The sequence below is a fragment of the Lampetra fluviatilis genome, chromosome 52, assembly GCF_964198595.1.
Source record: "Lampetra fluviatilis chromosome 52, kcLamFluv1.1, whole genome shotgun sequence".
NCBI classification, from domain to species: domain Eukaryota; kingdom Metazoa; phylum Chordata; class Hyperoartia; order Petromyzontiformes; family Petromyzontidae; genus Lampetra; species Lampetra fluviatilis.
In genome coordinates, this window is record NC_136326.1 from 9822629 (window position 1) to 9893378 (window position 70750).

Consider the following 70750-nt stretch of genomic DNA (forward strand, 5'->3'; position numbering starts at 1 on the left):
ACACACACCTGTACGTGTGAGCATACACACATGTACGTGTGAGCACACACACCTGTACGTGTGAGCACACACACACCTGGACGTGTGAGCGCACACACACACCTGTACGTGTGAGCGCACACACTCACCTGTACGTGAGCGCGCACACTTACCTGTACGTGTGAGCGCACACACACACCTGGACGTGAGCGCACACACTCACCTGTACGTGTGAGCGCACTCACCTGTACGTGTGAGCGCACACACTCACCTGTACGTGTGAGCGCACACTCACCTGTACGTGTGAGCGCACACTCACCTGTACGTGTGAGCGCACACACACCTGTACGTGTGAGCGCACACACACCTGTACGTGTGAGCACACACACACACCTGTACGTGTGAGCGCACACTCACGGTGAGTCATCATCACTATCATCGTCACCATTGTCATCATCATTGTCAATATCGTCATCGTTATCTTCAGCGTCGTAATCATCATCGTCATCACCATTATCATCGTCATCATCACCATCGTCATCATCGTCGTCGTCATCATCGTCATCATCATCGTCGTCATTAGCTTCGCTCGCCGTTCGTTGTGGAGTTTATCTGAGGATTGAGGGTCAGGCAGCGTAGATGTTGTCCGGCACCGTTCGCTTCGCGAACTCGGCACAGAGCGAACAGCCTAGAGGCAGTGTAGCCACACTTGACGACAGGACTGAGAATGTTTTACTAAACGCGTTGCCTCCACCAAATCGTGTGCGCGCCTCAGTGATAACACACCACACCAGTGAAGAATTGGCACGTTCTGTTTACGTGACAACCCTTCATCCCTTGCTAGTTGGCCGTGTCGGGTGGTGGTGGGTTTTAACGACACATTCATATATTCACGCGTGATCTAAACCAACAAAATCTCTATAACGGACTCAATCGCTCACTCAGCCAGTCGCTCACTCACTCAACCAATCACTCACTCAGTAGCTCAGCTACTCACTCAGTCACTCACTCACTCAATTACTCAATCACTGAGCCAGTTTGACAGCAAACTTTTTGTTTATATATCCAACAACACAGCACGAAATAATATCACCGTCTGGCTAATCAGGACCTCCGTCAGCCTACCCCACACCACTCAATGGTACCCACACGCTTACCCCTCCACTGTAGTGGTGGTGTCGGTGGCATTGGTGGTGATCTGGGCAAAGTCCCATCGGTGAGCTCCTGCGGCAGGCAAGGCTACGTTGGTTGGGTCATGTCGCCCGCATGCCCAGCCACCGCATGCCGAAACAGCTTTTTTTCGGCCGGATCGAGGGGGCTAATCGGGCGCGGCACGGGCTGGAGAAGAGATGGAGTGATGTGGTACAGGAGGACGTGGAGCTGAGTGGACTTGCCGATGACCGGTACCAGCGGTGTCAAGTTTGGCCTCTGTGGAGGAGGCTCGTGAAGGACGCTACTGGGCAGTTGGAGGCAGTCGCCCTCCAGCAACAACGGACGGCGGAGGAGCGACGCTCACAACAACGAGCGGAGCGCCGGGTGGCTAAAGCACAGCAAGTTGGCACAGTAGGGGGCGCAGGTGGTGCATCAGCCAGTCATCTCAGTCAGTTGACCCGTGGCACTTGCTGGGTCTGCCCCGTGACCTCCTGCCAGCAGGCGTTCGACACTTCACGTGGCCTCAAGGTGCACATGGCCTGGCACAAGCGTCGTGGTGACGTCATCGCCACTTAATGGCGAATGGCGGTTGTTGTTGGTGGTAGCATTGGTGGTGGTGGCGTTGGTGGTGGTGTTGGTGGTGTTGGATCGTGGTGGTGGTGTTCAGTTGGTGGTGGTGGTGGTAGCATTCATGGTGGTGGTGGCAGTGGTGATGGTAGCATTGGTGGTGTGGCGTTGGTGGCGGTGGTAGTGGTGGTGAAGTTGGTGGTGTTGTTGTTGTTCAGGTGTTGGTGTTGGCGGTGTTGATTGCGATGTTAGCGGCGGTGGTGGTAGCGGTGGTGGTGGTGTTGTTGTTGGTGTGCAGGTATTGTTGTTGTTCAGGTGTTGTTGTTCAGGTGTTGTTGTTGTTGTTCAGGTGTTGTTGTTGTTGGTGTTGCTGGCGATGTGGTCCAGCTCGTCGAGGTGACGCTGCCGCAGTGACCCCAGGTACATGGCCAGGCCGGCGCCGTCCAGCCGCGAGTGTCGCGCCGCCTGGCCCAGACGCGTCGCCAGGCGGTGCACAGCAGCCCGCAGCAGCACGGGAGCAGAGGTGGCCTGACGCTCCATCTGGGGGGTCGTGGAGGGGTCACGGGGGGGGGGGTCATGGGGGGGTCGTGGGGGGGTCATGAGGGTAGTGGGTGGTAGTGGTGGTAGTGGGGGTAATGGAGGTAGTGGTGGTGGAAGTGGTGGTAGTGGTGGTGGTAGTGGGGGGTAGCGGTCGTAGTGGTTTTAGTGGTGGTAGTGGTGGTAGTGGTGGTAGTAGTGGTGGTGGTGGTGGTGGTAGTGATGGTAGTGGGGGTAGTGGTGGTGGTAGTGGTGGTAGTGGTGGTAGTGGGGTTAGTGGGGGCTAGTGGTGGTAGTGGAGGTGCATCGTTACCCAGCTCTTGACGCCGATCCGTGTGAGCATCTCGGTGGCGTCTTGCAGCAGGGCGGGTGGCAGCGATGACAGAGTGGCCATCTCAAGACCTGGACGCACGGAGAGTGGCCATCAGATGTTGACTACCTCGCCTGGTCTACAGGAGGTCGTGGGTTACACCACGACCATCATCATCACGGTGGCTAGGAGATGTTGACTACCTCGCCTGGTCTACAGGAGGTCGTGGGTTACACCAGACCATCATCATCACGGTGGCTAGGAGATGTTGACTACCTCGCTTGGTCTACAGGAGGTCGTGGGTTACACCACGACCATCATCATCATCATGGTGGCTAGGAGATGTTGACTACCCCACCTGGTCTACAGGAAGTTGTTGGTTACACCACGACCATCATCATCACGGTGGCTAGGATATGTTGACTACCTCGCCTGGTATACAGCAGGTCGTGGGTTACACCACCATCATCATCACGGTGGCTAGGAGATGTTGACTACCTCGCCTGGTCTACAGGAGGTCGTGGGTTACACCAGACCATCATCATCACGGTGGCTAGGAGATGTTGACTACCTCGCCTGGTCTACAGGAGGTCGTGGGTTACACCACGACCATCATCATCACGGTGGCTAGGAGATGTTGACTACCTCGCCTGGTCTACAGGTCGTGGGTTCCACCACCACCATCATCATCATCATGGTGGCTAGGAGATGTTGACTACCTCGCCTGGTCTACAGGAGGTCATGGGTTACACCACCACCATCATCATCATGGTGGCTAGGAAATGTTGACTACCTCGCCTGGTCTACAGGAGGTCGTGGGTTACACCACGAACATCATCATCACGGTGGCTAGGAGATGTTGAATACCTCGCCTGGTCTACAGGAGGTCGTGGGTTACACCACGAACATCATCATTACGGTGGCTAGGAGATGTTGACTACCTCGCCTGGTCTACAGGAGGTCGTGGGCCCCATCACGCCCATCGTCATAACTCACCCACCCACTCACCCATCCATCAAACTCACTCACTCAACAACAACAACCGCCATTCGCCACTAAGTGGCGGTGACGTCACCACGACGCTTGTACCAGGCCATGTGCACCTTGAGGCTGCCACGTGAAGTGTCGAACGCCCGCTGGCACGAGGTCACGGGGCAGACCCAGCAGGTGCCACGGGTCGACTGACAGAGATGACCGAGACGACTGGCTGATGCACCACCTGTGCCCCCTACTGTGCTAACTTGCTGTGCTTTAGCCACCCGGCGCTCCGCTCGTTGTTGTGAGCGTCGCTCCTCCGCCCTCCATTGTTGTTGGAGGGCGACTGCCTCCAACTGCCCAGTAGCAGCGTCCTTCACGAGCCTCCACCACAGAGGCCGATCTTGACACCGCTGGTACCAGTCATCGGCAAGTCCACTCAGCTCCACGTCCTCCTGTACCACATCACTCCATCTCTTCTCTAGCCGATGCCGCGCCCGTTTAGCCCCCTCGATCCAGCCAAACAAAAGCTGTTTAGGCATGCGGTGGCTGGGCATGCGGGCTACATGATCCAGCCAACGCAGCCTTGTCTGCCGGAGGAGCTCACCGATGGGACTTTGCCCAGATCTTTCAAGGATTTGTGAGCTCACACAATCCAGCCTGGTTAAACCCAGGATGGATCGTAGGCAGGCCAGCCTAAATGTTTCTAACCGGCGAAGATTCTTTATTAGGGGGGTCCACGTTTCGCAAGCGTAGAGAAGGGACGAATGACTGTGGCCGAGAAGACCTGAAGCTTCGTGCGGAGCGACAGACCAGGCAGCTTCCACACAGCGTTACGCAACTGATGAAAATATATTGCCGCTTGACTGATTCGGAGTGAGACCTCCGCTGTTAAACCGGAGCCGGTTATGAGCACACTGCCCAGGTATGGGAAACTCTCAACTCTCTCCACAACTGCCCCATCACTGATTGGGAGTTGTGGGGTTGGAGTGTCCGATGGTACAAAATAGCCAGGCAGGTGCTTAGTTTTGGTGGGGTTGATGGTAAGGCCCCACCTCTTAGTGGCACACTCCAGTTTCAGCAGAAGCGCCTCCAACTCCTCCTCTGAATGAGCAGCTATCACCAAATCATCGGCATATATAACGTGGTTGAGCAAATAGGGAGCCATCCCTTGATCGCACCGGGCATCGATCAGCCTCCCATTATATCTGTACCAAATGTAAATTCCCCCAGTACAGCTATTGAAGGTGTACAGGGAATGGCTCTGACTCCCGGCCACGTAGTTTTATCCGGGCCCGCACACACACGTACACACACACACGTACATACGTAGATGTAAACACACACACGTAGACACACACACATACGCGTAAACACACACACGTACACACACACATGTACACACGTAGATGTAAACACACACTTACGTGTAAACACACACACGTACATGTAAACACACACGTACAAACACACACGCGTGTAAACACACACACATACACACACGTACGTGTAAACACACACACACGGACACACACACACACGTACGTGTAAACACACACAGGTACACACACACAGGTACACACACACATGTACACGCACACTCACACACGTACACACACACACGTACACACACGTACACACACACACTCACACGCGCGCCCCGCGTAGTACCGTAGTGTGTGTCCGGCGTGTGCCCCTGCACCAGCGCGTACGTGCACCTCACACGTACACACACAGACACACACACGTACACACTCACACACACACACTCACGTACACACACACTCACACACACGTACACACACGTACACACACGTACACACACGTTCACACACACACGTACACACACAGACACACACACACACGTACACACACACACGTAGTACCGTAGTGCGTGTCCGGCGTGTGCCCCTGCACCAGCGCGTACATGCACCTCACACGTACGTGCACCTCACACGTACACACACAGACACACACACGTACACACTCACACACAGACACACACACGTACACACAGACACACGTACACACACACGTACACACACACACGTACGTACACACTCACACATACACACTCACACAACACACACGTACACTCACACGTACACACACGTACACACACACACGTACACACACTCACACGTACGCACGTACACACACACACGTACACACACACACGTACACACATAGTACCGTAGTGCGTGTCCGGCGTGTGCCCCTGCACCAGCGCGTACGTGCACCTCACACGTGGCACCACTCGCGCGTTGCGCCATCACCGGTGGCTTTACCGGCACCTTCACCACGGCTGGCACCGTCACCACGGCTGGTGCCGGCACCGTGCTGCTGCTGGTGGTGGTGCTGGTGCTGGTGGTTGCGCGTTTCTACCAGGAAGTGGCTGTTGGAGACGTTGGGGTAGAGGGTGGAGAGGTGGCAGAGCTCCAGGTGGTGGGTGGCGAAGATGGTGAACGTCTGGGGGGGGGGGGGGGGGGGGCACAGGGGTGGTGAGTGGTGAGTGTGGTGAGTGTGAGTGGTGAGTGTGAGTGGTGAGTGTGGTGAGGAGCGGTGGGCACCTTGCGCTGCAGGAGACACTCGCACACCGAGTGAGTGGTGAGTGTGAGTGGTGAGTGTAAGTGTGAGTGGTGAGTGTGAGTGGTGAGTGTGGTGAGGAGCGGTGGCCACCTTACGCTGCAGGAGACACTCGCACACCGAGTGAGTGGTGAGTGTGAGTGGTGAGTGTGAGTGGTGAGTGTGAGTGGTGAGTGTGAGTGGTGAGTGTGAGTGGTGAGTGTGAGTGGTGAGTGTGAGTGGTGAGTGTGGTGAGGAGCGGTGGGCACCTTGCGCTGCAGGAGACACTCGCACACCGCGTGACAGATTCCCAGCGCCTCGTGGGCCGCGGTGCCGCGACCGAGTTCGTCGATAATCACCAGCGAGCGGTCGGTGGCCGTGCGAACTATGTAGTTCACCTGGTGTCATGGGGGTCACCGGGGGTCACCCACCCACTCACCCACATACTCACCCACTCACCCACCCACTCACTCAATCACTCACACACCCACCCACTCACCCATCCACTCATCCACCAAATCACTCACCCACCCACCCACACACACACCCACTCACACACCCACTCACATACCCACTCACACACACACCCACTCACACACACACCCACTCACCCACTCACTCACACACCCACTCACACACCCACTCACTCACTTACACACCCACCCACCTACCCAACCAACTACTCAACCACCCACCCACCCACTCACCCACCCACTCACCCACCCATCCACCCACTCACTCAATCACACACACCCACTCACTCACTCACCACCCCCACCCACTCACCACCGCCACCCACTCACCCACCCACTCACTCCCTCACCCACCCACTCAATCACTCACTCCCCGCCCACCTCTCTCATCTCGATGGTGAAGGTGGAGGAGAGAGGCTGGATGTCATCGTCCACGCCAATGCGAGTGAAGATCTGATCAGCGATCCTCACGCAGGCAAAGTCGGCAGGCACGAAGCAACCTGAAGCAGTTGGCAGCACTCAAACACTCACTCACCCACTCACTCACCCACTCACTCACCCACTCACTCACTCACCCACTCACCCACTCACTCGCCCATCCACTCACCCACCCACTCACTCACTCACCCACCCACCCACCCACCTACCCACTCACCCACTCACTAACCCACCCACCCACTCACCCACCCACCTACTCCCTCACTCACCCACTCACTCACCCACTCACCCACTCACTCGCCCACCCACTCACCCACCCACTCACCACTCACTCACCCATCCACTCACCCACCCACCCACTCACCCACCCACGCCACTCACTCACTTACCCACCCACCCACCTACCCACTCACCCACTCACATCACCCACTCACTCACCCACTCACCCACCCACCCACTCACCCACCCACCCATCCACTCACCCACCCCACTCACCAACCCACCCACTCACTCACCCACCCACCCACCTACCCACTCACCCACTCACTCACCCACTCACTCGCCCACTCACCCGCTCACTCACTCGCCCACCCACCCACCACCCACCCACCCACCCACCCACTCCCACCCACCCACCCACCCACTCACCACTCACCCACCCACCCACCCACTCACCCACCCACCCACTCACCCACCCACCCACTCACCCACCCACCCACGCCACCCCCTCACCCACTCACCCACCCACCCACCCACTCACTCACTCCCACACCCACCCCACCCACCCACCCACACCACTCACCCACCCACCCACTCACCCACCCACTCACCCACCCACCCACCCACCCCTCACCACCCCACCCACCCACCCACTCACTCACTCACCCACCCCCCCACCCACCCACCCACCCACTCACCCACACCACTCACCCACCCACTCACCCACCCCACCAACTCACACACCCACCCACCCACTCACTCACACCCCCCACTCACTCACCCACCCACCTCACCCACCCACTCACTCCCACCCACACCAACTCACTCACCCACTCACTCACCCACACACTCACCCACCCAACCACCCACCCACTCCACCCACCCACCACACTCACTCACCCACCCACCCACCACTCACCCACCCACCCACTCACCCACCCACCCACCCACTCACCCACCCACCCACTCACCCACCCACCCACCCCCTCACCCACTCACCCACCCACCCACCCACTCACTCACTCACTCACCCACCCCCCCACCCACCCACCCACCCACTCACCCACCCACCCACTCACCCACCCACTCACCCACCCACCCACCCCCTCACCCACCCACCCACCCACTCACTCACTCACCCACCCCCCCACCCACCCACCCACTCACTCACCCACCCACTCACTCACCCACTCACCCACCCACCAACTCACACACCCACCCACCCACTCACCCACCCACTCACTCACCCACCCACCCACCCACCCACCCACCCACTCACCCACCCACCCACTCACTCACTCACTCACCCACCCAACAACCCACCCACCCACCAACTCACACACCCACCCACCCCCTCACCCACCCACTCACCCACCCACCCACTCACCCACCCCCTCACCCACCCACCCACCCAACCACTCACGCACCCACCCACCCACTCACCCACCCACTCACCCACCCACTCACTCACCCACCCACCCACTCACTCACTCACCCACCCACTCACCGATCTGCGCCATCACCTGGCAGAGCGCCACCTGCCTCAGCAGCGTGGACTTGCCGCTGTTGTTGGGCCCGGTGACGATGAGGAAGTTGGAGGCGTCTGACAGGAAGACGTCGTTGGGCACCAGCGGCCAGCCCAGCACCCGCTCCAGGATGGGGTGGCGAGTCCCCTTGAGCGCCAGCGTGTCGGAGAAGTCCGGACGCACTGCAGCTCACCCCAGACAGCGAGGGGGGGGGGGGGGGCACGGGGGGGGGGGGCACGGTGGGGGGAGGTCACGGGGGGGGGGGAGGTCACGGGGGGAGGTCACGGGGGGGGAGGTCGCAGGGAGGGGGGGAGGTCACGGGGTGGGAGGTCACGGGGGGGAGGTCACAGGGAGGGGGAGGGAGGTCACGGGGTGGGAGGTCACGGGGGGAGGTCACGGGGGTAGAGGTCACGGGGGGGAGGTCACGGGGGGAGGTCACGGGGTGGGAGGTCACAGGGGGGAGGTCACGGGGGGGGAGGGAGGTCAGGCGGGTGGAGGTCACGGGTGGGGGGAGGTAACGGGGGGGAGGTCACGGGGGGGGGGGGAGGTCACGGGGGTGGAGGTCACGGGGGGTAGAGGTCACGGGGGTCACACGGGGTCCCCTAGGGAGGGTGTCACCCCACCACAACAAAACTAGAAGTGATTTTACCCCTCGAGAGGTTAAGTCACCTCTTGGTGCTGTTGTTGGCATCACCGTCACCGTCATCGTCATCATCACCGTCATCATCATCAACATCGTCATCATCATCATCATCACCATAATCGTCACCATCATCATCATCAACATCGTCATCATCATCACCATCATCATCACCATAATCATCACCATCATCACCAACATCGTCATCATCATCACCATCATCGTCATCATAATCGTCACCATCATCATAATCATCGTCACCATCATCATCATCATCACCATCATCATCGTCACCATCATCATCAACATCGTCACCGTCATCATCGTCATCAACATCAGAATCATCATCACCATCGTCACCATCATCATCACCATCTTCACCATCATCACCATCGTCAACATCATCATCATCACCATCATCATCGTCATCACCATCATCATCGTCATCATCATCACCATTATCGTCATCATCATCATCGTCATCATCACCATTATCGTCACCATCATTACCATCATCATCATCATCACCGTCATCGGCACCAAAATCATCACCATCGTCATCATCATCACCATCATCATCGTCATCAACAACATCAGAATCATCATCACCATCGGAGGTCAAGGGACAGACTCAGGTGCCATGGATTTATTGTTGTGCCAGGCTAGGTGCATGAGGAGGTCTAGAGACAGACCTAAGTACCAGCAGCATGGACACCGCTTATAGAGACACAATGTCCTACATCATTCTCCCACTCACTCACCCACCCACCCACCCACTAACCCACACACCCACTCACCCCCTCACCCACTCACTCACTCACCCACCCACCCACTCACTCACCCACTCACCTACTCACTCTCCCACTCACCCACCCACCCACTCACCCACTCACCCACCCACCCACCGCGTACCGGACTTGGTGAGCGTGGTGCGGTGAGCGAACGCCAGCAGCATGTCCACCATAGACACGGCGTCACCAAGCCGGTACAGACACACCATGTCCCCACGGACCTCCGCAAACAGCTTGGACAGCACCCTGGGCATGCAGACAGAGTGGGGGTCAGTATAGTAGTGTAGTGTATAGTGTAGTGTGTATAGTGTAGTGTATAGTGTAGTGTGTAGTAGTGTATAGTGTAGTGTATAGTGTAGTGTGTAGTAGTGTATATTGTAGTGTGTAGTAGTGTGTAGTGTAGTGTATAGTAGTGTAGTGTGTAGTAGTGTATAGTGTAGTGTGTAGTAGTGTATAGTGTAGTGTATAATGTAGTGTATAGTGTAGTGTATAGTAGTGTAGTGTATAGTGTAGTGTGTAGTAGTGTATAGTGTAGTGTGTAGTAGTGTAGTGTGCAGTAGTGTATTGTGTAGTGTATAGTGTAGTGTGTAGTAGTGTATAGTGTAGTGTATAGCGTAGTGTGCAGTAGTGTATAGTGTAGTGTGTAGTAGTGTAGTGTAGTGTGTAGTAGTGTATTGTGTAGTGTATAGTGTAGTGTGTAGTAGTGTATAGTGTAGTGTATAGTGTAGTGTGTGTGTAGTGTATAGTGTAGTAGTGTAGTAGTATAGTGTAGTGTATAGTGTAGTGTGTAGTAGTGTATAGTGTAGTGTGTAGTAGTGTAGTGTATAGTGTAGTGTAGTGTAAAGTGTAGTGTATAGTGTAGTGTATAGTGTAGTGTGTTGTAGTGTATAGTGTAGTGTATAGTGTAGTGTGTAGTGTAGTGTGTAGTAGTGTATATTGTAGTGTGTAGCAGAGGTGGGACAAAGTCATTGTTATGCAAGTCCAAGTCGAGTCGCAAGTCATCAAATTCATGACTCGAGTCTGACTCGAGTCCAAGTCACATGACTCGAGTCCACATCTCATAGGTGGGACAAAGTCATTGTTATGCAAGTCCAAGTCGAGTCGCAAGTCATCAAATTCATGACTCGAGTCTGACTCGAGCCCAAGTCACATGACTCGAGTCCACACCTCTGGTGTGTAGTGTATAGTAGTGTAGTGTATAGTGTAGTGTGTAGCAGTGTATAGTGTAGTGTATAGTGTAGTGTGTAATAGTGCATAGTGTAGTGTATAATGTAGTGTATAGTAGTGTAGTGTATAGTAGTGTAGTGTATAGTGTAGTAGTGTATAGTGTAGTGTATAGTGTAGTGTGTAGTAGTGTAGTGTATAGTGTAGTGTAGAGTGTAGTAGTGTTGTGTATAGTGTTGTGTATAGTGTAGTGTATAGTGTAGAGTGTAATAGTGTAGTGTATAGTGTAGTGTATAGTGTAGAGTGTAGTAGTGTATAGTGTAGTGTATAGTGTAGTGTGTAGTGTAGTGTATAGTGTAGTGTATAGTTTAGTGTATAGTGTAGTGTGTAGTGTAGTGTGTAGTGTATAGTGTAGTGTATAGTGTAGTGTGTTGTAGTGTATAATGTAGTGTATAGTGTAGTGTATAGTAGTGTAGTGTATAGTAGTGTAGTGTACAGTGTAGTGTATAGTGTAGTGTGTAGTAGTGTATAGTGTAGTAGTGTAGTGTATTGTGTAGTGTATAGTGTAGTGTGTAGTAGTGTATAGTGTAGTGTATAGTAGTGTATAGTGTAGTGTATAGTGTAGTAGTGTATAGTGTAGTGTAATGTAGGGTAGTGTATAGTAGTGTAGTGTATAGTGTAGTGTGTAGTAGTGTATAGTGTAGTGTGTAGTAGTGTATTGTGTAGTGTATAGTGTAGTGTGTAGTAGTGTAGTGTAGTGTGTAGTAGTGTATTGTGTAGTGTATAGTGTAGTGTGTAGTAGTGTATAGTGTAGTGTATAGTGTAGTGTGTGTGTAGTGTATAGTGTAGTAGTATAGTGTATAGTGTAGTGTATAGTGTAGTGTGTAGTAGTGTATAGTGTAGTGTAGTGTGTAGCAGTGTAGTGTATAGTGTAGTGTGTAGTGTAGTGTGTAGTGTATAGTGTAGTGTATAGTGTAGTGTGTAGTAGTGTATAGTGTAGTGTATAGTGTAGTGTGTAGTAGTGTATAGCGTAGTGTGTAGTGTAGTGTGTAGTAGTGTATATTGTAGTGTGTAGTGTATAGTAGTGTAGTGTATAGTGTAGTGTGTAGTAGTGTATAGTGTAGTGTGTAATAGTGCATAGTGTAGTGTATAGTGTAGTGTAGTGTGTAGTAGTGTAGTGTATAGTAGTGTAGTGTATAGTGTAGTGTGTAGTAGTGTATAGTGTAGTAGTGTATAGTGTAGTGTGTAGTAGTGTATTGTGTAGTGTGTAGTGTAGTGTATAGTATAGTGTAGAGTGTAGTAGTGTAGTGTACAGTGTAGTGTATAGTGCCGTGTATAGTGTAGAGTGTAGTAGTGTATAGTGTAGTGTATAGTTTAGTGTATAGTGTAGTGTGTAGTGTAGTGTGTAGTGTATAGTGTAGTGTGTTGTAGTGTATAGTGTAGTGTAGTAGTGTATAGTGTAGTGTGTAGTAGTGTGTAGTAGTGTATAGTGTAGTGTATAGTGTAGTGTATAGTGTATTGTATAGTGTAGTGTGTAGTGTAGTGTGTAGTAGTGTATAGTGTAGTGTGTAGTAGTGTATAGTGTCGTGTATAATGCAGTGTATAGTGTAGTGTATAGTAGTGTAGTGTATAGTAGTGTAGTGTATAGTGTAGTGTGTAGTAGTGTATAGTGTAGTGTGTAGTAGTGTAGTGTAGTGTGTAATAGTGTAGTGTGTAGTGTAGTGTGTAGTAGTGTATAGTGTAGTGTGTAGTAGTGTATAGTGTAGTGTGTAGTAGTGTATAGTGTAGTGTGTAGTGTAGTGTTTAGTGTAGTGTAGAGTGTAGTAGTGTAGTGTATAGTGTCGTGTATAGTGTAGTGTATAGTGTAGTGTGTAGTAGTGTATAGTGTAGTGTATAGTGTAGTAGTGTAGTGTATAGTGTAGTGTGTAGTGTGTAGTGTAGTGTGTATAGTGTAGTGTATAGTTTAGTGTATAGTGTAGTGTATAGTGTAGTAGTGTATAGTGTAGTGTAGTGTGTATAGTGTAGTGTAGTGTGTATAGTGTAGTGTATAGTAGTGTAGTGTGTAGTAGTGTAGTGTATAGTAGTGTATAGTGTAGTGTATAGTGTAGTGTGTAGTAGTGTATAGTGTAGTGTAGTGTATAGTGTAGTGTATAGTAGTGTAGTGTGTAGTGTAGTGTATAGTGTAGTGTAGAGTGTAGTGTGTAGTAGTGTATAGTGTAGTGTATATTGTAGTGTATAGTGTAGTGTGTAGTGTAGTGTATATTGTAGTGTATAGTGTAGTGTGTAGTAGTGTATAGTATAGTGTGTAGTGTATAGTGTAGTGTAGTGTATAGTGTAGTGTATAGTGTAGTGTACAGTGTAGTGTACAGTGTAGTGTATAGTGTAGTGTATAATAGTGTATAGTGTATAGTGTAGTGTGTAGTAGTGTATAGTGTAGTGTGTAGTAGTGTGTAGTGTAGTGTATAGTGTAGTGTGTAGTAGTGTAGTGTGTAGTAGTGTAGTGTATAGTGTAGTGTATAGTGTAGTGTATAGTGTAGTGTATAGTGTAGTGTATAGTGTAGTGTATAGTAGTGTAGTGTATAGTGTAGTGTGTAGTGTAGTGTATAGTAGTGTAGTGTATAGTGTAGTGTATAGTGTAGTGTAGAGTGTAGTGTGTAGTAGTGTATAGTGTAGTGTATATTGTAGTGTAGTGTGTAGTGTATAGTGTAGTGTATAGTGAAGTGTGTAGTAGTGTATAGTATAGTGTGTAGTGTATAGTGTAGTGTATAGTGTAGTGTATAGTGTAGTGTATAATAGTGTATAGTGTAGTGTATAGTGTAGTGTATAGTGTAGTGTAGTGTATAGTAGTGTATAGTGTAGTGTAGTGAGTCGTGGGACAGATGGAGATGATCCACCACGCTCTGCCTGGGGTAGGGGGGGTCCCTCACACGTTGGACATGAGGTAGATCTCCTCCACGGCCTCCTGACTGCGGCAGTTCAGCCTCATGAGGTCCATGGTGGTGAAGCTGAGGCGGTTCCCACGTTTACTCACCTGGTGAGTGAGGGGTGGTGAGGGGTGGGGTGAGTGGTGGTGAGCGGTGGTGGTGAGTGGTGGGGTGAGTGGTGGTGAGTGGTGGTGAGTGTGGTGGGGGGAGTGGTGGTGAGTGGTGGTGAGTGTGGTGGGGTGATTGGTGGGGTGAGTGGTGGTGAGTGGTGGTGAGTGATGGTGGTGAGTGGTGGGGTGAGTGGTGGTGAGTGTGGTGGGGTGAGTGGTGGTGAGTGGTGGTAAGTGGTGGTGAGTGGTGGTGGTGAGTGGTGGGGTGAGCGGTGGTGAGTGGTGGTGAGTGTGGTGGGGTGAGTGGTGGTGAGTGGTGGTGGTGAAGCTGAGGCGGTTCCCACGTTTACTCACCTGGGGGGTGAGGGGTGAGTGAGGGGTGAGTGAGTGGTGGGGTGAGTAGTGGGGTGAGTGGTGGGTGAGTGGTGGTGAGGGGTGGTGAGTGGTGGTGAGGGGTGTGGTGAGTGGTGGGGTGAGTGGTGGTGAGTGGTGGTGAGTGAGGGGTGGGGTGAGTGGTGGGGTGAGTGGTGGTGAGTGGTGGTGTGAGGTGTGGGGTGAGTGGTGGTGATGGGGGTGAGGGGTGGGGTGAGTGGTGGGTTGAGTGGTGGGGTGAGTGGTGGTGAGTGGTGGGGTGATTGAGGGGTGGGGTGAGTGGTGGGGTAAGTGGTGGGGTGAGTGGTGGGGTGAGTGGGGTGAGGGGTGAGACTCACACAGTCTATGAGTCTCTGTGTGGTGAGTCTATGGGTCTCTGTGTGGTGAGTCGATGGGTCTCTGTGTGGTGAGTCTATGGGTTTCTGTGTGGTGAATCTGTGGGTCTCTGTGTGGTGAGTTTATGGGTCTCTGTATGGTGAGTCTGTGGGTCTCTGTGTGGTGAGTCTATGGGTCTCTGTGTGATGAGTCTATGGGTCTCTGTGTGATGAGTCTATGGGTCTCTATGATGAGTCTATGGGTCTCTATGATGAGTCTATGTGTCTCTGTGTGGTGAGTCTATGAGTCTGTGTGATGAGTCTGTGGGTCTCTATGATGAGTCTATGGGTTTATGTGTGGTGAGTCTGTGGGTCTCTGTGTGGTGAGTCTGTGGGTCTCTATGATGAGTCTACGGGTCTCTGTGTGATGAGTCTATGGGTCACTGTGTGGTGAGTCTATGGGTCACTGTGTGGTGAGTCTATGGGTCTCTGTGTGATGAGTCTATGGGTCTCTGTGTGGTGAGTATGTGGGTCTCTATGAAGAGTCTACGGGTCTCTGTGTGATGAGTATATGGGTCATTGTGTGGTGAGTCTATGGGTCACTGTGTGGTGAGTCTATGGGTCTCTGTGTGATGAGTCTATGGGTCTCTGTGTGATGAGTCTATGGGTCTCTATGATGAGTCTGTGGGTCTCTATGATGAGTCTGTGGGTCTCTATGATGAGTCTATGGGTCTATGTGTGGTGAGTCTGTGGGTCTCTGTGTGGTGAGTCTGTGGGTCTCTATGATGAGTCTATGGGTCTCTGTGTGATGAGTCTATGGGTCACTGTGTGGTGAGTCTATGGGTCACTGTGTGGTGAGTCTATGGGTCTCTGTGTGATGAGTCTATGGGTCTCTGTGTGGTGAGTCTGTGGGTCTCTATGAAGAGTCTACGGGTCTCTGTGTGATGAGTCTATGGGTCATTGTGTGGTGAGTCTATGGGTCACTGTGTGGTGAGTCTATGGGTCACTGTGTGGTGAGTCTATGGGTCTCTGTGTGATGAGTATTTGGGTCTCTGTGTGATGAGTCTATGGGTCTCTGTGTGGTGAGTCTGTGTGTGTGTGGTGAGTCTATGGGTCTCTATGATGAATCTATGGGTCTCTCTGTGGTGAGTCTATGGGTCTCTATGATGAGTCTATGGGTCCCCGTGTGATGAGTCTATGGGTCTCTGTGTGATGAGTCTATGTGTCTCTGTGTGGTGAGTCTGTGGGTCTCTATGATGAGTCTATGGGTCCCCGTGTGATGAGTCTATGGGTCTCTGTGTGATGAGTCTACGGGTCGCTGTGTGATGAGTCTATGGGTCATTGTGTGGTGAGTCTATGGGTCACTGTATGGTGAGTCTATGGGTCTCTGTGTGATGAGTCTATGGGTCTCTGTGTGATGAGTCTATGGGTCTCTGTGTGGTGAGTCTGTGTGTGTGTGGTGAGTCTATGGGTCTCTATAATGAGTCTATGGGTCTCTCTGTGGTGAGTCTATGGGTCTCTATGATGAGTCTATGGGTCACTGTGTGGTGAGTCTATGGGTCTCTATGATGAGTCTATGGGTCTCTATGATGAGTCTATGGGTCTCTGTGTGGTGACCTTGATGAAGACCTCTGGCAGGCGCTGTTTGGGCTGCAGGCAGTGAGCGGGCGTCTGGATGTAGAAGCCGCGCACGGCGCTGTAGCTCATGGACATGGGCAGGTTGTGAATCTCGGACAGCTGCTTGATGATCTCTGGGAGAGAGAATGGGCAGGGGGCAGAGGGGGGGGGAGATTATAATGGAACCCACGACCTCCTGCCTACCAGGCGAGGTAGTTGACAGCTCATAGCCACCGTGACGATGACGACGATGATGATGATGAAACCCACGACTTCCTGCCTACCAGGCTAGGTAGTCGACATCTCATAGACACCGTGACGATGAGGATGATGATGGTGGTGGAACCCACGACCTCCTGCGTACCAGGCGAGGTAGTTGACATCTCATAGCCACCGCGACAATGACGACGATGAAAGAGACACGCAAACTCCGAACGTACGACAGCAAGGCAGTAGACGAAGAGAGGAAGAGAAACAAAGACGGCCGGGGGGGGGAGGGTGGTGGTGGGTGAGCGGTGCCGTGCCTTCGATGTCTCCGACGGCCTCGGAGAGGATGCGCCGAGCGAGGTCCAGGAAGCCGTTGAGGCCGGACCGCACCACGTGGCAGCGCCGCGTCCGGGCCGAGAGGAGGTTCCCCTTGCGGAGGGGAAGATCGTCGGTGAGCACGGCGCGCAGCCTGTCCAGGATCGCAAGGAACCTGGCACGGGCACGGGGACGCGGGCGGGGGAGGGAGGAGACGCGGTGATGGTGGTGTCACCAACGCCATCGACAACGCCGCCAACAACAACACCCACTAAACAACACCACCACCAACTTCACCACAACCACCACCACTGCTAACACCCACTGCAAAATAACTCCACCACCAACTTCACCACAACCACCACCACCGCCTGAACACCACCACCAACAACTTCACCACAACGACCACCACCGCTAACACCCACTGAACAACAACACCACCACCAACTTCACCACCAACTTCACCACCACCGCTAACACCCACTGAACACCACCACCACCAACTTCACCACCACTACCACGATCCACCAGCAACACCACCAACACCACCACCAACGCCACACCACCAATCCTGCCATCACCACTGCCACCACCACCATGAATGCAACCACCACCGCCACCAACTGAACACCACCACCACCACCACGATCCAACACCACCAACACCACCACCACTGCCACCAACGCCACCACCACCAATGCTACCACTAACAACAACCGCCATTCGCCACCGGGCCGCGTGCACCTTGAGGCTGCCTCGTGAAGTGTCGAACGCCCGCTGGCAGGAGGTCACTCCCTCACTCACCCACTCAATCACCCACTCACTAACCCATGCCCCAACTCACTAAACAACCCATCCACCCACTCACCCACCCACCCACGCACGCAACAACAACAACCGCCATTCGCCACTAAGTTGGGGTTGACGTCACCACGACGCTTGTGCCGGGCCGCGTGCACCTTGAGGCTGCCACGTGAAGTGTCGAACGCCCGCTGGCAGGAGGTCACGGGGCAGACCCAGCAGGTGCCGCGGGTCGAATGATTGAGATGACCGAGATGACTGGCTGATGCACCACCTGTGCCCACTACTGTGTCAACTCGCTGTGCTTTAGCCACCTGGCGCTCCGCTTGTTGTTGTGAGCGTCGCTCCTCCGCCATCCGTTGTTGTTGGAGGGTGACTGCCTCCAACTGCACAGTAGCGTCCTTCACGAGCCTCCTCCACAGAGGCCGATCTTGACACCGCTGGTACCAGTCATCGGCAAGTCCACTCAGCTCCACATCCTCCTGTACCACATCACTCCATCTCTTCTCTAGGCCTCTCGATCCGGCCGAACAAAAGCTGTTTAGGCATGCGGTGACTGGGCATGCGGGCTACATGACCCAGCCAACGCAGCCTTGCCTGCCGGAGGAACTCACCAATGGGACTTTGTCCAGATCTTTCAAGGATTTGTGAGCTCCTCACACAATCCAGCCTGGTTAAACCCACCCCCACCACCACCACTACCACCAAGCCAACCCCCACCACCACCACTACCTCCACCACCACCACCACCACCAACCCCACCACCACCCCCACCACCACCACTACCACCACCACCACCTCCACCACCCCCACCAACCCCACCACCAACCCAACCACCACCTCCACCACCACCACCACCCACACCACCACCTCCACCACCACCACCCCCACTACCACCACCACCTCCATCACCACCACCTCCACCACCACCACCTCCACAACCCCCACCAACCCCACCACCACCTCCACCACCACCAACCCCACCACCAACCCCACCACCACCTCCACCACCACCACCCCCACCACCACCTCCACCACCACCCCCACCACCACCACCTCCACCACCACCACCACCTCCACCACCACTACCACCACCACCACCTCCACCACCACCACCCCCACCAGCCTCGTCACCTCCACCACCACCACCTCCACCATCACCACTCCCACCCCCACCACCACCCCCACCACCACCACCTCGTCACCTGCAGTCCAACAGGGAGCTGTGGTAGGCTGTCAGCAGCGGCGTCTTGCAGGGGCTGAGCGCTCGCTGGGAACACAGCAGAGAGAGGTGAGAGGTGAGGGTCACTCACCACTCACACTCACCACTTGCTGGGAACACAACAGGCAGGGGAGAGAGAGGTGAGGGTCACTCACCACTCACACTCACCACTCATCTCACCACTCACACTTACCACTTGCTGGGAACACAGCAGAGGAGAGAGGTGAGGGTCACTCACCACTCACCTAACCACTCACCACCACTCACACTCACCACTCGCTGGGAACACAGCAGAGAGAGGTGAGGGTCACTCACCACTCTCACTCACCACTCACACTCACCACTCACTACTCACCACTCACCTCACCACTCACTACTCGCCACCCACCACTCACCACTCGCTGGGAACACAGCAGAGAGAGGTGAGGGTCACTCACCACTCACACTCACCACTCGCTGGGAACACAGCAGACAGGGGAGAGAGAGGTGAGGGTCACTCACCACTCACCTCACCACTCACCACTCGCTGGGAACACAGCAGACAGGGGAGAGAGGTGAGGGTCACTCACCACTCACCTCACCACTCACACTCACCACTCACACTCACCACTCACACTCACCTCACCACGCACATTCACCACTCACACTCACCACTCACACTCACTACTCACTACTCACCAGTCACCACTCACCTCACCCCCCAGCGGCAGCTGTCTCTGTGTGTGAGTCCCCCCAGCGGCAGCTGTCTCTGTGTATGAGTCCCCCCAGAGGCAGCTGTCTCTGTGTGTGAGTCTGGGGGGGTCCCCCCAGCGGCAGCTGTCTCTGCGTGTGAGTCTGGGGGGGTCCCCCCAGCGGCAGCTGTCTCTGTGTGTGAGTCTGGGGGGGTCCCCCCAGCGGCAGCTGTCTCTGTGTGTGAGTCTGAGGGGGTCCCCCCAGCGGCAGCTGTCTCTGCGTGTGAGTCTGGGGGGGGGTCCCTCCAGCGGCAGCTGTCCCTGTGTGTGAGTCCCCTCAGCGGAAGCTGTCTCTGTGTGTGAGCCTGGGGGGTCCCCCCAGCTGCAGCTGTCTCTGCGTGTGAGTCTGAGGGGATCCCCCCAGCGGCAGCTGTCTCTGTGTGTGAGTCTGAGGGGGTCCCCCCAGCGGCAGCTGTCTCTGTGTGTGAGTCTGGGGGTCCCCCCAGCGGCAGCTGTCTCTGTGTGTGAGTCTGAGGGGTCCCCCCAGCGGCAGCTGTCTCTGTGTGTGAGTCTGAGGGGTCCCCCCCAGCGGCAGCTGTCTCTGTGTGTGAGTCTGAGGGGTCCCCCCAGCGGCAGCTGTCTCTGTGTGTGAGTCTGGGGGTCCCCCCAGCGGCAGCTGTCTCTGTGTGTGAGTCTGAGGGGATCCCCCCAGCGGCAGCTGTCTCTGTGTGTGAGCCTGGGGGGTCCCCCCAGCTGCAGCTGTCTCTGCGTGTGAGTCTGAGGGGATCCCCCCAGCGGCAGCTGTCTCTGTGTGTGAGTCTGAGGGGGTCCCCCCAGCGGCAGCTGTCTCTGTGTGTGAGTCTGGGGGTCCCCCCAGCGGCAGCTGTCTCTGTGTGTGAGTCTGAGGGGTCCCCCCCAGCGGCAGCTGTCTCTGTGTGTGAGTCTGAGGGGTCCCCCCAGCGGCAGCTGTCTCTGTGTGTGAGTCTGGGGGTCCCCCCAGCGGCAGCTGTCTCTGTGTGTGAGTCTGAGGGGATCCCCCCAGCGGCAGCTGTCTTTGTGTGTGAGTCTGAGGGGGTCCCCCCAGCGGCAGCTGTCTCTGTGTGTGAGTCTGAGGTCCCCCCCAGCGGCAGCTGTCTCTGCGTGTGAGTCTGAGGGGGTCCCCGCAGCGGCAGCTGTCTCTGTGTGTGAGTCTGAGGGGGTCCCCCCAGCGGCAGCTGTCTCTGCGTGTGAGTCTGAGGGGATCCCCCCAGCGGCAGCTGTCTCTGTGTGTGAGCCTGGGGGGTCCACCCAGCGGCAGCTGTCTCTATGTGTGTCCCCCCAGCGGCAGCTGTCTCTGTGTGTAAGTCTGGGGGTCCCCCCAGCGGCAGCTGTCTCTGTGTGTGAGTCTGGGGGTCCCCCCAGCGGCAGCTGTCTCTGTGTGTGAGTCCCCCCAGCGGCAGCTGTCTCTGTGTGTGAGTCCCCCCAGTGGCAGCTGTCTCTGTGTGTGAGTCTGGGGGGTCCCCCAGCGGCAGCTGTCTCTGTGTGTGAGTCTGGGGGGGTCCCCCCAGCGGCAGCTGTCTCTGTGTGTGAGTCTGGGGGAATCCCCCCAGCGGCATCTGTCTCTGTGTGTGAGTCTGGGGGGGTCCCCCCAGCGGCAGCTGTCTCTGTGTGTGAGTCTGGGGGTCCCCCCAGCGGCAGCTGTCTCTGTGTGTGAGTCTGGGGGGGGTGATCAATAAGGAGAGGCTGCCACTCCTCTGTCGGGAGCTGGACCGGTACCGCCTGGATCTCTGTGGCATTCAGGAGGTCCGGTGGACCGGTTCTGGCTCCTGCCACCATGAGGGGTGGACAGTCCTCTACTCGGGGCAGGAGACTGCCAAACAACAGGGTGTGGCTCTTCTTCTGAACAAAAGAATGAAGGGGGCGTGGGAGCGTGGCGGTGAGGTGTGGGAAGCTGTAAGCCCCAGGATACTTTGGGCTCGCCTTCCCATCAACCAGAGGCGACGAGTGGTGGTCGTGGTTACTTATGCCCCCACCAAAGACGAACATCCGTGGAGGGATACAGGCAAAGCCGATGAGTCATATGCTTTCTATGACCTCCTGTCACAGGTGCTGGCTAAAGTGGCCACTCGAGACAGAGTCATCTTGTTGGGTGACTTCAATGCCTGAGTTGGTCATGATGCTGGCACCTGGTCTGGAGTGATTGGAAGGCATGGGCCAGATCAGCTCAATAATAACGGTAGGAGGCTGCTAGATTTTTGTGCAGCCCATGGGCTTGTAATTACCAACACGCTCTTCCGGCATCGGCGCATCCACACAACATCATGGATACATGCCGGGTCCAAGCAAGAACATCTGCTAGACTACATAGTGACGGACCAGCGGATGCGAGCCCATGTCCTTGACACCAAGACCTACCGTGGAGCTGATCTGCCCTCTGACCATCGACTAGTCATCTGTAAGATGCGCCTGCCATTCTTCCACTCCGGTGGTGGGTGTACACCCAGGATCCCATTCCAACCAAAAGTGGCTTGGTTTCAGTTAGCTGATGAAAGTTGCAAGCGAGAATTTCATCATCGCTTGGAGCTGGGGTTGGCATCGTCCCCCACTCCACCTGATGTCGAGGGTAAATGGGCGAGGTTTAAGACTGTGACTCATGCAGCTGCAATGGCTGCTTTGGGCACGCGGTCCAGACCTCCCCAGAAACCCTGGCTGACAGAGGAGGTGTTCAGGTTAATTGAGAAAAAGCGACAGGCCCACTCTCATCACCTACAGCATCCCACGTCAGAGAATGAGGAGGTTTACCGCAGCCTTTGCTCGGAGGTTCGGAGAGCCGTAAGGCGCTGTAAGGATGGGTGGTGGTCGCGGGTTGCTGAGGAGATGGAGTCTGCCTCAGTGGCCCGCGATCACAAATCACTATTTAACTCCATCAAAAAAGTAACCTGCAGCGCCACACCTATTACCATCATTAGAGGAAAAAACGGTGATCCAATATCCGACCCCCAGGGACAGGTTTGCAGATTTGCTGAGCATTTCTGTGAGGTCCTGGGGGAGGGAAAATCTCACAGCCAGGAAAACATCATGGCACAAAGTGGGGATAACCCTGCTGAGGTTGCGGTGCCTCAAATATTGGAAGAGGTCACCCCCTGTGAGTGGCTGGCTGAGGTGCCAGCTGTTGAGGAAGTACTGAGGGCGATCCGGAGTCTGAGGCCAGGGAAGGCACCGGGCAGAGATGATCTCCCAAGCGAAATGCTGAGGGAGGGTGGTGTTTGTGCACAGACTGCCCTATATGACATCATAACAACAGTCTGGACCACTGGACGGGTTCCGCAGGACTGGAAGGATGCCCTGGTGGTCCCCCTCTTTAAGAAGGGGGACCGTACCGACTGTAACAACTACAGGGGCATCTCACTCCTCAGTGTGCCGGGTAAGGTCCTGGCAAGGATTATTCAACATCGCCTTGCTGGGCACGCTGAGGAGAGGCTTGCGGAGCCCCAATGCGGTTTCAGGAAAGGGCGGTCCTGCACAGATGCCATATTTTCTGTCCGTCTGCTACAGCAGAGGTGTAGGGAATTCCAAAAAGACCTACATCTCTGCTTTATTGACCTGGTCAAGGCCTATGATACCATCAGTAGGACTGGGCTCTGGGTTGTTCTTCGTGCTTTCGGAGTCCCTGACCCTCTGCTCACGATCATTAAGGACCTTCATGATGGTGAGCGGGCCCGGGTAAAACTACGTGGCCGGGAGTCGGAGCCTTTCCCTGTACACCTTGGGGTGCGACAGGGATGTCCTCTGGCTCCCACATTATTTAACATCTATTTCGACTGCGTAGTTCGTGAAGCCTTCAATAGCTGTACCGGGGGAATTTCCATTTGGTACAGATATAATGGGAGGCTGATCGACGCCCGGGTGCGATCAAGGGATGGCTCCCTATTGGTCAACCACGTTATGTATGCCGATGATTTGGTAATAGCTGCTCATTCAGAAGAGGAGTTGGAGACGCTGCTGCTGAGACTGGAGCGTGCCACTAAGAGGTGGGGCCTTACCATCAGCCCCACCAAAACTAAGCACCTGCCTGGGTATTTTGTACCATCGGACACTCCACCTCCACAACTCCCAATCGGTGATGGGGTAGTGGAGAGAGTGGAGAGTTTCCCATACCTGGGCAGTGTGCTTATGACCGGCTCCAGTTTATCAGCAGAGGTCTCACTCCGAATCAGTCGAGCGGCAATATCTTTTCATCGGTTGCGTAACGCTGTGTGGAAACTACCTGGTCTGTCGCTCCGCACGAAGCTTCAGGTCTTCTCGGCCACGGTCATTCCCTCCCTTCTCTACGCTTGCGAAACGTGGACCCCCCTAGTGGAGCATCTTCGCCGGTTGGAAACATTTAGGCTGGCCTGCCTACGATCCATCCTGGGTTTAACCAGGCTGGATTGTGTGAGGAGCTCACAAGTCCTTGAAAGATCTGGGCAAAGTCCCATCAGTGAGCTCCTCTGGCAGGCAAGGCTGCGTTGGCTGGGTCATGTAGCCCGCATGCCCAGCCACCGCATGCCTAAACAGCTTTTGTTCGGCCGGATCGAGGAGGCTAAACGGGCGCGGCACGGGCTAGAGAAGAGATGGAGTGATGTGGTACAGGAGGACGTGGAGCTGAGTGGACTTGCCGATGACTGGTACCAGCGGTGTCAAGATCGGCCTCAGTGGAGGAGGCTCGTGAAGGACGCTACTGGGCAGTTGGAGGCAGACGTCCTCCAACAACAACGGAGGGCGGAGGAGCGACGCTCACAACAACGAACGGAGCGCCGGGTGGCTAAAGCACAGCAAGTTGGTACAGTAGGGGGCACAGGTGGTGCATCAGCCAGTCATCTCGGTCATCTCGGTCAGTCGACCCGTGGCACCTGGGTCTGCCCCGTGACCTCCTGCCAGCGGGCGTTCGACACTTCACGTGGCCTCAAGGTGCACATGGCCTGGCACAAGCGTCGTGGTGACGTCACCGCCACTTAGTGGCGAATGGCGGTTGTTGTTGTTGTTGTCCCCCCAGCGGCAGCTGTCTCTGTGTGAGTCTGGGGGGGTCCCCCCAGCGGCAGCTGTCTCTGTGTGTGAGTCTGAGGGGGCCCCCCAGCGGCAGCTGTCTCTGTGTGTGAGTCTGGGGGCGTCCCCCCAGCGGCAGCTGTCTCTGCGTGTGAGTCTGGGGGGGGTCCCTCCAGCGGCAGCTGTCCCTGTGTGTGAGTCCGGCAAAACAACCTCCTACCTCCTCGCGGTGCCGGACGGGCAACACTGTCGTGGGCAGTGCTGTGGGGGGAGGGCCAATGCCCATTGGCCTCTCCCCTCATGGCGTCTGTGACCACCACTGTGGCTAAACGGGGGCTCTGGACGGGTGCGAGGGGCTGGTAACCCCTCCACCTTCAATTAACCACCACTAAACTACGAATTAAACATAAACCTGTAATTAATAAGCTTGTGCCGGAGGCCCCGGGGGGTCAGGCTTTTATGACGTCTCCTGGCCAAACCCCATTTGGCGGAGCCAGGAGATTGAATTTTCACCCTCGGGGCTCCTCCAGAAACAACGAAAAACCATTGTGGATGGCCACGTGGAATGTTCGAACGCTCACTGCGGAGGAGAGGCTGCCACTCCTCTGTCGGGAGCTGGACCGGTACCGCCTGGATCTCTGTGGCATTCAGGAGGTCCGGTGGACCAGTTCTGGCTCCTGCCACCATGAGGGGTGGACAGTCCTCTACTCGGGGCAGGAGACTGCCAAACAACAGGGTGTGGCTCTTCTTCTGAACAAAAGAATGAAGGGGGCGTGGGAGCGTGGCGGTGAGGTGTGGGAAGCTGTAAGCCCCAGGATACTTGGGCTCGCCTTCCCATCAACCAGAGGCGACGAGTGGTGGTCGTGGTTACTTATGCCCCCACCGAAGACGAACATCCGTGGAGGGATACAGGCAAAGCCGATGAGTCATATGCTTTCTATGACCTCCTGTCACAGGTGCTGGCTAAAGTGGCCACTCGGGACAGAGTCATCTTGTTGGGTGACTTCAATGCCCGAGTTGGTCATGATGCTGGCACCTGGTCTGGAGTGATTGGAAGGCATGGGCCAGATCAGCTCAATAATAACGGTAGGAGGCTGCTAGATTTTTGTGCAGCCCATGGGCTTGTAATTACCAACACGCTCTTCCGGCATCGGCGCATCCACACAACATCATGGATACATGCCGGGTCCAAGCAAGAACATCTGCTGGACTACATAGTGACGGACCAGCGGATGCGAGCCCATGTCCTTGACACCAGGACCTACCGTGGAGCTGATCTGCCCTCTGACCATCGACTAGTCATCTGTAAGATGCGCCTGCCATTCTTCCACTCCGGTGGTGGGTGTACACCCAGGATCCCATTCCAACCAAAAGTGGCTTGGTCTCAGTTAGCTGATGAAAGTTGCAAGCGAGAATTTCATCATCGCTTGGAGCTGGGGTTGGCATCGTCCCCCACTCCACCTGATGTCGAGGGTAAATGGGCGAGGTTTAAGACTGTGACTCATGCAGCTGCAATGGCTGCTTTGGGCACGCGGTCCAGACCTCCCCAGAAACCCTGGCTGACAGAGGAGGTGTTCAGGTTAATTGAGAAAAAGCGACAGGCCCACTCTCATCGCCTACAGCATCCCACGTCAGAGAATGAGGAGGTTTACCGCAGCCTTCGCTCGGAGGTTCGGAGAGCCGTAAGGCGCTGTAAGGATGGGTGGTGGTCGCGGGTTGCTGAGGAGATGGAGTCTGCCTCAGTGGCCCGCGATCACAAATCACTATTTAACTCCATCAAAAAAGTAACCTGCAGCGCCACACCTATTACCATCATTAGAGGAAAAAACGGTGATCCAATATCCGACCCCCAGGGACAGGTTTGCAGATTTGCTGAGCATTTCTGTGAGGTCCTGGGGGAGGGAAAATCTCACAGCCAGGAAAACATCATGGCACAAAGTGGGGATAACCCTGCTGAGGTTGCGGTGCCTCAAATATTGGAAGAGGTCACCCCCTGTGAGTGGCTGGCTGAAGTGCCAGCTGTTGAGGAAGTACTGAGGGCGATCCGGAGTCTGAGGCCAGGGAAGGCACCGGGCAGAGATGATCTCCCAAGCGAAATGCTGAGGGAGGGTGGCGTTTGTGCACAGACTGCCCTATATGACATCATAACAACAGTCTGGACCACTGGACGGGTTCCGCAGGACTGGAAGGATGCCCTGGTGGTCCCCCTCTTTAAGAAGGGGGACCGTACCGACTGTAACAACTACAGGGGCATCTCACTCCTCAGTGTGCCGGGTAAGGTCCTGGCAAGGATTATTCAACATCGCCTTGCTGGGCACGCTGAGGAGAGGCTTGCGGAGCCCCAATGCGGTTTCAGGAAAGGGCGGTCCTGCACAGATGCCATATTTTCTGTCCGTCTGCTACAGCAGAGGTGTAGGGAATTCCAAAAAGACCTACATCTCTGCTTTATTGACCTGGTCAAGGCCTATGATACCATCAGTAGGACTGGGCTCTGGGTTGTTCTTCGTGCTTTCGGAGTCCCTGACCCTCTGCTCACGATCATTAAGGACCTTCATGATGGTGAGCGGGCCCGGGTAAAACTACGTGGCCGGGAGTCGGAGCCTTTCCCTGTACACCTTGGGGTGCGACAGGGATGTCCTCTGGCTCCCACATTATTTAACATCTATTTCGACTGCGTAGTTCGTGAAGCCTTCAATAGCTGTACCGGGGGAATTTCCATTTGGTACAGATATAATGGGAGGCTGATCGACGCCCGGGTGCGATCAAGGGATGGCTCCCTATTGGTCAACCACGTTATGTATGCCGATGATTTGGTAATAGCTGCTCATTCAGAAGAGGAGTTGGAGACGCTGCTGCTGAGAATGGAGCGTGCCACTAAGAGGTGGGGCCTTACCATCAGCCCCACCAAAACTAAGCACCTGCCTGGGTATTTTGTACCATCGGACACTCCACCCCCACAACTCCCAATCGGTGATGGGGTAGTGGAGAGAGTGGAGAGTTTCCCATACCTGGGCAGTGTGCTTATGACCGGCTCCAGTTTATCAGCAGAGGTCTCACTCCGAATCAGTCGAGCGGCAATATCTTTTCATCGGTTGCGTAACGCTGTGTGGAAACTACCTGGTCTGTCGCTCCGCACGAAGCTTCAGGTCTTCTCGGCCACGGTCATTCCCTCCCTTCTCTATGCTTGCGAAACGTGGACCCCCCTAGTGGAGCATCTTCGCCGGTTGGAAACATTTAGGCTGGCCTGCCTACGATCCATCCTGGGTTTAACCAGGCTGGATTGTGTGAGGAGCTCACAAGTCCTTGAAAGATCTGGGCAAAGTCCCATCAGTGAGCTCCTCCGGCAGGCAAGGCTGCGTTGGCTGGGTCATGTAGCCCGCATGCCCAGCCACCGCATGCCTAAACAGCTTTTGTTCGGCCGGATCGAGGGGGCTAAACGGGCGCGGCACGGGCTAGAGAAGAGATAGAGTGATGTGGTACAGGAGGACGTGGAGCTGAGTGGACTTGCCGATGACTGGTACCAGCGGTGTCAAGATCGGCCTCAGTGGAGGAGGCTCGTCAAGGACGCTACTGGGCAGTTGGAGGCAGACGTCCTCCAACAACAACGGAGGGCGGAGGAGCGACGCTCACAACAACGAGCGGAGCGCCGGGTGGCTAAAGCACAGCAAGTTGGTACAGTAGGGGGCACAGGTGGTGCATCAGCCAGTCATCTCGGTCATCTCGGTCAGTCACCCGTGGCACCTGAGTCTGCCCCGTGACCTCCTGCCAGCGGGCGTTCGACACTTCACGTGGCCTCAAGGTGCACATGGCCTGGCACAAGCGTCGTGGTGACATCACCGCCACTTAGTGGCGAATGGCGGTTGTTGTTGTTGTTGTCCCCCCAGCGGCAGCTGTCTCTGTGTGTGAGTCTGGGGGGGTCCCCCCAGCGGCAGCTGTCTCTGTGTGAGTCTGAGGGGGTCCCCCCAGCGGCAGCTGTCTCTGTGTGTGAGTCTGGGGGGGTCCCCCCAGCGGCAGCTGTCTCTGCGTGTGAGTCTGGGGGGGGTCCCTCCAGCGGCAGCTGTCCCTGTGTGTGAGTCCCCCCAGCGGCAGCTGTCTCTGTGTGAGTCTGAGGGGGTCCCCCCAGCGGCAGCTGTCTCTGTGTGTGAGTCTGGGGGGGTCCCCCCAGCGGCAGCTGTCTCTGCGTGTGAGTCTGGGGGGGGTCCCTCCAGCGGCAGCTGTCCCTGTGTGTGAGTCCCCCCAGCGGCAGCTGTCTCTGTGTGTGAGCCTGGGGGGTCCCCCCAGCTGCAGCTGTCTCTGCGTGTGAGTCTGAGGGGATCCCCCCAGCGGCAGCTGTCTCTGTGTGTGAGTCTGAGGGGGTCCACCCAGCGGCAGCTGTCTCTGTGTGTGAGTCTGGGGGTCCCCCCAGCGGCAGCTGTCTCTGTGTGTGAGTCTGAGGGGGTCCCCCCAGCGGCAGCTGTCTCTGTGTGTGAGTCTGAGGGGTCCCCCCAGCGGCAGCTGTCTCTGTGTGTGAGTCTGGGGGTCCCCCCAGCGGCATCTGTCTCTGTGTGTGAGTCTGGAGGGGGGTCCCCCCAGCGGCAGCTGTCTCTGTGTGTGAGTCTGGGGGGGTCCCCCCAGCGGCAGCTGTCTCTGTGTGTGAGTCTGGGGGGGTCCCCCAGCGACAGCTGTCTCTGTTGAGTCTGGGGGGGTCCCCCCAGCGGCAGCTGTCTCTGTGTGTGAGTCTGGGGGTCCCCCCAGCGGCAGCTGTCTCTGTGTGTGAGTCTGAGGGGATCCCCCCAGCGGCAGCTGTCTCTGTGTGTGAGTCTGAGGGGGTCCCCCCAGCGGCAGCTGTCTCTGTGTGTGAGTCTGAGGAGGTCCCCCCCAGCGGCAGCTGTCTCTGCGTGTGAGTCTGAGGGGGTCCCCGCAGCGGCAGCTGTCTCTGTGTGTGAGTCTGAGGGGGTCCCCCCAGCGGCAGCTGTCTCTGCGTGTGAGTCTGAGGGGATCCCCCCAGCGGCAGCTGTCTCTGTGTGTGAGCCTGGGGGGTCCACCCAGTGGCAGCTGTCTCTATGTGTGTCCCCCCAGCGGCAGCTGTCTCTGTGTGTGAGTCCCCCCAGTGGCAGCTGTCTCTGTGTGTGAGTCCCCCCAGTGGCAGCTGTCTCTGTGTGTGAGTCTGGGGGGTCCCCCAGCGGCAGCTGTCTCTGTGTGTGAGTCTGGGGGGGTCCCCCCAGCGGCAGCTGTCTCTGTGTGTGAGTCTGGGGGAATCCCCCCAGCGGCAGCTGTCTCTGTGTTTGAGTCTGGGGGGGTCCCCCCAGCGGCAGCTGTCTCTGTGTGTGAGTCTGGGGGTCCCCCCAGCGGCAGCTGTCTCTGTGTGTGAGTCTGGGGGGGGTCCCCCCAGCGGCAGCTGTCTCTGTGTGTGAGTCTGGGAGGGGGTCCCCCCAGCGGCAGCTGTCTCTGTGTGTGAGTCTGGAGGGGGGTCCCCCCAGCGGCAGCTGTCTCTGTGTGTGAGTCTGGGGGTCCCCCCAGCGGCATCTGTCTCTGTGTGTGAGTCTGGAGGGGGGTCCCCCCAGCGGCAGCTGTCTCTGTGTGTGAGTCTGGGAGGGGGTCCCCCCAGCGGCAGCTGTCTCTGTGTGTGAGTCTGGAGGGGGGTCCCCCCAGCGGCAGCTGTCTCTGTGTGTGAGTCTGGGGGTCCCCCCAGCGGCATCTGTCTCTGTGTGTGAGTCTGGAGGGGGGTCCCCCCAGCGGCAGCTGTCTCTGTGTGTGAGTCTGGGGGGGTCCCCCCAGCGGCAGCTGTCTCTGTGTGTGAGTCTGGGGGGGGGGGGTCCCCCCAGCAGCAGCTGTCTCTGTGTGTGAGTCCCCCCAGCGGCAGCTGTCTCTGTGTGTGAGTCTGGGGGGGTCTCCCCAGCGGCAGCTGTCTCTGTGCATGAATGTGGGGGTCCCCCCAGCGGCAGCTGTCTCTGTGTGTGAGTCTGGGGGGGTCCCCCAGCGACAGCTGTCTCTGTTGAGTCTGGGGGGGTCTCCCCAGCGGCAGCTGTCTCTGTGCATGAATGTGGGGGTCCCCCCAGTGACAGCTGTCTCTGTGCGTGAGTCTGGGGGGGTCCCCCAGCGACAGCTGTCTCTGTTGAGTCTGGGGGGGTCCCCCAGCGGCAGCTGTCTCTGCATATTTGTGTGCCACTCACGGATAAATGTCCCCTACGGTGTTAATGATGATGATAGTGATCAATAATAATTAGTGATGATAGCGATTGACACTAATTGGTGATGATATTGATCACCAATAATTAGTGATGATAGTGATCAACAATAATTAGTTATCATAGCGATGAACACTAATTGGTGATGTCGTCGTGATCTCGGCGGGGCGACGTCACCTGCAATGGCGCCACCAGCTCCAGCACGTGCTTGAGGTGCACCGCGTAGTTGATCTTAGACTCGGCAGTCCGCAACTGGGACAGGGCGCACATGGACAGGCAGATCAATAGACAGACACGCATAGAGATACACGAAGACAAACACTCACGTAGATATACACACGCGGCTCTGTGACTGTCGTTCTGTGATTAACGCGGCACGGATTGGTTCAAGTGCGTCACGTGACCGTGAGCGAGCAGCCAATCAGAGGCGTGCCCCTCCCAGACATGTACGCCCCCTGATTGGTTGAAGTGCGTCATGTGACCGCAAGCAAGCAGCCGGGGGAGTGAGAGTGAGACAGAGCCGCGCTCTCTCCACTGCTGCCCTGAGGCAGAGCCGCGCTCTCTCCGCTGCTGCCCTGAGGCAGAGCCGCGCTCTCTCCGCTGCTGCCCTGAGGCAGAGCCGCGCTCTCTCCGCTGCTGCCCTGAGGCAGAGCCGCGCTCTCTCCGCTGCTGCCCTGAGGCAGAGCCGCGCTCTCTCCGCTGCTGCCCTGAGGCAGAGCCGCGCTCTCTCCGCTGCTGCCCTGAGGCAGAGCCGCGCTCTCTCCGCTGCTGCCCTGAGGCAGAGCCGCGCTCTCTCCGCTGCTGCCCTGAGGCAGAGCCGCGCTCTCTCCGCTGCTGCCCTGAGGCAGAGCCGCGCTCTCTCCGCTGCTGCCCTGAGGCAGAGCCGCGCTCTCTCCGCTGCTGCCCTGAGGCAGAGCGGCGCTCTCTCCGCTGCTGCCCTGAGGCAGAGCCGCGCTATGTCCCCTGCTGCCCTGAGGCAGAGCCGCGCTCTGTCCACTGCTACCCTGAGGCAGAGCCGCGCTCTGTCCACTGCTGCCCTGAGGCAGAGCCGCGCTCTGTCCACTGCTGCCCTGAGGCAGAGCCGCGCTCTCTCCGCTGCTGCCCTGAGGCAGAGCCGCGCTCTCTCCGCTGCTGCCCTGAGGCAGAGCCGCGCTCTCTCCGCTGCTGCCCTGAGGCAGAGCCGCGCTCTCTCCGCTGCTGCCCTGAGGCAGAGCCGCGCTCTCTCCGCTGCTGCCCTGAGGCAGAGCCGCGCTCTGTCCTCTGCTGCCCTGAGGGAGAGCCGTGCTCTCTCCACTGCTGCCCTGAGGCAGAGCCGCGCTCTCTCCACTGCTGCCCTGAGGCAGAGCCGCGCTCTCTCCACTGCTGCCCTGAGGCAGAGCCGTGCTCTGTCCACTGCTACCCTGATGCAGAGCCGCGCTCTCTCCACTGCTGCCCTGAGGCAGAGCCGCGCTCTCTCCGCTGCTGCCCTGAGGCAGAGCCGCGCTCTCTCCGCTGCTGCCCTGAGGCAGAGCCGCGCTCTCTCCGCTGCTGCCCTGAGGCAGAGCCGCGCTCTCTCCGCTGCTGCCCTGAGGCAGAGCCGCGCTCTCTCCGCTGCTGCCCTGAGGCAGAGCCGCGCTCTCTCCGCTGCTGCCCTGAGGCAGAGCCGCGCTCTCTCCGCTGCTGCCCTGAGGCAGAGCCGCGCTCTCTCCGCTGCTGCCCTGAGGCAGAGCCGCGCTCTCTCCGCTGCTGCCCTGAGGCAGAGCCGCGCTCTCTCCGCTGCTGCCCTGAGGCAGAGCCGCGCTCTCTCCGCTGCTGCCCTGAGGCAGAGCCGCGCTCTCTCCGCTGCTGCCCTGAGGCAGAGCCGCGCTCTCTCCGCTGCTGCCCTGAGGCAGAGCCGCGCTCTCTCCGCTGCTGCCCTGAGGCAGAGCCGCGCTCTCTCCGCTGCTGCCCTGAGGCAGAGCCGCGCTCTCTCCGCTGCTGCCCTGAGGCAGAGCCGCGCTCTCTCCGCTGCTGCCCTGAGGCAGAGCGGCGCTCTCTCCGCTGCTGCCCTGAGGCAGAGCCGCGCTATGTCCCCTGCTGCCCTGAGGCAGAGCCGCGCTCTGTCCACTGCTACCCTGAGGCAGAGCCGCGCTCTGTCCACTGCTACCCTGAGGCAGAGCCGCGCTCTGTCCACTGCTGCCCTGAGGCAGAGCCGCGCTCTCTCCGCTGCTGCCCTGAGGCAGAGCCGCGCTCTCTCCGCTGCTGCCCTGAGGCAGAGCCGCGCTCTCTCCGCTGCTGCCCTGAGGCAGAGCCGCGCTCTCTCCGCTGCTGCCCTGAGGCAGAGCCGCGCTCTCTCCGCTGCTGCCCTGAGGCAGAGCCGTGCTCTGTCCTCTGCTGCCCTGAGGGAGAGCCGTGCTCTCTCCACTGCTGCCCTGAGGCAGAGCCGTGCTCTCTCCACTGCTGCCCTGAGGCAGAGCCGCGCTCTCTCCACTGCTGCCCTGAGGCAGAGCCGTGCTCTGTCCACTGCTACCCTGATGCAGAGCCGCGCTCTCTCCACTGCTGCCCTGAGGCAGAGCCGTGCTCTGTCCACTGCTACCCTGATGCAGAGCCGCGCTCTGTCCACTGCTGCCCTGAGGCAGAGCCGCGCTCTCTCCACTGCTGCCCTGAGGGAGAGCCGTGCTCTGTCCATGACATTAGTACTGGAGTTTTTTTTGTGCTTAAATCCACTGCTGGATGAAGGCCCCCCGCACAATCCTAAGGATTTACTTGACCAGTCTGTTGTTGGCCATAGGCCATAGGCAGCCCCAACAGCCTAGTAAATAGATAACTAGAGAGTCTCTCTCTCTCTACATCAGGGGTGGGGAAACTTTGTTCTGCCAAGGGCCATTGGGATATTTGTAACATCATTTGCGGGCCATGCAAAATCATCAAATTTAAAATTAGCCCGTTATATTTGGTCAAACATTTCATTAACTCACCCCTAATGCGATGGCTGGAACTGCTTCTCTTTGGCAAGGCGTGTGGTGATGTTAGCCGGTGTTGATGATGTTGCTACTCGCAACTGCTTTTCCAGGTTTGCTCTTAGATTTGTTGAATTTCGAATCCCGCCTGCGGTTGCCTTGGCAGGGCCAGACACAAATTTTGCAGGCCTCACACGGCCCGTGGGCCGGACGTTCCCCACCCCTGCTCTACGTGATGAAGGGGTGCTGTGTGGTGCTGAGTGAGGTGATGCTGATGCTGATTAAAGTGATCATCTCACCGTCTCTGTCTTAGGGATTTGAATCAGCATTGAGAGCAGGTGGTCTACATCCAGAAACTGACTGATAGCTACACACACACACGGACATCACAAACACAGCAACAACAACAACCGCCATTTGCCACTAAGTGGCGGTGATGTCACCGCGACGCTTGTGCCAGGCCATGTGCACCTTGAGGCCACGTGAAGTGTCGAACGCCCGCTGGCAGGAGGTCACGGGGCAGACCCAGCAGGTGCCACGGGTCGACTGACTGAGATGACCGAGATGACTGGCTGATGCACCACCTGTGCCCCCTACTGTGCCAACTTGCTGTGCCTTAGCCACCCGGCGCTCCGCTAGTTGTTGTGAGCGTTGCTCCTCCGCCCTCCGTTATTGTTGGAGGGCGACTGCCTCCAACTGCCCAGTAGCGTCCTTCACAAGCCTCCTCCACAGAGGCCGATCTTGACACCGCTGGTACCAGTCATCGGCAAGTCCACTCAGTACCACATCACTCCATCTATTCTCTAGCCCGTGTCGCGCCCGTTTAGCCCCCTCGATCCGCATGCGGGCTACATGGCTCAGCCAACACAGCCTTGCCTGCCGGAGGAGCTCACCGATGAGACTTTGTCCAGATCTTTTGAGGATTTGTGAGCTCGTCACACAATCCAGCCTGCAGGTTAAACCCAAGGTGTACAGAGAATGGCTCCGACTCCCGGCCATGTAGTTTTACACAGACATCATTGCACACACACTCACAGACACACACACACAGACACACACATAGACATCACACACACACACAGACACCACACAAACACACAAAGACAAAGATTCCCCGTTTCACCTGAACAGATTGTAGGGGCAAGTGCTGTTAGCGAGCACCTATAAAGACCGGCACGGCACGAGGGGGTAGGTGGCCAGAACCACGCCCGGCCACCTTTGTCTCCCCAGTGGCGATGTTTACTACACACCGCACCAGGTTCTCATTTGAGGCTAAGTCGACCTAGGGGAAGCCCAGTACCGGTTCACATAATCGTCATTGATATTGGCTGTGAGAGGGAATCGAACTCGGGTCACCGGGTTCGTAGCGCAGACATCACACACCCACCCACTAACCCACCCACTCACCAACCCACCCACCCCCCCACCCACCCACCCATTCACCTACCTACCCACCCACTCACTCACCCACCCACCCACACACCCACCCACCCACTCACCTACCCACACACCCACCCACTCAACCACCCACTCACCCAATGACCCACCAATCCTCTTACCCACCCGCCCTCTCACCCACCATCCCACTCACGCACTCACCCACCCACATACCCACCCACCCATCCACTCACTCACTCACTCACCCACTCATTCACCCACATACCCACTCACCCACCCACTCACTCACCCACTCACCCACTCACTCACCCACATACCCACTCACCCACCGACTCACCCACCCATCCTCTCACCAACCCACCTACTCACCCACTCACCCACCCACCCTCTCACCCACCATCCCACTCACCCACTCATCTACCCACCCACTCACCCACCCACCAGCCTGCACTCTATAGAAGTTGTCTTCCTGCAGCAGCTCGTCCACACAGTCGAGACGGCCTCTGATCGTCTCTTCGTCCACCAGCGGCTCGTGGATGTTGGCTCTGAGCCGGCGCGCTCCTCCACGCGTCCTCGTGTAGTTGAGCACCCCGAACAGCGAGTGGGAGCTCCTGGGTGCACGCACACACACACACGCACACACACACGCACACCACACACGCACACCACACACGCAGACACACACGCGCACACACACACGCGCACACACATGCACACCACACACACACGCACACACACACGCGCACACACGCACGCACGCACACACACACGCACGCACACACGCACACACACACACACACCACACGCGCACACACACACACACCACACACACACACACGCACACCACACACGCACACACCAACACACACACGCACACCACACACACACACACACGCACACACGCACACACACGCACGCACACACGCACACACACGCACACACACGCACACACACGCACGCACACACCACACGCACGCACACACGCGCACACACGCGCACACACGCACACACACGCACACACACGGGTGGAGGAGGGTCACACAACAACACAACAACAACCGCCATTCGCCACTAAGTGGCGGTGACGTTACCACGACGCTTATGCCAGGCTATGTGCACCTACAGGCCACGTGAAGTGTCAATCGCCCGCTGGCAGGAGGTCACGGGCAGACCCAGCAGGTGCCACGGGTCGACTGACTGAGATGACTGGTTGATGCACCACCTGTGCCCCCTAGTGTACCAACTTGCTGTGCTTTAGCCACCTGGCGCTCCGCTCGTTGTTGTGAGCGTCACTCCTCCGCCCTCCGTTGTTGTTGGAGGGTGACTGCCTCAAACTGCCCAGTAGCGTCCTTCACGAGCTTCCTCCAGAGGCCGATCTTGACACCGCTGGTACCAGTCATCGGCAAGTCCACTCAGCTCCACATCCTCCTGTACCACATCACTCCATCTCTTCTCTATCCCGTTTAGCCCCCTCGACCTGGCCGAACAAAATCTGTTTAGGCATGCGGTGGCTGGGCAGGCGGGCTACATGGCCCAGCCAACGCAGCCTTACCTGCCGGAGGAGCTCACCGATGGGACTTTGCCCAGATATTTCAAGGATTTGTGAGCTCCTCACACAATCCAGCCTGGTTAAACCCAGGATGGATCGTAGGCAGGCCAGCCTAAATGTTTCCAACCGGCGAAGATGCTCCATTAGGGGGGTCCACGTTCAGCAAGCGTAGAGAAGGGAGGGAATGATTGTGGCCGAGAAGACCGAAAGCTTTGTGCGGAGCGACAGACTAGGTAGCTTCCACACAGCGTTACGCAACCGATGAAAATATATTGCCGCTCGACTGATTCGGAGTGAGACCTCTGCTGTTAAACCGGAGCCGGTCATAAGCACACTGCCCAGGTATGGGAAACTCTCCACTCTCTCCACAACTGCCCCATCACCGATTGGGAGTTGTGGGGTTGGAGTGTCCGATGGTACAAAATACCCAGGCAGGTGCTTAGTTTTGGTGGGGCTGATGGTAAGGCCCTACCTCTTAGGGTCACAAGAAAACACCAACACACACGCTACACGCACACACTCATACCACACTCGCACCCACCCACACACACGCACACAAAGATAAAGACAAAGATCCCCCGTATAGCCTTAACAGACTGTAGGGGCAAGTGCTGTTAACGAGCACCTATGAAGGCCAGAACGGTACACGAGGGGGTGGGTGGCCATCACCACTCCCGACCGCCTTTGTCTCCCCAGTGACGATGTTTACACACTGCACCAGGTACTCATTTGAGGCTGAGTCGACCTAGAGGAGGACCAGGACCGGTTCAGATAATCGTCACTGGTGTTGGCCGTGAGCGGAATCGAACTCGGGTCGCCGGGTTCATAGCGCAGCGCGCTAACCGCTACACTACCGCTCCCCACACACACACACATATACCAACACACCCACACACACACACCCACACACCGACACACACACACCCACACACTGACACACACCAACACACTGACACACACACACCGACACACACCCACCGCCACACATCCACCGCCACACACCCACACACCGACACACACTGACACACCAACACCCACCCACACACACACACTGACACCCACCCACACACACACCGACACCCACACACCAACACGCACGCACCCACACACACACACACACCCACCCACCCACACACACACACTAACACACACCGACACACACACCAACACACACACACCAACACACTGACACACACACACCGACACACCCCCACCGCCACACACCCACACACCCACACACACACACACACCCACCCACACACCGACACCCACATACCAACACCCACCCACCCACACACCAACACACACACATGCACACACACACCAACACACCCACACACACCCACCACCACACACCAACACCCACACGCACACACACACCCACCCACACACACCCATCGCCACACACCCACACAGGACAGGGCTAGCGGCTGTCCCCGCCGTTGCCTACCGAGGGTCGTGTGAGTTGCGCAGCAGCTCCAGGTTGGCGGCGGTGGTGGCGTCGATCATGGCGGTGTGCTCGCTGCCGCGGAAGGAGACGCGCACGGAGGCCGGGGCGAGCAGCACGCCCTGGATGAACTCCACGTACTGCAGCAGCGCCGCCAGTGCAGCCAGGCAGTAGTATCTGGGGGGGGGGGGGTGAGTGGGGGGGTGGGTGGGTGAGTGGGGGAAGGTGGGTGGATGAACTCCACGTACTGCAGCAGCGCCGCCAGTGCAGCCAGGCAGTAGTACCTGGGGGGGGGGGGTGGTGGGGGGGTGGGTGAGTGGGTGGGGGGGTGGGTGAGTGGGGGGGGTGGGTGGGTGGGGGGGTGGGTGAGTGGGTAGGTGAGTGGGGGGGTGGGAGGAAGGGAGGGTGGGTGAGTGGGAGGGTGAGTAGGGGGGTGGGTGAATGGGGGGTGAGTGGGTGGGAGTGTGAGTAGGGGGGTGGGTTGGGTGGGTGGGGGGTGGTTGGGTGGGTGAGTGGGGGGGGGTGGGTGAGTGGGGGGGGGTGGGTGGGTGGGTGGGGGGGTGGGTGAGTGGGTAGGTGAGTGGGGGGGTAGGAGGGAGGGAGGGTGGGTGAGTGGGAGGGTGAGTAGGGGGGTGGGTGAATGGGGGGTGAGTGGGTGGGTGTGTGAGTGGGGGGGTGGGTTGGGTGGGTGGGGGGTGGTTGGGTGGGTGAGTGGGGGCGGTGGGTGGGTGGGTGAGTGGGTAGGTGAGTGGGGGGGTGGGAGGGAGGGAGGGAGGGTGGGTGAGTGGGAGGGTGAGTAGGGGGGTGAGTGGTTGGGTGGGTGAGTGGTTGGGTGTGTGAGTGGGGGGGTGGGTTGGGTGGGTGGGGGGTGGTTGGGTGGGTGAGTGGGGGGGGTGGGTGAGTGGGGGGGTGAGTGGAGGGTGAGTGGGTGGGGGGTGGGTGGGGGGGTGAGGTGAGTGGTGGGGGCCACAGCACCACGCAGGTGACTTGAATCAGCATTGAGAGCAAGGCGATCTACATCTAGGAACCCACTGATAGCTTCACACCCACCCACTCGCCCACTCACCCACCCACTCACTCACTTACTCACCCACTCACTCACTCACCCACTCACCCACTAACTCACTCACCCACTCACTCACCCACCCACCCACTCACCCACCCACTCACCGACTGACTCACTTACTGACTCACCCACCCACTCACCCACTCACCCACTCACTCACTTACTCACCCACTCACTCACCCACTCACTCACTAACTCACCCACTCACTCACCCACCCACTCACCCACAAACCCACTCACTAACTCACCCACCCACCCACTCACCCACTCACTCACCCACTCACCCACCCACTCACTCACCCACTCACCCACAGACCCACAGACCCACACACCCACTCACTTCCCCTGCACGTCCTTGAGCACGGTGGCCATGTGGGGCACGCACAGCCTCCGCACCGCGTCCCAGCCCCGCTCCTCGTTGAAGTATTTCCTCAGCACCGTGGTCATGTGGGCCTCCTGCACACGCACTCACCACACTCACTGTGGTGAGTGCGTGGGTCTCTGTGTGGTGAGTCTGTGGGTCTCTGTGTGTGGAGTCTGTGGGTCTCTGTGTGATGAGTCTATGGGTCTCTGTGTGATGAGTCTATGGGTGTCTATGATGAGTCTATGGGTCTCTATGATGAGTCTATGTGTCTCTGTGTGGTGAGTCTATGAGTCTATGTGTGATGAGTCTGTGGGTCTCTATGATGAGTCTATGGGTCTGTGTGTGGTGAGTCTATGGGTCACTGTGTGGTGAGTCTATGGGTCACTGTGTGGTGAGTCTATGGGTCTCTGTGTGGTGAGTCTGTGGCTCTCTGTGTGGTGAGTCTGTGGCTCTCTGTGTGGTGAGTCTGAGGCTCTCTGTGTGGTGAATCTGTGGGTCTTTGTGGTGAGTCTGTGGGTCTCTGTGTAGTGAGTCTGTGGCTCTCTGTGTGTTGAGTCTATGAGTCTATGTGGTGAGTCTGTGGGTCTCTGTGGTGAGTCTGTGGGTCTCTGTGTGGTGAGTGTGTGTGTCTCTGTCTGGTGAGTCTGTGGGTCTCTGTGTGGTGAGTCTGTGGGTCTCTGTGTGTGGTGAGTCTGTGAGTCTTTGTGGTGAGTCTGTGGGTCTCTGTGTGGTGAGTCTGTGGGTCTCTGTGTGGTGAGTCTATGAGTCTCTGTGGTGAGTCTGTGGGTCTCTGTGGTGAGTCTGTGGGTCTCTGTGTGGTGAGTGCGTGGGTCTCTGTGTGGTGAGTCTGTAGGTCTCTGTGTGATGAGTCTATGGGTCTCTATGTGATGAGTCTATGGGTCTCTGTGTGGTGAGTCTAAGGGTCTCTAAATGATGAGTCTATGTGTCTCTGTGTGGTGAGTTTATCGGTCTCTATGTGGTGAGTCTGTGGGTCTGTGTGTGATGAGTCTATGGGTCTATGTGTTGTGAGTCTGTGGGTCTCTGTGTGGTGAGTCTGTGGCTCTCTGTGTGGTGAGTCTGTGGGTCTCTGTGTGGTGAGTCTGTGGCTCTCTGTGTGGTGAGTCTATGAGTCTCTGTGGTGAGTCTGTGGGTCTCTGTGGTGAGTGCGTGTGTCTCTGTGTGGTAAGTCTGTGGGTCTCTGTGTGATGAGTCTGTGTGTCTCTGTGTGTGGTGAATCTGTGAGTCTTCGTGGTGAGTCTGTGGGTCTCTGTGTTGTGAGTCTGTGGGTCTCTGTGTGGTGAGTCTATAAGTCTCTGTGGTGAGTCTGTGGGTCTCTGTGTGGTGAGTGCGTGTGTCTCTGTGTGGTGAGTCTGTGGGTCTCTGTGTGGTGAGTCTGTGGGTCTCTGTGTGTGGTGAGTCTGTGAGTCTTTGTGGTGAATCTGTGGGTCTCTGTGTGGTGAGTCTGTGGGTCTCTGTGCGGTGAGTGCGTGTGTCTCTGTGTGGTGAGTCTATGAGTCTCTGTGGTGAGTCTGTGGGTCTCTGTGTGGTGAGTGCGTGTGTCTCTGTGTGGTGAGTCTGTGGGTCTCTGTGTGGTAAGTCTGTGAGTCTTTGTGGTGAGTCTGTGGGTCTCTGTGTGGTGAGTCTGTGGGTCTCTGTGTGGTGAGTCTATGAGTCTCTGTGGTGAGTCTGTGGGTCTCTGTGTGGTGAGTCTGTGGTTCTCTGTGTGGTGAGTCTGTGGGTCTCTGTGTGATGAGTCTATGGGTCTCTATGTGATGAGTCTATGGGTCTCTGTGTGGTGAGTCTAAGGGTCTCTAAATGGTGAGTCTATGTGTCTCTGTGTGGTGAGTATATCGGTCTCTATGTGGTGAGTCTGTGGGTTTGTGTGTGATGAGTCTATGGGTCTATGTGTGGTGAGTCTGTGGGTCTTTGTATGGTGAGTCTGTGGCTCTCTGTGTGGTGAGTCTGTGGCTCTCTGTGTGGTGAGTCTGAGGCTCTCTGTGTGGTGAATCTGTGGGTCTTTGTGGTGAGTCTGTGGGTCTCTGTGTGGTGAGTCTGTGGCTCTCTGTGTGGTGAGTCTGTGGGTCTCTGTGTGGTGAGTCTAAGGGTCTCTAAATGGTGAGTCTATGTGTCTCTGTGTGGTGAGTATATCGGTCTCTATGTGGTGAGTCTGTGGGTTTGTGTGTGATGAGTCTATGGGTCTATGTGTGGTGAGTCTGTGGGTCTTTGTATGGTGAGTCTGTGGCTCTCTGTGTGGTGAGTCTGTGGCTCTCTGTGTGGTGAGTCTGAGGCTCTCTGTGTGGTGAATCTGTGGGTCTTTGTGGTGAGTCTGTGGGTCTCTGTGTGGTGAGTCTGTGGCTCTCTGTGTGTTGAGTCTATGAGTCTATGTGGTGAGTCTGTGGGTCTCTGTGGTGAGTCTGTGGGTCTCTGTGTGGTGAGTGCGTGTGTCTCTGTCTGGTGAGTCTGTGGGTCTCTGTGTGGTGAGTCTGTGGGTCTCTGTGTGTGGTGAGTCTGTGAGTCTTTGTGGTGAGTCTGTGGGTCTCTGTGTGGTGAGTCTGTGGGTCTCTGTGTGGTGAGTCTATGAGTCTCTGTGGTGAGTCTGTGGGTCTCTGTGGTGAGTCTGTGGGTCTCTGTGTGGTGAGTGCGTGGGTCTCTGTGTGGTGAGTCTGTAGGTCTCTGTGTGATGAGTCTATGGGTCTCTATGTGATGAGTCTATGGGTCTCTGTGTGGTGAATCTAAGGGTCTCTAAATGATGAGTCTATGTGTCTCTGTGTGGTGAGTTTATCGGTCTCTATGTGGTGAGTCTGTGGGTCTGTGTGTGATGAGTCTATGGGTCTATGTGTTGTGAGTCTGTGGGTCTCTGTGTGGTCAGTCTGTAGCTCTCTGTGTGGTGAGTCTGTGGGTCTCTGTGTGATGAGTCTATGGGTCTCTATGTGATGAGTCTATGGGTCTCTGTGTAGTGAGTCTAAGGGTCTCTAAATGATGAGTCTATGTGTCTCTGTGTGGTGAGTCTATCGGTCTCTATGTGGTGAGTCTGTGGGTCTGTGTATGATGAGTCTATGGGTCTATGTGTGGTGAGTCTGTGGGTCTCTGTGTGGTGAGTCTGTGGCTCTCTGTGTGGTGAGTCTGTGGCTCTCTGTGTGGTGAGTCTGTGGCTCTCTGTGTGGTGAGTCTGTGGGTCTCTGTGTGATGAGTCTATGGCTCTCTGTGAGGTGAGTCTATGGGTCTCTGTGTGGTGAGTCTGTGGGTCTCTGTGTGGTGAGTCTGTGGGTCTCGGTGTGTGGTGAGTCTGTGAGTCTTTGTGGTGAGTCTGTGGGTCTCTGTGTGGTGAGTCTGTGGCTCTCTGTGTGGTGAGTCTATGAGTCTCTGTGGTGAGTCTGTGGGTCTCTGTGGTGAGTGCGTGTGTCTCTGTGTGGTGAGTCTGTGGGTCTCTGTGTGATGAGTCTGTGTGTCTCTGTGTGTGGTGAATCTGTGAGTCTTTGTGGTGAGTCTGTGGGTCTCTGTGTGGTGAGTCTGTGGGTCTCTGTGTGGTGAGTCTATGAGTCTCTGTGGTGAGTCTGTGGGTCTCTGTGTGGTGAGTGCGTGTGTCTCTGTGTGGTGAGTCTGTGGGTCTCTGTGTGGTGAGTCTGTGGGTCTCTGTGTGTGGTGAGTCTGTGAGTCTTTGTGGTGAATCTGTGGGTCTCTGTGTGGTGAGTCTGTGGGTCTCTGTGTGGTGAGTGCGTGTGTCTCTGTGTGGTGAGTCTATGAGTCTCTGTGGTGAGTCTGTGGGTCTCTGTGTGGTGAGTGCGTGTGTCTCTGTGTGGTGAGTCTGTGGGTCTCTGTGTGGTGAGTTTGTGAGTCTTTGTGGTGAGTCTGTGGGTCTCTGTGTGGTGAGTCTGTGGGTCTCTGTGTGGTGAGTCTATGAGTCTCTGTGGTGAGTCTGTGGGTCTCTGTGGTGAGTCTGTGGGTCTCTGTGTGGTGAGTGCGTGGGTCTCTGTGTGGTGAGTCTGTAGGTCTCTGTGTGATGAGTCTATGGGTCTCTATGTGATGAGTCTATGGGTCTCTGTGTGGTGAATCTAAGGGTCTCTAAATGATGAGTCTATGTGTCTCTGTGTGGTGAGTTTATCGGTCTCTATGTGGTGAGTCTGTGGGTCTGTGTGTGATGAGTCTATGGGTCTATGTGTTGTGAGTCTGTGGGTCTCTGTGTGGTGAGTCTGTAGCTCTCTGTGTGGTGAGTCTGTGGGTCTCTGTGTGATGAGTCTATGGGTCTCTATGTGATGAGTCTATGGGTCTCTGTGTAGTGAGTCTAAGGGTCTCTAAATGATGAGTCTATGTGTCTCTGTGTGGTGAGTCTATCGGTCTCTATGTGGTGAGTCTGTGGGTCTGTGTATGATGAGTCTATGGGTCTATGTGTGGTGAGTCTGTGGGTCTCTGTGTGGTGAGTCTGTGGCTCTCTGTGTGGTGAGTCTGTGGCTCTCTGTGTGGTGAGTCTGTGGCTCTCTGTGTGGTGAGTCTGTGGGTCTCTGTGTGATGAGTCTATGGCTCTCTGTGAGGTGAGTCTATGGGTCTCTGTGTGGTGAGTCTGTGGGTCTCTGTGTGGTGAGTCTGTGGGTCTCGGTGTGTGGTGAGTCTGTGAGTCTTTGTGGTGAGTCTGTGGGTCTCTGTGTGGTGAGTCTGTGGCTCTCTGTGTGGTGAGTCTATGAGTCTCTGTGGTGAGTCTGTGGGTCTCTGTGGTGAGTGCGTGTGTCTCTGTGTGGTGAGTCTGTGGGTCTCTGTGTGATGAGTCTGTGTGTCTCTGTGTGTGGTGAATCTGTGAGTCTTTGTGGTGAGTCTGTGGGTCTCTGTGTGGTGAGTCTGTGGGTCTCTGTGTGGTGAGTCTATGAGTCTCTGTGGTGAGTCTGTGGGTCTCTGTGTGGTGAGTGCGTGTGTCTCTGTGTGGTGAGTCTGTGGGTCTCTGTGTGGTGAGTCTGTGGGTCTCTGTGTGTGGTGAGTCTGTGAGTCTTTGTAGTGAATCTGTGGGTCTCTGTGTGGTGAGTCTATGAGTCTCTGTGGTGAGTCTGTGGGTCTCTGTGTGGTGAGTGCGTGTGTCTCTGTGTGGTGAGTCTGTGGGTCTCTGTGTGGTGAGTTTGTGAGTCTTTGTGGTGAGTCTGTGGGTCTCTGTGTGGTGAGTCTGTGGGTCTCTGTGTGGTGAGTCTATGAGTCTCTGTGGTGAGTCTGTGGGTCTCTGTGTGGTGAGTCTGTGGCTCTCTGTGTGGTGAGTCTGTGGGTCTCTGTGTGATGAGTCTATGGGTCTCTATGTGATGAGTCTATGGGTCTCTGTGTGGTGAGTCTAAGGGTCTCTAAATGGTAAGTCTATGTGTCTCTGTGTGGTGAGTATATCGGTCTCTATGTGGTGAGTCTGTGGGTTTGTGTGTGATGAGTCTATGGGTCTATGTGTGGTGAGTCTGTGGGTCTCTGTATGGTGAGTCTGTGGCTCTCTGTGTGGTGAGTCTGTGGCTCTCTGTGTGGTGAGTCTGAGGCTCTCTGTGTGGTGAATCTGTGGGTCTTTGTGGTGAGTCTGTGGGTCTCTGTGTGGTGAATCTGTGGCTCTCTGTGTGTTGAGTCTATGAGTCTATGTGGTGAGTCTGTGGGTCTCTGTGGTGAGTCTGTGGGTCTCTGTGTGGTGAGTGCGTGTGTCTCTGTCTGGTGAGTCTGTGGGTCTCTGTGTGGTGAGTCTGTGGGTCTCTGTGTGTGGTGAGTCTGTGAGTCTTTGTGGTGAGTCTGTGGGTCTCTGTGTGGTGAGTCTGTGGGTCTCTGTGTGGTGAGTCTATGAGTCTCTGTGGTGAGTCTGTGGGTCTCTGTGGTGAGTCTGTGGGTCTCTGTGTGGTGAGTGCGTGGGTCTCTGTGTGGTGAGTCTGTAGGTCTCTGTGTGATGAGTCTATGGGTCTCTATGTGATGAGTCTATGGGTCTCTGTGTGGTGAGTCTAAGGGTCTCTAAATTATGAGTCTATGTGTCTCTGTGTGGTGAGTTTATCGGTCTCTGTGTGGTGAGTCTGTGGCTCTCTGTGTGGTGAGTCTGTGGGTCTCTGTGTGATGAGTCTAAGGGTCTCTAAATGATGAGTCTATGTGTCTCTGTGTGGTGAGTCTATCGGTCTCTATGTGGTGAGTCTGTGGGTCTGTGTATGATGAGTCTATGGGTCTATGTGTGGTGAGTCTGTGGGTCTCTGTGTGGTGAGTCTGTGGCTCTCTGTGTGGTGAGTCTGTGGCTCTCTGTGTGGTGAGTCTGTGGCTCTCTGTGTGGTGAGTCTGTGGGTCTCTGTGTGATGAGTCTATGGCTCTCTGTGAGGTGAGTCTATGGGTCTCTGTGTGGTGAGTCTGTGGGTCTCTGTGTGGTGAGTCTGTGGGTCTCTGTGTGTGGTGAGTCTGTGAGTCTTTGTGGTGAGTCTGTGGGTCTCTGTGTGGTGAGTCTGTGGCTCTCTGTGTGGTGAGTCTATGAGTCTCTGTGGTGAGTCTGTGGGTCTCTGTGGTGAGTGCGTGTGTCTCTGTGTGGTGAGTCTGTGGGTCTCTGTGTGATGAGTCTGTGTGTCTCTGTGTGTGGTGAATCTGTGAGTCTTTATGGTGAGTCTGTGGGTCTCTGTGTGGTGAGTCTGTGGGTCTCTGTGTGGTGAGTCTATGAGTCTCTGTGGTGAGTCTGTGGGTCTCTGTGTGATGAGTGCGTGTGTCTCTGTGTGGTGAGTCTGTGGGTCTCTGTGTGGTGAGTCTGTGGGTCTCTGTGTGTGGTGAGTCTGTGAGTCTTTGTGGTGAGTCTGTGGGTCTCTGTGTGGTGAGTCTGTGGGTCTCTGTGTGGTGAGTCTATGAGTCTCTGTGGTGAGTCTGTGGGTCTCTGTGGTGAGTCTGTGGGTCTCTGTGTGGTGAATGCGTGGGTCTCTGTGTAGTGAGTCTGTGGGTCTCTGTGTGATGAGTCTATGGGTCTCTACGTGATGAGTCTATGGGTCTCTGTGTGGTGAGTCTAAGGGTCTCTAAATGGTGAGTCTAAGGGTCTCTAAATGGTGAGTCTATGTGTCTCTGTCTGGTGAGTCTATCGGTCTCTATGTGGTGAGTCTGTGGGTCTGTGTGTGATGAGTCTATGGGTCTATGTGTGGTGAGTCTGTGGGTCTCTGTATGGTGAGTCTGTGGCTCTCTGTGTGGTGAGTCTGTGGCTCTCTGTGTGGTGAGTCTGAGGCTCTCTGTGTGGTGAATCTGTGGGTCTTTGTGGTGAGTCTGTGGGTCTCTGTGGTGAGTCTGTGGGTCTCTGTGTGATGAGTCTATGGGTCTCTATGTGATGAGTCTATGGGTCTCTGTGTGGTGAGTCTAAGGGTCTCTAAATGATGAGTCTATATGTCTCTGTGTGGTGAGTTTATCGGTCTCTATGTGGTGAGTCTGTGGGTCTGTGTGTGATGAGTCTATGGGTCTATGTGTGGTGAGTCTGTGGCTCTCTGTGTGGTGAGTCTGTGGGTCTCTGTGTGGTGAGTCTGTGGCTCTCTGTGTGGTGAGTCTGTGGCTCTCTGTGTGGTGAGTCTGTGGCTCTCTGTGTGGTGAGTCTGTGGCTCTCTGTGTGGTGAGTCTGTGGCTCTCTGTGTGGTGAGTCTGTGGGTCTCTGTGTGGTGAGTCTACGAGTCTCTGTGGTGAGTCTGTGGGTCTCTGTGTGGGAGTGCGTGTGTCTCTGTGTGGTGAGTCTGTGGGTCTCTGTGTGTGGTGAGTCTGTGAGTCTTTGTGGTGAGTATGTGGGTCTCTGTGTGGTGAGTCTGTGGGTCTCTGTGTGGTGAGTCTATGAGTCTCTGTGGTGAGTCTGTGGGTCTCTGTGGTGAGTCTGTGGGTATCTGTGTGGTGAATGCGTGGGTCTCTGTGTGGTGAGTCTGTGGGTCTCTGTGTGGTGAGTCTGTGGCTCTCTGTGTGGTGAGTCTGTGGGTCTCTGTGTGATGAGTCTATGGGTCTCTATGTGATGAGTCTATGGGTCTCTGTGTGGTGAGTCTAAGGGTCTCTAAATGGTGAGTCTATGTGTCTCTGTGTGGTGAGTCTATCGGTCTCTATGTGGTGAGTCTGTGGGTCTGTGTGTGATGAGTCTATGGGTCTATGTGTGGTGAGTCTGTGGGTCTCTGTATGGTGAGTCTGTGGCTCTCTGTGTGGTGAGTCTGTGGCTCTCTGTGTGGTGAGTCGGAGGCTCTCTGTGTGGTGAATCTGTGGGTCTTTGTGGTGAGTCTGTGGGTCTCTGTGTGGTGAGTCTGTGGCTCTCTGTGTGGTGAGTCTATGAGTCTCTGTGGTGAGTCTGTGGGTCTCTGTGGTGAGTCTGTGGGTCTCTGTGTGGTGAGTACGTGTGTCTCTGTGTGGTGAGTCTGTGGGTCTCTGTGTGGTGAGTCTGTGGGTCTCTGTGTGTGGTGAGTCTGTGAGTCTTTGTGGTGAGTCTGTGTGTCTCTGTGAGGTGAGTCTGTGGCTCTCTGTGTGGTGAGTCTGTGGCTCTCTGTGTGGTGAGTCTGTGGGTCTCTGTGTGGTGAGTCTATGAGTCTCTGTGGTGAGTCTGTGGGTCTCTGTGTGGTGAGTGCGTGTGTCTCTGTGTGGTGAGTCTGTGGGTCTCTGTGTGGTGAGTCTGTGGGTCTCTGTGTGTGGTGAGTCTGTGAGTCCTTGTGGTGAGTCTGTGGGTCTCTGTGTGTGGTGAGTCTGTGGGTCTCTGTGGTGAGTCTGTGGGTCTCTGTGTGATGAGTCTATGGGTCTCTATGTGATGAGTCTATGGGTCTCTGTGTGGTGAGTCTAAGGGTCTCTAAATGATGAGTCTATGTGTCTCTGTGTGGTGAGTCTATCGGTCTCTATGTGGTGAGTCTGTGTGTGATGAGTCTATGGGTCTATGTGTGGTGAGTCTGTGGGTCTCTGTGTGGTGAGTCTGTGGCTCTCTGTGTGGTGAGTCTGTGGGTCTCTGTGTGGTGAGTCTGTGGCTCTCTGTGTGGTGAGTCTGTGGCTCTCTGTGTGGTGAGTCTGTGGCTCTCTGTGTGGTGAGTCTGTGGCTCTCTGTGTGGTGAGTCTGTGGGTCTCTGTGTGATGAGTCTATGGCTCTCTGTGAGGTGAGTCTATGGCTCTCTGTGTGGTGAGTCTGTGGCTCTCTGTGTGGTGAGTCTGTGGGTCTCTGTGTGGTGAGTCTGTGGCTCTCTGTGTGGTGAGTCTGTGGGTCTCTGTGTGGTGAGTGTGTGGTGAGTCTGTGGCTCTCTGTGAGGTGAGTCTATGGGTCTCTGTGTGGTGAGTCTGTGGCTCTCTGTGTGATGCTCACAGGGAAGTAGTCTCTCAGCAGGGTGAACATCTTGCTGGCGTTGGGGTTGCAGGCCGTGTGGGGCATCACCACCTCCAGCGGGCGGAGCATCTGCAGCTTCGTGATCGCCTGAACAAGCAGCAGAAGCAGAAGCAGCAGCAGCAGCAGCAGCAGAAGAAGCAGCAGAGGAAGCAGCATCAGAAGCAGCAGCAGCAGGAGTGGCAACAGCAGAAGCAGCAGAAGCAGCAGCAGCAGAAGCAACAACAGCAGAAGCAGCAGCAGGAGTGGCAACAGCAGAAGCAGCAGAAGCAGCAGCACCGGCAGAAGCAGAAGAAGCAGCAGCAGCAGCGGCAGAAGAAGCAGCAGCAGAAGCAGCAGCAGAAGCAGCAGCAACAGAAGCAGCAGAAGCAGCAGCAGCAACAATAACAACAGGCTACGTGCAGCAGGAGGAGGTCACGGGACAGACCCATGTGCAGTGGATTGACTGCTGTGCCAGGCTAGGTGCAGCAGGAGGTCACGGGACAGACCCAACAGGTGCCGTGAGTTGACTGCTGTGCCAGGCTAGGTGCAGCAGGAGGAGGTCACGGGACAGACCCAGGTGCCGTGGGTTGACTGCTGTGCCAGGCTAGGTGCAGCAGGAGGTCACGGGACAGACCCAGGTGCAGTGGGTTGACTGCTGTGCCAGGCTATGTGCAGCAGGAGGAGGTCACGGGAGAGACCCAGGTGCAGTGGGTAGACTGCTGTGCCAGGCTATGTGCACCAGGAGGTCATGGGACAGACCCAGCAGGTGCCGTGGGTTGACTGCTGTGCCAGGCTAGATGCAGCAGGAGGAGGTCACGGGACAGACCCAGGTGCAGTGGGTTGACTGCTGTGCCAGGCTAGGTGCAACAGGAGGAGGTCACGGGACAGACCCAGGTGCAGCGGGTTGACTGCTGTGCCAGGCTAGGTGCAGCAGGAGGAGGTCACGGGACAGACCCAGGTGCAGTGGGTTGACTCATCACACAGAGACCCACAGACTCACCACACAGAGACCTATAGATTCACCACACAGAGAGCCACAGACTCACCACACAGAGACCCATAGACTCACCACACAGAGACCCATAGACTCACCACACAGAGAGACCCACAGACTCACCACAGAGACCCTATGAGACCCTATGGGACCCTATGGGTCTCTGTGGTGAGTCTGTGGGTCTCTCTGTGATGAGCGCTACAGGCCCCGCACCGGCAAACCCGGCACCGCATGGCGAATCTTTGTCTTCGTGCGCGGAGAGAGAGAAGGGGTGGTGGCTGACCTTGACGTAGGGCTGTCGGTCGGGGAACTGAGACAGGACCAGTTCGGGGCAGCGAAGGTCGATGCTGGCCAGGCCGACCTCGCCGCGAGCGAGACCTCGGCCCTCCGCCAGCGCCACCACCACCGACCTCGCCTCCACCTCCTCCTCATCCTCCTCCTCGTCACCGTCGTGGTCGGCGTCGTCAGTCGTAGAGAACGAGGTCGCTGCGGGGCCACAAGACGGACGGGCTTGCTGCCTCCTCCTGTGGTGAGTCTACGGGTCTCTGTGTGAGTATATGGGTCTCTGTGTGAGTCTACGGGTTTCTGTGTGAGTCTATGGGTCTCTGTGTGAGTCTACGGGTCTCTGTGTGAGTCTGTGAGTCTATGGGTCTCTGTGTGAGTCTATGGGTCTCTGTGTGAGTCTATGGGTCTCTGTGTGAATCAACGGGTCTCTGTGCGAGTCTATGGGTCACTGTGTGAGTCTATGGGTCTCTGTGTGAGTCTACGGGTCTCTGTTTGAGTCTACGGGTCTCTGTGTGAGTCTACGTGTCTCTGTGTGAGTCTATGGGTCACTGTGTGAGTCTATGGGTCTCTGTGTGAGTCTACGGGTCTCTGTGTGAGTCTACGGGTCTCTGTGTGGTGAGTCTGTGGGTCTCTGTATGAGTCTACGGGTATCTGTGTGAGTCTACGGGTCTCTGTGTGAGTCTACGGGTCTCTGTGCGAGTCTATGGGTCTCTGTGCGAGTCTATGGGTCTCTGTGCGAGTCTACGGGTCTCTGTGTGAGTCTACGGGTCTCTGTGTGAGTCTATGTATCTCTATGTGAGTCTACGGGTCTCTGTGTGGTGAGTCTATCTATCTCTGTGTGGTGAGTCTGTGGGTCTCTGTGTGGTGAGTCTATCTATCTCTGTGTGGTGAGTGTACGGGTCTCTGTGTGGTGAGTCTAAGGGTCTCTGTGTGGTGAGTCTGTGGGTCTCTGTGTGGTGAGTCTACGGGTCTCTGTGTGGTGAGTCTGTGGGTCTCTGTGTGGTGAGTCTGTGGGTCTCTGTGTGGTGAGTCTGTGGGTCTCTGTGTGGTGAGTCTACGTGTCTCTGTGTGGTGAGTCTATCTATCTCTGTGTGGTGAGTGTACGTGTCTCTGTGTGGTGAGTCTGTGGGTCTCTGTGTGGTGAGTCTACGGGTCTCTGTGTGGTGAGTCTACGGGTCTCTGTGTGGTGAGTCTACGGGTCTCTGTGTGAGTCTACGGGTCTCTGTGTGGTGAGTCTACGGGTCTCTGTGTGGTGAGTCTGTGGGTCTCTGTGTGGTGAGTCTACGTGTCTCTGTGTGGTGAGTCTACGGGTCTCTGTGTGGTGAGTCTATCTATCTCTGTGTGGTGAGTCTGTGGGTCTCTGTGTGGTGAGTCTACGGGTCTCTGTGTGGTGAGTCTATCTATCTCTGTGTGGTGAGTCTACGGGTCTCTGTGTGGTGAGTCTATCTATCTCTGTGTGGTGAGTCTGTGGGTCTCTGTGTGGTGAGTCTACGGGTCTCTGTGTGGTGAGTCTATCTATCTCTGTGTGGTGAGTCTGTGGGTCTCTGTGTGGTGAGTCTACGGGTCTCTGTGTGGTGAGTCTATCTATCTCTGTGTGGTGAGTCTACGGGTCTCTGTGTAGTGAGTCTACGTGTCTCTGTGTGGTGAGTCTGTGTGGTGAGTCTACCCGTAGACGTGGTGGCCCTGCTGCTGCTGCTGCCGGGTGCATGCTGCTGGCGTTGCCGCCGGGAGCCGCCCGGCGCCGCAGATAACCGGGACGCGGGGAGGGGCACCCGCGGAGCCCAGGAGGAGAAGCCTGGCATCACCACGGTGGGAGCATCACCGCAGCCACCACCACCACCACCACCACCGCAGCCACCACCACCACGGCTGCTGCGGCCGCTGCCGCTGGCGGTTGCGGTTGTGGGGGTATTGGCATTGCCGCTGCGGTCGGCCAAACCCGACTCTGTGAACAAGAGAAACGGGGGGCGGACGGAGACTTCATTGAAGTGATCCGTCGAGGGATCGCTTTAATTTCCTGCCAGGCGCCTCGCGCTCATGGCCCCGTTCCAACGCAGCATGTGGGAGAGTCACGGCATCCCCAGTGGACGTGGGCACAAAAGGCCGAAATCGTTCAAGAGAGGCTTCGCCAAAAGACAAAGCGAGAGCTTCCATACTTCTGTAATGTGAGGTTATAACCGGGTCGTTGACGGATTACAACTCGTTACGATGATTGGCTCTGCCGGTCCTGGTCTCTAGCCAATGGGGGGGAAGCCTAGGGGCGTGGCCCTGACGTGATGGAAAGGCGACAGCTGTAAGGATTGGTTCTGCTGGCTTTGGCCACAACATTGAATTGTGTGCTGTATTGCTATACACCACCCTATACCTTGAATAATACATAGTGTAATATTACACTATGTATTGTTCTATCCACCCTACTGTATATCACACTGCTGTACAGTAATCCCTCGCCACTTCGCGGTTCAAGTTTCGCGGCCTCAGTGCATCGCGGATTTTTCAAAAATATTCATCGAAAAATAAAAATTCTAAAATACCGCCATATCGGCAGCCGTATTGCGGAAAGCAGCGTTGGTTCATCGTGATGCGCGAGAGAAACGGTTTCCCAGGATGCCAGAGAAAGAGAGAAACTCTCTCAGAGGCTTTGTACATACTGTACCCACGGGCACTCAGACAAGGCACGTGATTGGTTCTAGGCGCGAGATCGACGAATGAGAGCACGAGTGGATGTACAGTATCCCGTGAGCTGATTGGCTGCGCATCATCGCATCTTCTCTAAGCTTCTTCCCTTGTTGTATCTCGCCACTCTCGTTCACGCTGTCAACTGTGTCTCGCGTATCTTAGTGTTGTGTTCGAAATTAACTGGTGAGTGTAGAACACCATAATACGTATCGTATGAGAGAGAGAGAGTGAATGTACTGTATAATATTAAGGTTTTATAATTAAATAGATTTAAGTAAAATATATGTGAGTGAGTGAATGTATAATATTAAGGTTTTATAATTAAATAGATTTAAGTAAAATATATATATATAAAGTATAAATATACATATTTTAAACATTCTGATACCCACACACACATATACAGAAATTCCTAGGGGGGCCAATCCTACTTCGCGGATTTTCACTTATCGCGGGGGGTTCCGGTCCCCATTAACCGCGATAAACGAGGGATCACTGTATATTCACTACGCTAACTTAAATATACGCTCCAAGCATGGTGGAGTTTCATTCAGACGCTGTCTCCCCGACAAACCTGTTCTTGACCTGAGGACGGCTGCTTGCGTTGTGGCCGAAACGTCGTGAGAATTATTTTATTATGTTTTATTTTCATTATTTTATTACTTCCCTTCTACGTGACTTTACCGAAAGAACCAAGAAGCTGTTATATTGTTTCTACCGTTACCGAAAGAACTGAAGAATAAGGAGCAATGTAAGCTGAAGTACTCTTTGTTTTTTTGGGTAAAGTCACGGATGTAAAAAATTCAGTAAATAAAATAGAATTAAAACAACTAAAATTTACTCTATGGGAACCTCATTTGCCAGTAAAAATATGATAATTGGTTCTTTACCCTTCTATCTGGCAACAAAACTGACACCTTTTTTACAAGGAGTCATGTTTGCATAGAGCACAATACCTGCAGTCATAATGCAAACAAAAAACATATCTCTGTATGCACTGTCCTTGAAGTTGATTGGTCCACACCCGAGACAGCTTTCCTTAGAGCCTCGTCTCACATGGGTTGGACCAGATGACGCCAAAAGGCGCACAACTCAAAGACAATGAACCATCAGAGTATGAGAGCTCGGGGTAAGAATTTACACCATTGTAACCTCATTTTCCAGTAAAAAATATGATAATTGTTTTTTTACCCTTCTATCTGGCAACAAAACTGACACCTTTTTTTACAAGGAGTCATGTTTGCATAGACCACAATACCTGCACAATACCTGTTTGCATTATGACTACAGGTATTGTGGTCTATGCAAACATGACTCCTTGTAAAAAAGGTGTCAGTTTTGTTGCCAGATAAAAGGGTAAACAAACTATTATCATATCTTTACTGGCAAATGAGGTTCCAATGGTGTAAATGAATCCGTCAACGTCAAAACAATCCACGAAGAAGCGTCATCCCCATCCTCCGCTCTCTCTGACCTTGCACCCCGGACCAGGAGATCGTGGAGTGGCGTCCCACGGGCGTGGAGCTGAGCAAAGACGACGAGGAGGCGGAGGTGGAACTGTGTAGCTTGGCTCTGGTCTTTGGGCGCCGGGGAGGATCCAGCAGTAGGCCAAACGAGTACTTGGGACCCTTCGTAGACATCCTGATCCAAGCGTGGGGGTGAGCAACATGTTGATTACCTCGCCTGGTATACAGCAGATCGTGAGTTCCACCACGACCATCATCATCATCACGGTGGCTAGATGTTTACTACCTCGCCTGGTATACAGCAGATCGTGAGTTCCACCACGACCACCCTCATCATCACGGTGGCTAGGAGATGTTGACTACCTCGCCTGGTAAACAGCTGGTCATGGGTTCCACCACGACCATCATCACGGAGGCTAGGAGATGTTGACTACCCCACCTGGTATACAGCAGATCGTGGGTTCTACCACGACCATCATCATCACGGTGACTAGGAGATGTTGACTACCTCGCCTGGTATACAGCAGGTCATGGGTTCCATCACCACCATCATCATCACGGTGGCTATGAAATGTTGACTACCTCGCCTGGTATACAGCAGGTCGTGGGTTAGATTCCGACCCTGATGCATGCTGCTGTATATTTTGAGTTTGTGTCTCTCTCTCGTCATTATCACGGTGGCTAGGAGATACGGAAGCTTGGGGAATATTCAAATCTGTCCAAGGGGCTTAACGCTGCTAAAACGATGAGGATCCGCGAGATTACCTCATCCGATTTCAAAAGAGCGGATCACCTGTCAGACACACACACAAACAAACACACACACAGATACATACACACAGAGACACATACACACAGAGACACATACACACACAGATACACACACACAGATACACACTATTACATCATTCAACTAGAGACGAGAGACCTTCTGCAGTGATGTGTCAGTGCAGGAGCGCAGCTGGTGCCAAGCTGGGTGCGCCTGCTGGAGGAAGCAAACTTGGAGCTCTCTGATTGGTCAAAGCCAACGTCTTGGAGCCAATCAGGTTAGGTTCCCCCCTACCCACGTGACGCGGGATTTGTTTTCCCGCTTATTTTATTTGGCTCCTCCTCCTCGCCCTGCCTTGGAGCCAATCAGGTTTGGTTCCACCTACCCACATGACGCGGGATTTTTTTCCCGCTACATTTTTTTGGCTCCTCCTCCTCGCTCCGCCTCGGAGCCAATCAGGTTTGTTTCCCTCCTACCCACGTCGCCAGCCGCCATCTTGAGAGTCGTGAGGGCGATTTTTTATTTTTTGTTTAAATTTCGGTGTCGAAATTAACGATGATGACGACCCCCAAGGGGCGCGAGATCGCCTCTCGTGAGGGAAAACATGAGGTAAACAATGTCCTCCAATGTCCAGCCCGTGATTTGCAGATGGTTTACAGGTGCAGTGTTGAGTTTATGGGGCAGTGTTGAGTCTATGGGGCAGTGCTGAGTCTATGGGGCAGTGCTGAGTCTATGGGGCAGTGCTGAGTCTATATGGCAGTGCTGAGTCTATGGGGGCAGTGCTGATTCTGTGGGGCAGTGCTGAGTCTATGGTGCAGTGTTGAGTCTATGGGGCAGTGTTTAGTCTATGGTGCAGTGTTGAGTCGATGGTGCAGTGTTGAGTCTATGGGGGCAGTGCTGAGTCTATGGTCATTGCATTGACAAAATACAAACGCTTGAATTTGTGAATAGTTTACCTCGTGAGGGGCATGAGATGTGCCAGTATTCGTTGAGACGACTGTTTTCTTTTTCAGCGAGTACTTTAATGCTTAAAATGGACATCGTGGCTGGAATAAAATTGCATCTGTGCTTTGTGGAATTGCAACCTCTATGCGTTTGCTTCTGTGACCTCGCGTAGGGGTCAAATCCACAGAGCACGCTGCAAATTATCGATCCGAAATTATCGATCCGAGACCCGCAACAACAAGAGAGGAATTGCGGGCAAGAAGTGGAAGACAATAATGGGGAGTTTCTGATGAAGATCATTATCTGGATGATGATGATGATGACGATTAGTTAGTGGCTGGGATAAAAAAACCGAGTGTAATTTTGACTTAAAACTCTCGTTACTGCAGGAATAAAATATTATTTTGTTCTTTCAGTGAAGTTACATGGAAAGAAAAATAAAGTGAATAAAAGTAATTAAACAAAGCTTTAAAAACTCGAATGTCGACTGTAGCCTGGTTATTAAGCTGGGTGAGTGTACTGACAGTCTATAATGTAGACTGTAGCCTGGTTATTAAGCTGGGTGAGTGTACTGACAGTCTATAATGTAGACTGTAGCCTGGTTATTAAGCTGGGTGAGTGTACTGACAGTCTATAATGTAGACTGTAGCCTGGTTATTAAGCTGGGTGAGTGTACTGACAGTCTATAATGTAGACTGTAGCCTGGTTAAGCTGGGTGAGTGTACTGACAGTCTATAATGTAGACTGTAGCCTGGTTATTAAGCTGGGTGAGTGTACTGACAGTCTATAATGTAGACTGTAGCCTGGTTATTAAGCTAGGTGAGTGTACTGACAGTCTATAATGTAGACTGTAGCCTGCTTATTAAGCTGGGTGAGTGTAATGACAGTCTATAATGTAGACTGTAGCCTGGTTATTAAGCTGGGTGAGTGTACTGGCAGTCTATAATGTAGACTGTAGCCTGGTTATTAAGTTTGGTGAGTGTTCTGGAAGTCTGTAATGTAGACTGTAGCCTGGTTATTAAGCTGGGTGAGTGTACTGGCAGTCTATAATGTAGACTGTAGCCTGGTTATTAAGTTTGGTGAGTTCTGGAAGTCTGTAATGTAGACTGTAGCCTGGTTATTAAGCTGGGTGAGTGTAATGTAGACTGTAGCCTGGTTATTAAGTTTGGTGAGTGTTCTGGAAGTCTGTAATGTAGACTATAGCCTGGTTATTAAGCTGGGTGATAGTAAGCTGGGTGATAGTAAGCTGGGTGATAGTAGGGGGTTGTTTTGCCGGACACCACCACCATTACCACCACTACTCCCACCACTACCACCACCATTCCACCACCACTTCTACCACCACCACTTCCACCATTACCACTACCACCACCACTACTACCACCACTACCATCACTACCAACAATTTGTATACAGTACTCCTTCTGATGATCCTGCTGTTGTGGAGTGACTCATGCAGCCAGCTATGGCTGCAGAGTTTTGGTATTACATGTTGTTTATGTCGTTTATTGTGAAAATTCGGTCATAGTTCCTATGATCACTGTTTCATTGCTTTCATGGCTTTATTTTGTTGATTTCGAAAAGTTTTTTGATTTGACCATGTTTGTTTGTTGTAGTACGGAGTTAGACTGATGGCCTTAATCTAAGTTGTCTTGTGGTTGTTGTTGTTGTTGTTTGACTTGCATCCCACTGGGATTTTTGCACAGCGTTGGTGTACAGTGCTTTTTCTGGAATGTTGCTGTTTTTTCCTGGATTTTCTGTTTGCACTCAGTCACATAGTCACTTTAAGATTTTTTCTTGTTCATGTTTTTGTTTGTTGCGGTTGCACCCGATTAAAGAGCCAAATGGCTCACAGGGCTATACCAAATATATGAAACTGAAAACTTAAAAAAAACACTACCACTACCATCACCACTACCACCAATACCACCACCACTACTACCACGGGAGATGGGATGTTTGCGTGCTGAATGCTGGAATCTGATCCCACGTCCTCTCCCTCCGCCCCTCGCCAGCGGCTTCCTGGATGGCCTCCCCCAGCCCTGACCCCGGCCACGGCCGCCACCCCCTCCGTGAGGACTCGTTCCTCCCGGCTCGTCCGCGTGCCCAAACGCTACACGGACGACGAGTGCCACGCGGCGCCCTTCAAGGTCGCTCGCCCCGTCGACGGCGCCGGTGCCAGTGTAATAAAAGACTCCGTCAGGCACTGCTGGTCTTTTATTCAAGTTCTTCCTCCGCACCCCGCTGGTCTCCTCCGCGGATCAGCGTCATCTCGCGCGTGCCCCGCACGCGCTCCCTCCTCAGCTCCCTTCCTCACACCCCGCTGGTCCTGACAAGGGACCAGCGTCTCCTCTCGCGTGCCGCGCATGCTTCTCTCGCGTGCCGCGCACACTCCTCCGTTTGTTTTTACTTGCGCGTGCCCCACACGCACTCTCCCTTCAGCTGCTTCTCGCGCGCACCCCGCACGCGCTCTCCCGTCAGTCGCTCCGCTCCTCCCCGCTCCGCACACCGCTGGCCGACGGTGTGCCAAAGCCCCATCAGCCACGTAGCTGATGGCGTGGCGGCCACCCAACGTGGTCCCGCTTCTTCACTCCAACCACTGACCCCGATCCCTTCCGGACTCCCACCTATATCTTCTTTCCCACGTGACCCTGACTCCTCCCCTTCCGGATCGTCAGATCCGGCCTTCCCATACTGGGCTCCGCCCCCCAATACTCCGGGCCGTGTGATTGGGCCAGAGCCCAGCAGCAACCCCATTTACTCTCGCATTACAACAGTACAGAATACTACACTGGTGACTGATTTTTTTACAGTACAGTACACAAGGTTTATTTGATCTATGTAAGTTTTTAATTATAATGCTGTAAAGTATGAAATAGTAAGTTACGAAGGCTGGGCATGCATCCTCATAGTACTGTTTGTAGTGGACTAACGTGTGCGGGTGTTTGCAAGTGGTGTGCACGCATTTGCGAGTTACAGACAGTGAGGTCGCATCGGGACGAACAGGTGCGGCGAGAGGGAGCAACGGAAAGGAATTAAGATGCATAGCAGTGATTGGCTGGCTGCAAATGCAGGTGCAGAACAGGCGCCAGGTTGCAGGAGATTGAGGCGATAGCGGCGCAAGCCACGGGCGTGAGGCGACGGGAGGTCGCCAGCTTAATTAATGAGGAGTTAATAAGGAGGGGGATATATACGGGAGCGTGAGAGAAAGGGAGTTGAGTTGGTCAGAGTGAGGACAAGAGGAAAGAAAAGAGAAGTCCCAGGCCCCGCCTTCTCCAGCGGTGATGGCTTAATCCCCACTGGAGGCAAGGGCGAGGTTGGAGAGGCGAGGGGAGAAAGGCAAGCAGTAGATAAGCTAGCAGAGTGTATAGCGGAAGGCTAGCAGTGGGGAAGGTAGCAGAGTGTATAGCAGAAGCTAGAGTGTATAGCGGAAGGCTAGCAGTGGGAAAGCTAGCAGAGTGTATAGCGGAAGGCTAGCAGAGTGTTTAGCGGTAGACTAGCAGTGGGGAAGCTAGCAGAGTGTATAGCGCAAGGCTAGCAGTGGAGAAGCTAGCAAAGTGTATAGCGGAAGGCTAGCAGTGAGAAAGCTAGCAGAGTGTATAGCGGAAGGCTAGCAGTGGAGAGGCTAGCAGAGTGTGTGGTGGGAAGCTATCAGAGTGTGTAGTGGTAGGCCAGCAGCGGAGCGAGCAAAGCGAACGGAGCATGACAGGCAGGCTAGCAGTAGAGAGGCTCGGAGAGTGAGAGAGAGAAAACAGGCTAGCATTGGAGATGCTAGGAGAGTGAGAGAGAACAGGCTAGCATTAGAGAGGCTAGGAGAGTGAGAACAGGCTAGCAATGGAGAGGCTAGGAGAGTGAGAGAGAGAAGGCAAGCAGTTGAGAGAGGGAGAGCAGAGCGGAGCGAAGCAGGCAAGCAGCGCAAGCGGGAAAATAACGACAGAGTTACGGGGTGTCGAACGCGAGGAGTTCCGGTCAATAAAAAGTGACATAGGAGAAAAATAAAAAGACAACATTTGGTGTCGAAGTGGTAAAAGAACTACGCAGTCATGTCAAAGAAAGCGGGTAAACGAAAGAACTTACCCGTCGACTCTTCCGACGATGAGAACGACGAGGAGGTTGTTCCTGCCACCCTCCTGAGACTGTTGCTCAGCCGGCAGAACCAGAGGACTGGCTGCCCTCGGCGCAAGTGAGTGAGCGTGTCGAAACTCCGGCCAGCACAACGAGAAAAAGTTGACGGGACGTTGCTGCACACTTGGAGACCAAGCTGGCAGCAGTTACGTATGTAGTGGGTTCTTTAAGACGGCATAGACGAATCGGTAGAGGCAACGATTATTTATTACAAAGGGGCTTAACACAACACAATACAGCCTTCTACATGAAGGGAAAACAGCTCCTTCACCCGCTGCTTGGGGAGTATGCCCTCGGTCTAATTCGCCTACTCCTGGGCTAGGGTCTCGGGTCCTCCGGCTAAGGGGAGGCTAGCTGACCTGACCCAGCCAAGGTACAGGTCTCGACCACTAGCCACACGGACCCAGCACTGATAAGGACGTCGGGCTCCGAGGCTTCCAGGGTCGCACCACTGGCCCCCTCTGCCCAGGCCCTGATAAGGACAGCAGGTCATATGAGTCCCAGGGTCCTGGCTAGCTATCTTCTGTCTTCAACTGGATCTTCTGTCTTCAGCTGACAACTCTGCCCGGACCCTCCCGGGGTCCGGCCTTTTATCCTGCTCTGTGGCTTGTTCCGCCCTAGCCACACCTTCATTCCCGAACCTTCTACCGGGTTCTGGAAGGGTGACATCATTCCCCCACAGTCCCCTACGTGGGAGCTGTGACCATTCGTCTCAGGATCCGTTTTCCCGGCTGAATGTTGGCCCCTTGGGCCATGCTCCCCTGGTACTGGCTCAGCCTGTTGACTGCCCCCTATTGGTAAGTGGTAGGTACCACCCGGAGAAGGTGTACGTTCGCTCCATAACACCGTTACACGTACATGTTCAACATGCTGATGGCAGCGGGCCGGACGACAGCGGCGGACGCGGCTGCTCTCCACGTCGCTTCGACAATGCCGATCGTGTCCGACCGAGCGGGCACAGGACCCGCCATTGCAGCAGATGCGTCGGACTCGACATCGACTTCGCCGACGGGGCACACGTCTGCTTTGCGCCGGCTGCCGCAGGTCCACGCATTCTCCGCGACCGAGGGCGACTGGACGGCATTTCATCTCCGCTTCAAAGCAGCGTATCGTTCCATCGACTGGTCGGAGCATGAGGTGTTGCGGGCCCTGCCGACGGCCCTCGATGATGACTCGATGGCTGCCTTCTACTCCATCCCCGAGGCAGATCGATCGTCACTCGCCGGTGCCTGTGCTGCAATGGCGGCTATTTACGAACCACCGTCGACCATCCAGCTCCGAAAGCGGGGTGACACGGAGTCGCCCCTGGCATTCTGCAGCGCTCTGTTAGCCCTCGGACGGGCGGCCTATCCTTCCATGGATCGGGCAGCTTTTGACTCGCTCGCTTGGAACGGCTACTGATGGTGGTGAAGGAGTTGGGGGTCATACTTTCCATCGCAAACGACGACGACCTCTCATCTCTCCAAGTTGCAAAGAACATTCAGGCGCATCTGGGCCTCAGGGAAGAGCCAGATGCGATAGTGTGCACAACGGTGTATGGGATATGCAACTGGATCTTCAAGTCCATGATGTGCAGAGATGCAGGGAGGTCGGTCGCCGGTTCGATGGCTGCCACATCTTGGACCGCTGAGGGGATATGCCTCGTGTGGATGCTACAACTGCGGGTGGATGGGCCACATCGCCAGGAACTTCCGGCTGCGTGTTGGTGGTCTGCCTGGAGCTCCTGTCATCTACGGCGTCAACTTCTCCTCATCCGGAGGACCACAGGCGAGTCGCGACACATCATGCACATGGCCGTTTCATTTCCATCACTCATCCGCACCATGTTGCCCTGTAACCGCTCATCCCGGCGGGTTGTATGATGATAGTGAATGGTGTGCGTTAGCGTATCGGGCGTTCGGTGCCGCGCCGGGTTCGTTCGACGTTATGGCGTTTATTCAGAGAGTAGAGGTCCATGTGGTGATCAACACGGGTGCTTCGGCTACCCTAATTTCATTGCCGACTTTTCGATCGTTGTCGGCCTCACCCCGGCCGCTAGAGCAGGTGGACGGGCCATGTATCGCGGCAAATGGTGGTAGTCTTGGGATTGTGGGTCGCACGATTGCTACGATACAAATAGGGCATATATGCATGGATGGCCCTGTGTTGGTTTCCACGAAATTGGCCATGCCATGCTTATTGGGCGCAGATTTCTTGCGCAGGTTGCCCCTTAACATTTGGCTAGATAAGGGCTGTATTGAGATGCCATCGAGGCAGCGTCAAATTCTTGACAACTTCTACGAAATATACCACGATCAATGCTGTTGTGCAGGCTATGGTTAGCCGCCCGGTATGCGTTCTGCCAGCCACGCAGATGCTTGTGCTATTACGGCTGCGTAAACACTTGCCCTTGTTGAACCCGGCGGAGGGAGTCTTGTTGACCCCCTCGAATGCGGTGTCACGGACACCCTTTTTGGTGGGGGCATTGACCGTGAATGAATAGCGACCCCTTTATTCAAGTTGTTAATGCAGGGCATCTGCCGATTGTTATTCAGGAAGGCACCGTAATGGCACACGCGACGGCGGCCGTGGGTATGGAACACAGGGCATGCATGTCAGGTGAATTGACACAGGCTCGGCCGGTATACGATGCTGAACCCGAGGTGGCTGTGGCGGTTGTGTGAGGAAAATTTGGGATTTGACAGCCTCGCCGGCTTTTACATGTGTTTTAAGGATGTTTTCAGTGATGGAAAATACGATATAGACTGGACAACCCTATTACAGCATCATATTGATACAGGAGACACACCCCCGATTTGATTTAACTCTCACAGGATGAGCCCGTATTAAAAAGATTGCATTCGTCAGACGGTGGACGTGATGTTGGCGCAAGACATTGTCTCTCCCTCCACCAGCCCTTGGGGGGCACCCATTCTGTTAATTAAAAAGTGTGACGGCTCATTGTGATTTTGTGTGGATTTTAGAAAACTTAAGGTTTCTGTGGCAGATGCGTACCCGCTTCCGTGCATTGACGATTCTTTGGACGCCTTGTCCGGTGCGCATTTCTTCTCGACCCTCGATCTTTTGTCAGGATTTTGCCAATTGCCTTTAGGTGAGGAGTCAAACAAAAACGGCTTTTCAAACGCCGCAGGTGTTGTCTCATTTCAATGTCCTTCCGATGGGACTCCACTCCGCGCCGGCCACCTTTCAGCGCCTTATGGAATTGGTTTTGTCGGCATTGCAATGGGAATCGTGCCTTATTTATTTGGATGACGTCATTGTTTTCGGGCGAAATTTCGATGAGCACTTGCAGCGGCTGTGCTCTGTTTTATCCTGGGTGCGGGACGCTAAATTGAAATTCAAACCACAAAAATGTAATTTGCTACAGATGTCTTTTAAGTATTTGGGTCACGTGGTTAGCACGTCGGGAGTCGCTTCTGACCCGGAGAAGACGAGGTATGTGCACACGTGGCCAACCCCCAAATCAGTGTCAGAGGTTCGCAGCTTTGTGGGCTTTGCCTCATACTACTGCAGATTTTTTAAGAACTTCGCAACGATCGCGAAACCGCTCCATGAGTTAACAGCTAAGGGACACAAGTTCCATTTGAGCAAAGCGCAGCAGGATTCCTTTTGAAGCGCTTCGTGACGCGCTGGCCGATGCACCGCCACTTGTTTACCCGGATTTCTCTAAGACGTTCATCCTCGACAGGTGGTCGACGGAGTAGAGAGAGTAGTGGCGTACGGCAGAGGTATTGTGTTACACGCAGGGAGCTTCTGGCCATGGTCCACTTTATGCAGTTGTATCGTCCATATTTGTATGGCAGGGACTTCCTTGTCCAATCTGACTATGTTATGCTCCAGTACTCTCTGCGTGTAGACCAACCCTCTGGCCAAATAGCCCGCTGGATGGAAATTTTGCAAGGGTACTCCTTTACTGTGCAGTATAGGAAAGGGACCTACCACAATAACGCAGATGCGCTGTGGCGCCTGCTCTTGCCACCCGACTCATGCAAGTGCATGGCGGGCTCGTCGCGGTGCGGGCCACCATTACAGACGGCCATTACGAGCCCGACAGGCAAGGTGCACGCGCCGGATGATCGCATTTTGGGGATCGACCTCAGTGAGTGGGGACGCCTGCAGGTAGCAGATTCCTCCCTGTTCAGGTTGCGGCACCAGGATTCCCGGACGCCGGGGTCAGTTGAGCGCCCTTTTTTACAGCTCATGGATGGACTCTTGCATTGGAACGTCGAGCTTCAAAGGCTTTCCCATTTTTGTACCCACAAGCCTGCGAGGCAAACTTGTACACACAGTCACGATTAAATTGATGAATTTGGGTGTAAAAAAAAAGTCGTTGACTTTAAAGAAAGATTTATATTGGCCGGGTATGGACAATGATGTGCATTTGTAAATTAAAGCTTGCCCTGAATGTGCACATCGGAAGGCGCCCGCGCAACCGTACAAGGTGCCGCTACAGTCCATAACAGTTTCTTGAGTCAACGAATTGGTAGCATTGGACATTTTGGGTTCATTTCCCGTTACCCAGAGGGGGCACAAATATTTGCTGGTTGGGGTTGAGTATCTCACCAGGTGGCCGTTGGTTGACCAATCAGTGGCATCCATAACCGACGCCTGTCTGCAGGGGTACGTGCTGGACAATGGTGCACCGGAGAAGTTGCTCACTGACCAGGGTAAAACATTTTCATCGAAGTTGTTAAAGGAAGTGTGCGATTCCCTTGGCACTAAAGATTCGGACTTCCCTGTACCACCCACAAACAGATGGGATGGTTGAGTGCTTACATCGAACCTTGACATCCATGTTGTGTCAGCAAGTTAATATGGCACAAACCGACTGGGATTTGCACATCCCGAGCGTTCTGGCCGCCTACAAATTGATCCCACATTCCTCGACAGGGTATTCACCCTTCTATTTGATGTATGGGCGGGAGCCTGAGGCTCCGGCGTTGGTGTAATTGGGCGTGCGTCCGCCGGGTAAGGCGTCGGCTGTGCCAGTTCCCATGCAGGTGACCATTGAGCGATTGAGGGAGGCTCGTGAGGCCTCCATAAGTAATTCGGCACAACGTGAGGCGGCCAACGAGTGCTTGCGGGGAATGCAACCTCCACGCGATCCGTGGCGCCAGGGTGACAAGGCGTGGCTCCATTGCCCCATGGTGCCGGTGGGCACTTCAGCCAATCGCATCGGGATGAACAGGTGCGGCGAGAGAGAGCAACGGAAAGGAGACGGCTAATTAAGATGCATAGAAGTGATTGGCTGGCTGCAAATGCAGGCGCGGAACAGGTGCCAGGTTGACGGGAGATTGAGGTGATAGCAGCGGAAGCCATGGGTTTGAGGCGACGGGAGGTCGCCAGCTTAATTAATGAGGAGTTAATAAGGAGGGGGATATATACGGGAGCGTGAGAGAGAGGGAGTTGAGTTCGTCGGATTGAGGACAAGAGGAAAGACGAGAAGTCCCAGGCCCCGCTCTCCACACCTCGCCTTCTCCAGCGGTGATGGCTTAACCCCCACTGGAGGCAAAGGCGAGGTTGGAGAGGCGAGGGGAGAAAGGCAAGCAGTAGATAAGCTAGCAGAGTGTATAGCGGAAGGCTAGCCATGGGGAAGCTAGCAGAGTGTATAGCGGAAGCTAGCAGAGTGTATAGCGGAAGGCTAGCAGTGGAGAAGCTAGCAGAGTATAGCGGAAGGCTAGCAGTTGGTGTTTAATCGTTGGTGTTTAAGGATTGTTTTGTTCAGGGTTGGCGTTTAAGGGTTTAACGTTTAAGGGGTGGCGTTATTGGGTTAGCATTTTAAGGCTTGGTGTTTTAAGTGTTGGCGTTTAAGTGTTGGTTTTTTAGGGTAGGCGTTTAAGGGTTAGCGTTCATGAATTGGTGGTTAAGGGTTGGTGTTTAAAGGCTTGGTGTTTAAGTGGTGGTGTTTAAGGGTGGTTGTTTCAGGGTTGCTGTTTAAGGGTTGGTGTTTAAGGGTTTAACGTTTAAGGGTTCTGTTCATGGGTTTGAAATAAACGACTTCCATGATGATTCTTGTCAGAGTACTTCTTTATTAACTGTGGTACTGCACAGCTCCGCTCCCTCGGTCTCCGGGTAGCTTCCCTTGCACAACACCGTAGATGAGCATCTTTCTCTCTGGTCCACCAGCGAGGTTCGTTCCGCTCCCCCAGTCTCGCCTTTGGCTGGCGGCGCGCCGGAGAGAAGAGAAGAGCCTCGCTGAGGAACCTGCCACGTGGTCGGTGGCGCAGAGAGGAATTGATGAGCAGCAACGCAGACCGGACCCAAGGCTCCCCACACCAACTACGAGTCCTCCCCTGCCTCTGCTTATATTCACCCTGGCGGAGCTAGGCTCCGTCTCTAGCCACGCCCCCATGTGGATCCTTCTCGATGGTTCCCGAAGAGTCCCTCTCGGCTCCGCCCGTCACCTTTGGCCCAGATGTTCCCTCAGGATTGGATGGTGATTACATAATAGTGTGGTGGTCATGTTGATACACACGTGCGCCAGAACCAGGGTGCTTACCGGTATGGGGTGGTTGTGTACTCCTGGCCGGGACCCGCCGTGGGGAGGGGGCTGTGGGCAGTGTCTGCGATCCCACAGAACCCCCCGCCCCTCGGTGGGGAGCGGTCGGAACCGGTCCGGACCAGTTGGGCCAACGGTGGTCAGGACCCCTCTGAGGGGAGGGGGCTGGGGGATGCGTACGATCCCACAGAGCCCCGCCCCTCAGGGGGAAACGGTATATAAAGCGGGTTCTTGAGAGTGCTGGGCAGTTCGCCTCAAGCCGAAGCCAGAAGCCCACCTGGACCCCAAGCCACCGACGTCTTTTTAAGGGCCGGGGCTCAGTGCGGTGCCAGTGGTCGGAGGGTAGAACCCTGAGGTTCCCTCGGCCTGATGTCCTTCTGAGGGCCAGGTCTGAACGGGCCAGTGGTCAGGGACCCACCGGACCAGCGGTGGGTCAGCCTCCCCTAGGTTTAGCCAGCCGGAGGGCTAGAGAAGTCAGAGTAGCCAACATTATCTAGGTACGATAGCCCGGAGGCTGTATCTCCCCAGGTTGTGGGTGAAAGGGACCACTACCCCTTTGTTAGGGATTAAGTGTACCTTATTATATTATAAATAAACCGTGTTGCCTCTATGACGACTCCGTCTCCATACAAGAACATTACAATAGTGCCTGTACCCAGTTACCCTCTGGCAACCACTGGATGGCGCATATCTCATTACAGGTTGGTGTTTAAAGCTTGGCGTTTAAGGGTTGAAGTGTATGGGTTGGTGTTTAATCGTTGGTATTTAAGGGTGATTGTTTAAGGGTTGCCGTTCAAGGGTTGTTGTTTAAGGGTTGGTGTTTAATCGTAATAAAAAGACTAGCCGTCCCGGCTAAAGATAAACCCCATAGAAGTAATGAAGAGGCGCAACACGGGAGGACTCCTGGTGCGCGTTAGGAGGGTCGGTCCCCCAAGAGGGATGAAAATCCCATAACAATACACAACCCATAACGAGGAATTAACACAAGGGACGAATCCGTCAAAGTAGGGAAGTAAGGTTAACAACATGGATGACTTCAAAGAAATCGCAGCATCTAGGAGCGAGTACGTGACGCCGGACCATCGATGGAAACTGTTGTATATGTTGGGTGTGAAAATTTTGATGTGTTGTATGCGTGCGTGGGTGAAATTATTATGTTGTATATGTGGGTTATGAATATTCAGTGAAAAATAATAATAATCAATTGAAATTTGGCCAAATGTGTAATTATCCGGAAATACTTTAATCCATGTAATTACGCACATTTAATTATGCCAATTCGAGAGGTAATTGTAGTAATTATGCGAGTGGGTGTAATTATGATAATGCAAGTCGTTATGATAACCAGACCCCGCCTCGGTGACGAGGGTGGGTTATCGATCGGAATAAGGCAATTAATCGTATGCAGTTATGCAGGTGTGGTGTAAGTATACAAGATTAACTTAGATTAACTCGGCCTCGTTGTCTAGGTTCGTCTCATTCTCGCTTATTTAGGTCCCCGGTTCGCCCCGTTATCGCTTTAACATTTACTGAGTATGTGTTAGTGTGTTTATTAAGGTCACCAAGTTCAGATCTCAACGCAGAAGCAGATCTTATGCATAGTTCAGGAAAGAATCACACAACCACTTCTGTATTAATCAATTTATTACTAATTCAACCTCAACTATGATATAGTATGCGAACTCTCAATCCCGGAACGTCAACACGGCATCAATACAGTATCATCAATGATTGTCTGATTTCACTTGACAACGGCACATGGATCCCGCGTAACGCGATGGTTGTTAGTGAGAGAGAGAGTCGTTAAAACGTGCAAATACTATGCTAAGAAAACCTTAACGTTAATGAATGAAAGATGCTTGAAAGATTATACGGCGATAAAACACAATCAAAACAGTTATTATTCTTAAAGGCACCAATCTCAACAGATACATCGCAGGTTATCTGACAACAGAGTGGCTCGGCGGAAGGAGGTGCCAAGAATCAATTCGTATTGATGGATCTGTTGGGAATTTATGCGATTAAGAGTACAGTCCACTAAATATTAAAGATAATACTCTTATAAATGACGGATGGCCATCACTCGGTCTCGAGTTTTTCTTCACAGCCACGGATGGCTTATGGGTTCGAGTGGGTTTGAGTGGTAAGAGTTGTCTTCAATAGTCAGTGTTCGGAGTCGGTTCTTTATGTCAAACAAACGCCTGGTGGTCGTGTGGTGAGGGGGCGGTGCGCGTCATACGTATTAGTCGCTCCTCTGTCGCCGTGGGGAATTGGTTGGATGCCTGTTGATACGCTGTCGTAGTTCGGAACCCGGTCGGTAGGTGGCGCCCGCAGCTCGCTCGCAGCGCACCGTCGTCCTCTCGTCGCCAGACCGCGACCCTGGCTGCCAGCAGGGGCCTCTGACGCGGCAGGTTGAGCTGTCAAGCGGGTCTTGCCCGCCTGCAGAGGAGACGGGGAGCTGCTTGAGTCGAGCCCCGAGAGCCGGCTGAACTCGGCTGAGTCCCAGAAGCTGAAGAGTCGAGCCGACCCGTTAGTCACAGCTCGCCCTTGAGTCGACCCGCTCGGTCGAACTCAAGATGAGTCGAGCCGACCCTTCCGGTCGAGCTCGCTCATGAGCCGACCCTGTTGGTCGCACTCGTGATGAGTTGACTCCTGGTCGAACTCGGCTGATGAGTCGAGCCGACCCTTCCGGTCGAGCTCGCTCATGAGTCGACCCGTTGGTCGCCCTCGTGATGAGTTGACTCTCCTGGTCCAACTCGGCTGATGAGTCGAGCCGACCCTTCCGGTCGAGCTCGCTCATGAGTCGACCCGTTGGTCGCCCTCGTGATGAGTTGACTCTCCTGGTCCAACTGGCTGATGAGTCGAGCCGACCCTTCCGGTCGAGCTCGCTCATGAGTCGACCCGTTGGTCGCCCTCGTGATGAGTTGACTCTCCTGGTCCAACTGGTTTCCAATGCTCAGAGTCCTTTCTTTTATGCCGAAAAATCCCTTTGGGTCCTGCCCACAAGGCGGGGTTTCTTTTGATTTACTGTGTCAGGATCTGTCCGTGTGTAGGTGTGTTCATGTGTGTGTCCGTACGTCCGTGTGTCCTTGTGTGCATCACCCACGATATATCCCGTGGTCATATTCCCTCCATAAAATCCACGAGCAAACAATCAGGTGTTACAAATTGCCTCGAGGTCGTCTCTCTGTCTGGGTGCGATTTATCCCTTGTTTGGCCTTCTTCATGAACCAAAACACAGACGTACAAATCGTCTCATAGGCACCTCTGTCCGTGTTGCACGACCTGGAGGGAGGGGCACACTCCCTCCGATCCTCACAGCACACAAAGACATGGTTAAAAGTTTTAAATTAACATTTGTCCCTTACCATTTCCCAGTTATGATTCTGTATGTAGCCTAAGGTGTGTCGTTTCCCATCGTGGTGCTTGACTCAAGTGGCGGTGCCTCCCCGAGCACATACACACTCCCATCCCGCGCTGCGGGGATACAAAGACGGCCGGGATCTCCCTTTCTCTCCGACCCTGGATTTAACATCGCTCTTTTATTATGTATTTATTCGACCTGGTGGTGATTTATCCCGTTATGCTTCGGGTCGAGTTGTATCAATAACTTTAGCCTACCCTGTTGTTAAACTCCGACTTTAACGTTATTTTAATAGCAATACAGAATAATTGAGCTTTTCGACTTAACTAGGCAAACACGAACTTTTGGTAACCCCCCCCCCCCGCAGCCTCGCTGTTCAGCTGAGCCTGCAGCCTTGAGAGAGAGAGAGCAACACCCTTATTTTCGCCTCACTGTGGTCATCCAACCTTCTGCTCTGGGAGTGTGATTAATTTCAGGACAAGGCCCCCTCACGTTCAGACGTGCAGTGGTTGTTAATCAGCCCCCTCTCCTGTATACACAACCTTGAGCTGAGTTTATCTTGGCTTTTTCAG

The 70750-nt window shown here is 54.8% G+C and overlaps 1 protein-coding gene across 1 annotated transcript; it reads right to left on the bottom strand.

Moving 5' to 3' along the window:
- Nucleotides 1-1022: 1022 nt before the first annotated feature.
- Nucleotides 1023-54650, bottom strand: MSH4 (mutS homolog 4). Its single transcript, XM_078878810.1, has 21 exons — nucleotides 54485-54650; nucleotides 52181-52276; nucleotides 50330-50532; nucleotides 49053-49160; nucleotides 39779-39894; nucleotides 38376-38549; nucleotides 35818-35987; nucleotides 34278-34345; nucleotides 31238-31312; nucleotides 19202-19266; nucleotides 17198-17370; nucleotides 16674-16807; nucleotides 14264-14367; nucleotides 10294-10418; nucleotides 8723-8923; nucleotides 6940-7058; nucleotides 6355-6483; nucleotides 5768-5989; nucleotides 5407-5470; nucleotides 2549-2637; nucleotides 1023-2238 (listed from the first exon to the last, which is right to left on the bottom strand). Exons 1-21 carry the CDS (start codon nucleotides 54648-54650, stop codon nucleotides 2044-2046), a joined length of 2796 nt encoding a protein of 931 aa, XP_078734936.1. The 3' UTR covers nucleotides 1023-2043.
- Nucleotides 54651-70750: the final 16100 nt, after the last annotated feature.

What these genes read in the sequence shown, in the direction of transcription:
- MSH4 (XM_078878810.1), bottom strand. Translation starts at nt 54,650, where the DNA reads ATGTCTACGAAGGGTCCCAAGTACTCGTTTGGCCTACTGCTGGATCCT. An exon ending in AGCTGGTGGCGCCATTGCAG is followed by an intron (nt 19,267 to 31,237) that starts GTGACGTCGCCC and finishes CTGTGTTCCCAG; the next exon opens with CGAGCGCTCAGCCCCTGCAA. An exon ending in TGCCAGAGGTCTTCATCAAG is followed by an intron (nt 14,368 to 16,673) that starts GTCACCACACAG and finishes CTCACTCACCAG; the next exon opens with GTGAGTAAACGTGGGAACCG.